Source organism: Lutra lutra, chromosome 8 (genome assembly GCF_902655055.1).
Source record: "Lutra lutra chromosome 8, mLutLut1.2, whole genome shotgun sequence".
NCBI classification, from domain to species: domain Eukaryota; kingdom Metazoa; phylum Chordata; class Mammalia; order Carnivora; family Mustelidae; genus Lutra; species Lutra lutra.
The window spans coordinates 104,736,531-104,808,619 of record NC_062285.1 but is presented as its reverse complement, the minus strand read 5'-3'; the positions used below and the strand labels follow the sequence as shown (position 1 = coordinate 104,808,619).

The 72,089-nt window shown below is 35.3% G+C and overlaps 1 protein-coding gene and 1 pseudogene across 2 annotated transcripts in view; both read right to left on the bottom strand.

Moving 5' to 3' along the window:
• SYT1 (synaptotagmin 1) overlaps nt 1-4,149 on the bottom strand; it is a 550,018-nt gene extending 545,869 nt beyond the window's left edge. The window contains exon 1 of one of the 2 annotated variants that reach the window (XM_047742887.1): nt 3,745-4,149. The gene's annotated coding sequence lies outside the window, so the exon portion shown is untranslated. The remainder of the gene's footprint in view (nt 1-3,744) is intronic. The other variant, XM_047742886.1, reaches the window with a different exon arrangement.
• Nucleotides 4,150-30,631: 26,482 nt separating this feature from the next.
• On the bottom strand, nt 30,632-64,731 carry LOC125106986 (glyceraldehyde-3-phosphate dehydrogenase-like; annotated as a pseudogene).
• Nucleotides 64,732-72,089: the final 7,358 nt, after the last annotated feature.

Sequence of the window (72,089 nt, the reverse complement as noted above, 5' to 3'; positions counted from 1 at the left end):
TTTCAACCAAAGAACCATTAAAAACACCCCAAGACATTGTTGTTTTTCTTTGAATGGTACTTTTTACAGGAGTACTCCTTAGCTTCAGCAGATTATTGATACTGTCCATTAATCTCTAATCCTTTTAGAAAAAGTTACATAATTTAAAAATGTATACACATGTATAGGCATGTATATGTAGAGACATATACACATATGTGTCTACATATGTATGTGTGAGTATGTATCCCTAAATGATAAATACTTATGTATTTAGACTGCCATATACTTTATTCCTGTTTAAATAGATTTGGCCAACTTCAATGGAAAACAAATTCAGCTAAAAAGCATCTCTTATGTATTAAACTTTTGATACAGATAGATTTATGAAAAGCAAATCATGTAAAAATTTTAAAAATCCACAAGTAGATCAGATATTAATTTTAAAAAGCATTATTGTTTAGCAAAAACACTTGCAAGACCCACACCCACATTATTCTATGGCAGAAAGTCTAACTTTGGTCTTGGCTTTTTGTAATAACAGACCAAATTTGTTCCATTATGTAATCAAACTGTTTTATTTCTGCTCTCCCTCCCTTAAATCATCTAATCACTACCATTAGAAAAAGAAATGTTATGTTCCAATTTGGCATTAATGATATCTCTTCCCGGCTGTTGCACAAACTGGAAATCACAAGAGCTATAAGTATTTCAGGCTCATATAATTGTCTGTCTTAAGTTGAGTTCTTTAGGATTAGATAGTTCTCAAAAACTGCTTGGGGAATTTCTCTAAATTGATTTAATAAACTGACCTCAAAAGAGATGAATTGATATCATGTCCATGGTGTCTTTAGGTTAACAGGAAGTTCAAATTAACTTTCAGATTTCTAACACATTCTGCATTTTATTTATTAATCTCCTATTTCATTTTGCAAATATAATTAAAACAAGCTACTGTATTCTAGTTTTATTTTCAGTTAGCACCAAGCCTATTGTGCAAATCTTATCATGTAAATACCATGTTATTTATCCATTTTCATATTTCTTGATTAGAACTATGTGATCATTTGACCAAATAAAATAATATTCTCCATTAGGAAATGAAGCTACAAACCACTCTGCAACAACTCTCTATTGTGTGGTATTTTATGGAATTAATTTTTTAGGATTTCCTATTATAGGAGCAGCCTTTAGTTCTGATAAACATATGCAAAAGTCTAATTACCATATTTGCTCTGAAACATTAATAAGATTTACTAAGATATTCTTTTTAAAGGAGAAAATATGAAGATTGTATGAAATTATCACACCAGAACATTTTGTGGGATGACAGGGAAATAATTTCCTACCATGTATCATTTCAAGTCTCTTCTCAACCCACTCATTATAAATTGGAATTAGTTCTGACTTCCAGAATATAAAGGCTTAATTTTTCAGAAGTATGTGAAAAACTCAATACTTATATGCATCTCTCTCACATGTCTTTGCTATAGTTAACATTTGTAAAAAGACATGAAAATGTTATAAATCAAGCCCAAACTTTTACCTTTCCTAAGACTGTAGAGAAATAAGCAAACAAAATCTTAATTTGCTCATATGGGAAGTAATTGGGCTTCCTTTTTGTACATCTTTTCATGTCTAAACTTGTTAATTCAGTTGTACACACATGAGACAATTAAGCGGTTGTCCTTTTGTCCTTGTATCCAAAAGGTGGCACCTCTAAAAATTAGTTAGCTTTCAACAGAGACACTACATTAAAAAAAAAAAAAAGAAAGAAAAGAAAGAAAGAAAGAAAAGGCATTTAAATGTCAAAACCCTAGACAGAAGATCTTGTTTTTGTGACTCTAGGTAATTTTATTTAAATAGAAAAGATAAGTGTCTCAAATGGAAAATGAGTTTAGAAAATATGCATTACATTGATGGTAAGTGAAACCAGCTCTTCTCTAAGTCAGTGTACAAACTTATACACTAAAGATATGTGCTGAAAAAAATACTTTCTGGGGTACATAAATTAGTGTGGAAGAGCAGACAGAGTTAGAAAGAAGACTGCCTTTTCTTATCCCAAGTGTGCACGTAGAAAAAATTATAAGACTTGGCTTTTCCCCTGATAAATCAAAGGAAAGGATTCATCTGGACACTAACATCTGCTGGCTTCTCTCTGCTCATGTAGAACCCACTTGGAATGCTTTCCCATTACATTCAACTAGGCACTTCTCTTACCTCCTCCCATCTGACAATAATCACTTAGCCTACTCTGATGAATAATAGGAAAGGAAAGCTTATATCACGGATGATGGAATTAGATGCTGAAGCTGCTGTCAAGGCTCTGTCCAACAAGTACCTTTCACTTGACCTATTGTGCAGGCGGCCAGGGAACCCAGTTGTTTTGATAGCCTTCTCTTTCTTATGATAAGGCATGAGAACAAAAACAATTTTCCTTTTAAGATTTTTTAAATTTGAGGCTATCTTCCTACCATTACTTTCTAAACTTTGTTCCAGTACAAGAGGCTTCTTGGCCAGCCGAGCTTCCATGTGCCTTCCAAATGGAGTACTGAAATTGCATAAACACCATGTTTACAGCCACTAAATATTCTCATTAAAGGAAAATAAGGCAAGGCATGAATCTGATATCCAGGCAATAAAATGCAAACGTAGAGAAAAGGTAGAATGAACTGGCAATTCCTACACAAAATTAGCTTTAACACAAAAGTGAAACTGTTGCTTTATTTCACCGAAGGGTTAATATTCAATAAAGTGAAAATCAACATGTACACAAAACTAACTAGAAGGTTTGTCATCCCAAAGTAGAAATCCAAACCTCTTGATAAGACTAGTGTCACTTACAAATGTTTTGAAACTTTACATTTTTTACTTCCCAACATAAAGGCTATACCAGAGAACCTGAGGAAAGTAACCATCTGTTTTTAATTTTTTTTTTCTTTGCCTGAGAAACCCCTGAAAGTTCAGACATTACCACTGATGGGCAATACCAAATAGTCAGCCCCACAGGACAGATGGAAACAGGAAAAGTCAGATGGTTAGCACTTAAAAGCAACAGCAATTAAGCAGTTGAAAGTGGGTTAGATCAGTGGGTTATTTTTGTTTCATTTGAAGGAATCAAGTAAGAGGCACAGCCTCTTGCAAGGAGGAGATCAAGTCAAACTTGGTTCTTCCCCTCTCTGACAGCCTGGGCTGGATGGCTTGTCTACTCCCTTTATTCAGTTTAAATGCTTTCTGTACTCTAATTTTCGCAGAGGTTGCATTCTACCTCGGTTCCCCTCCCCCGCCCCCTGGGGAGGGGGCAGAAAGAAATCTTTCTCTTTTCTCCATCACCCCCACCCCCTCCTTTCCTCTGAGAAAAGGCAATCCTCTCCAGGATGAGAAAGAAACCCTGTGCCGCCTTAGGATGGGAGGAGGGTGAAGACGCGAGAGAGAGACTGAGCGAGGGGCGGGGGAGGTGAGAGATTGAGATTGGGGGTGGGGGTCGGAGAAGAAAGAATGAGAAGGAAAGAGGGAGCAAGAAGGTGGGGGATGCCCAACAGCAACTCCAGGCTCTAAATAAATCACGGGCACTGTGCAAAGTGCTTTTCTAGGAGATGAACATGTGGCTCATTATGTTTCTCACAATAGGCCACTCGGGGCTTCCTCCCCAGGTCGCAGCCTCCCACCACCAAACCCCAAGTGTACCAAGAGTAAAATGTTGCGGACGGATTCAAGCTAATGGGCACCTCCGAGGTGGCCACGCTGCCAGTCTCGCTGTCTTACCTGGAGCGAGGACCAGAAGGTGGTGCCGGTCTCCGTCCCCACTGCTCTCCCCGCGTGGACCTGTGCAAGACACACACGTCCTCTTGCTGCCTCTGCTCTTGGAGGGGCAGCCTGCAACACAAAAGGGGTGTGTGGGTGTGGGTGTGTGGGAGGTTTTTCAGGGCCACCAGCTGGTCCCAGCTGGCCACCCCCACCCTACACACACCCCTTGGGGCGCTGAGCCCCCGTCTCAGTTGAGCACCACCCTGGGGGGGCTGGCCCGGGGTGCAGCCTCAAGTTGCCGCTGCTAAGTGCTGCTGCCGCCGCCGCCGCCGCTGCAGAAGGAGGAGGTGGAAAGACACCGAGGGCAGTACTCGGTCTAGAGCATCCCCACACTGCAGCTTCTCCAGGAATCCCTCCAGTGAGGAGGCGGCCGCCCATCATCTCCCAGCCCCGAGCGCCTGATTGGTTCCACCTCGGGTACGCTGCTCCAAGGAGCCAATCCCGACGCACTAATCATAGGTGGATCCGCTCAGCCAACATCGCCCATCCCAGTTCTGTTAGTGTCTCTCCATCCCCACAGCGGACGGGGACCAGAAGAGGGAGATTTGGGAGGGCTGGGGGAGGGGGCGAACTAAGAGGGGGACAGATCCCAAGGAGACGGAATCAAGGGCATCTGATAAACCCTTTGGGTAAGCGCGGGGATGCCCTACAACCTGTTCAGCAAGCCATTTGTACAAGAGAAGGAGACAGCATAATACAAAGCTTTTTCACCCTTTCTTTCTTTCTTTCTTTCTCCTCTCTCTCTCTCTCTCTCTCTCTTTTTAACTTTCAGTCAAAACCTGCTCTGATACTGAGCATGCCCAGACTGCAACAGCACCCTAGGAGTTCCGATGTGTGTGGGTTCCCAGGCTGTGGGTTTTTGAAAAGGTGGGAGCGGAAGGAGAGGCAGAAGTTTGTCTTTGGCCATTTGACCCAGCAGAGTTGTGAAAGCGGAGCAAGGCGGGGATGCATAAGGATTCCGCACGAGCGCCCTCAAACCGAGACACAGGGAGGGGGTCCTCTGGGCTATCTGAGGCTAATCAGAGTATTCTGTCAGGGTCCTGGGGTGGAAGTGGTGGGCGGAATGATCTAAGTCTTGCTAGATGGATGCCTGGAGACTTTTCGGGAAGGGTGCTGTGGACCAGCAATGCTGGAGATCTGTCCCATAGGTGGGGCCGGGGAGCGCGACTCCACCCAGCAGCGGCGGGCTGCCTGGCGGTGGAGAGTGCTCTGGGAGTTTCCCCCGCAGCCACCACTAAGTTTGCAGACTTGGGCCAAGTGCGACCCCGTTGGGGTCGCAGTTTCTGTCAGTCCCCTCCCCCATCTCTCCACCCTTCGCCAGCACAGTGACGACTAAGGCACGGGTTCCCTTCCTCCTCTTTTTCCCCTGAACGATTCTGCTCGGAAGTAAGCAGCTTTTCCCTTGTGAGAGTGGTGCTGACCTGATTGTCTCTAAGCTCTCGGGCAATTTATAGCTTGGTAATACCATACCGAGAGATATCAGACTGGGAGGTTCAGCGAGTGGGGGAAGGGACAGCCAGCTAGGTGAGGGGCGGGGCAGAACCTAGCTTCAGGTAGGAGTTAAGTCCATTTTCTGCTCCACAGGTGAAAGGCTTCCAAAATGCGGGAAGTACTTCCCTTTCTCACTCACTGACCTTGTTTTATGGCCTTTGAACCTCTGGTTCGTTTTATTTAGAAATCCTAGCAGTTTGTCTAGACTTGATCAATAGCTATAAAGGAGAACTCTCCTAATTGGGCTCTCTATTTTACTGACAAAATTATCATGGCATCTCAGGTAAGGAAATAAATAGCTATCTCAATTCCCCAAACCCATCCACTTTGAACTGGAGTTTCATTAACATTGGTTTGCAAAGGTAACTATAGCAAGAATTCAATTAACAGTAACACATTTCTTGAAGTTTTAATTAAATCTCTCCTATTTATGTAATGTTTAACATTAAGGCCCTTATTCTAAGTGTAGGGTAAGAGAAGACAACCTCTCTATAAACTAATCCCTTTAATGACATACTTGTATATCTTGCAAAATTGTAATTTTATGTGAATATTTATCTTCCATTTTCTAAAATATTTCTCAAATCTTACTTTAGAATAGTTTCATAGTTGGGGAATTGAAGTAATAGATGTTAATTTAAAATCAATTTTAAATATTTGATGGGAAAAAAAGGAGGAGGGGGAGGAGGAAAAAGACAAGAATAATCAATTACCTTTTTAATGTATGTTTTCCAATAAATGTCTTTGTATGAGAGGATCATTATAATATCCACTTGAAAGAAATAATTATTCTAAAAATACTCCCAGCACAATGTCTAGATCCCACTTATTATAAACTACATGATTGAAATAGCTGCATCCAACAGCTGCATGTAGAAGCAAGTAAACTAGCTTTAGAAGAAATTAGTAAGTAGAATAAGAATCCAGTTTAGTTATCTGTGTTCCAGGCTTTGGTCCTATCAATACTGTAGTCAATTTCTCTTCCTGTCTACCACCTACCTTATATCATACCCAACAAACATTCTCTCTCAGTGGTTAGAATCCTGGGCAATTTAAATGGAATTAGATGTTTGTATCCCAAAGTTCCTTGAAGGAGACTACTGACTAACAAGAAATGGGTTTTACTTGGATACTGAGATTAAATTTACAATCAATACTATTTCTGTTCACAAATATTAAGAAGACTACTTACATACTGGATGTCGATGTATTCTAGCTTTTGCAAGACAAAGATTTTTATTCTCTCTTCTACTCATATGTTCTCCTCAAGCTGGGGAATGGGTTGAGGACCTCTACCTGGTGCTACTAGGTTGATATCTCTGTTGACATCACTTCTTTGCCCTTTATAGAAGACTTATACCCATTAAATGAAGGTCAGGTCATTTGTCCTTTTCTCTCTTTTCTCATTTCATTTCTCAGACACTGTTTAATCTAGACTCCATGTTACTGACATTTAATTTATCCCTTCATTGTATGGGATTTTTAAAATATTATTTGCTATTTTAAAAGTATTTTCATCTGTTTTGCTTAATGTTTTCTTCTCTGTTCTTTACTTTAAAAAAGTATTATTGTTTGGGGCACCTGGGTGGCTCAGTCATTAAGCATCTGCCTTCTGCTTAGGGCATGATCCTGGGGTCCTGGGATGGAGCTCCACATGGGGCTCCCTGCTTGACAAGAAGCCTGCTTCTCCCTCTCTCACTCCCCCTGCTTGTGTTCCCTCTCTCGCTGCGTCTCTGTCAAATAAATGAGTAAAATTTAAAAAAAAAATACTATTGTTCATTTTTTCTTTAAATTTTTTGTTCTGATTAAGATCTTATTTCATCATTTTATTTATTCATTTTCAATGGATTCATTTATTTACAACTTTAATGTTCCCTTTGCCATCTATTTTAGGCTACTGAATCAGAATAGAAACTAAATTAGATTGGGGCACTGAGGAGAAAAGTGTGTCTTATGGCAAGTGTGGGAATTAGAGACTTTAGAAACTAGAAATTCATTAAGTGTAAACCTAGCTAAGGCTTTCTGTAGACCACAGAAATGATACATAAGAGAGGTACCAAGAAAATGTTCCATGTTGGTATAAAGACTTGTATATCCTTGTAGATCAGTGGTACTACAGAGTCCATTCAATCAAGATTGCCACATGTCATTAAACATTATACCTTTAATAACCACATTAACTGGTAAAACCCATTCTTATCATTTTTGATTGTGAAAAAATGAAAAAATAATAAACTTTTCTAAATTTTGCCTAATGTTTGTATAGACTTATAGCTATTTTTAATTGTATAAATACTTTCTGCCATTGCCTTTCAAGATACAGCTTTTCTTTTTTCTTGTTTCTTTCCAAGACAGAGAATTGAATAAATGTTTATTTTCTGGGGCAAGAATTTGGATAGACTTCCAACTTCACCACTAATTATCTGTATGATCTTGAAAATGTACAAAGCCCTCTCCAAGACTCAATTTTCTCATCTATAACAGATAAATAAAGATACAAACTATATCCTTAACTTTTCTTGTAAGGTTAAAGTAGTGCATATAAAGTAGTAATTCCAATCACTTATCAAGAACTTGAAGATATTAGCCATTATTATTTTATCTTTATTGTCACTGCTACTACTGTGTTTATACATAAAATATCATAATTATCTCTCTGGCATGTTAGTCTTAAACTTCAATCTTTTAGGAAATGAATACTTTTATTTTTAGGGAATGTGCTCTTAAGTACTATTTTTAAATTAAAATTTAGTTTATATTATGTTTTAAAAATTAAGAAAAAATTAATTCTAGTGCTAAAAAGCTCATGAACACTCTGTTTTTGTTTTCTAGCAAATAAGTGGAGCCATCCCCTTGTTTTAATGACACTTAAAGGCAGAGGAGATATCCATTCTCGTTTCCCTTCCACTCCTTTTTCTCAAGATCATTTGGCCTGGCAGTACTGCTAATAATTTTATAGCTAACTGGTAGGCAAAAAACATCAGGACTCTCTGTATCAAAATTAGATAAAGAGAAATTAACCACATGGATTTTTAAACTGGACCCCCACAATGTTGAATAAAGAAAATCCAGAATTGAACGAGGGGAAAAAATGAATACAGATGGGAGTCAGTTCTCTGGGGCAGAGAGTAAGAACCCCATAACTGAACTATAATATTTCACAATTTCCAAAGAAAAGAAAATAAAGAGCTAGCAATATTCGATGTGGCTTTACAAAAGTCCTTTCTTAAAGTTATGACTAAGAAAATATTGGAAATGAAAAGGAGGACAGTAACTCAAAAAGTAATATACTGTGTCAGGCTATTGAGGTTAGCAAGGAAAATATTATTTAGGTGAATCTATCTCAAGGGCAAAATAAAAGTACTTTGAGCTAATGTTAGCTAAAGGTCTTAGAAAGAAAACAAGTGATATTTTTTTCAAATACTCTATTATATAAGGAATATACTGCAGTGAAAACAAGTTTGTTAAAAGAGCAAGAACAACATTAAAATTATATTAATACACTTTGAAATCAGAGGAAGGATTTCTATTAAATGAACATAGAGAAAATTATATTCCAACTGTTTCATTCATTTTATGTGAAAAAAGTTTGTCCAGAGAGATAAAATCACTTAATTAAAGACATGGAAATAGTTATTTGTGATTGGATTCATACAGGGGCATAAGAAAGAAAAAAATCTTGTCATTTGTACTATTATTCTAGTGTAAAATTTTTAACATGGAAAGAAGCAAGAATCTCAATAACTTTAAGCCTGCTTAAAAAGTTTCTTAGATCTTAATTTTATATAAAGAATACCAAGAAGAGATACACTTACTGAAAATCAATCAATCAGTAAAAATTTGTGAATCAATTGTTTGGAAATATACATATATACATATATGTATATGTGTGTGTGTATATATATATATATATATATATATGTACGTACACATACAATACATATTTACATACACACATATATATTTTAAATGTAAATACTGTCCAAATATTCCTCTAGGGAATTCACAAAATCCAATATAATCTATTATACCTCAAAGTTTAGTAATAATAATCCCATATTGAGTGTTCCTAGTAATATTATTACTAAAGGAAAAAAATCAGTCTTATCTCAGAATATTACAAAGATATTTTCAAAAATCATCATATCTTATGGTAATACTTTGTTTTTCTGTAGTATTTTTATCCATATCATTTTAATCTCATAGCCATCTAATGTCATTCTATTGTTTCCACTTAACAAAGGATGATGAGGGTCAGAATGTTTAAAAGGTCTGCTAATTACAGAGCAATTAAGGGTATCAAGGAGTGTAACCTGGTTCTACTGATGCTATATCCATTTCTTTATCCAATCTCTCTCTGTATTGACTGCATTTGCAGTGGGAGAGCATACACTGATGCCAGGCAAATCTAGAATGGAGTACTCCTACAACTAGGTTCAGGGTGTACCAGTAAGCAAATTTGGAATGATATTTGGAGCAATTAGGCAAAGGTAGCTATTTCAATTCAATGATCAGAAAGGGTTTCCCCAAGAGATCAAAAACTTATAGTGGTATTAGATTAAGCTAAGAATTTAACATTTGTGGTGTTGAGCAGATGGAGAACAGATTCTGTGCATGTCCAACAGACCAGAAGATCGTGGAACTGATTTGGAGGAGGTCAATGAGAAATTCAGAAACCAGGTAGCAATAGGCCAATAAAGAACAGTACAGGAGGGGCACCTGGGTGGCTCAGTGGGTTGAACCTCTGCCTTCGGCTCAGGTCATGATCCCTGGGTCTGGGATCGAGCCCCATGTCAGGCTCTCTGCTTGGCAGGGAGCCTGCTTCCTCCTCTCTCTCTGCCTGCCTCTCTGCCTGCTTGTGATCTCTGTCTCATATACGTAAATAAACTCTTAAAAAAAAAAAAAAAAGAACAGTACAGGAAATTAACTTTGCTGTGCTGCCTATTCCTAAGGCTGTGGATTAGATATTTGCTGTTAAGAGAGGGACTGTAGTAAAAACTGAAGTATATACAACTGAGATTTCCATGATTTGATTTCTTAAATGATGTGTCTACAGGATGCAACTGTCTTAGGTCTTTTATCAAAGTAAAGTTGAACGTTTTGGCATGCCTAATGTAAACATTCATGCAAAAAGAATTAAGAACTTCATACCATCTATTCAATGATTACTGCTTACAGTTGTGATATTCTTTTCAAAATACCTTGCTTTTTCTGCTTAAGTATGGGTTTCTCAACAATCCATATATTTATACTTTCATTTAAAATGATGAATTTTCAGGGTGCCTGGGTGGCTCAGTGGGTTAAACCTCTGCCTTCAGCTCAGGTCACGGTCCCAGGGTCCTGGGATCAAGTCCCACATCGGGCTCTCTGCTCAGCGGGGAGTCTGCTTCCTCCTCTCTATCTTCCTGCCTCTCTGCCTACTTGTGATCTCTCTGTAAAATAAATAAATAAAATCTTAAAAAAAAAAAGACGAATTTTCAAAAAAAAAATGAGCTGGATTTTTTGTCTAATCTCAATTAGAATAGATGTGCATAAAAAACTGAACATGCAGAATTTTTTTATACTTTAAATTTTGTGGCATTTTATCTGTTTGCAAACTACATATTGAACAGTGCTAAAATAAAAAAATGATTAAGCAATCTACATTGTTGATATCCCCAGAAGTTGACATTTAATTTTAAATATAAAATAAATTGTTTGTTGTTCAATTATAGTGTTTTTCCTTAAATAATTAACTTAAATAACTATTTCTTTATATACTACCTCAAGCCTTTTTCAGGAAACCCATCATAAAGTAGAAATTTATTTTATATATTCCTTTATTAAAAATATTTCTTCTGAATGTCTTACAATATTTTTTATTGTTTATTTGTTCTTTGCAAAGTTGTTAGAGGTTTAAGTTGTTTATCCTTTATAATTATAAGCTTAAGGTTTAACAGGAATTTAACACATGAAGCTTATGGGACGTTGTTGCCTGTTTGCGTATTTCTTTAGGTCTGTACCCAACAGTCTGGTTATGGGCCTGTGAGTGTTACTTGGGTGGAAAAAAAACCTAAACATGGGATAAAGAGATTCAGGGACAAACTAGAAACTGAGGATATTTCTGTTACACATCTGTCAGATTCTGATACCACATCTGAACATATGAACCTTCAGTGAAAAACAGCTACAGCTTTACTTCTGTCTTCCATATGTCACACAAGTACCTCTGGACAAATTCTATTTTGACATCATACATAGAAGCTTCCAGAAAACAGTTTGTACCTGGACACATTGACACAAGACTATGTGAGAGATATATATGAACTAAACAATATGTAATTTGCAAATTATGTTTCTATAAGCCAACAGTCTTAGAATAAATGAATTTACCAAGTTTTCTACCTAAATGGCCAATATACAAAAATAAATTTTTATATATAAGAAACAAATAGTTAGAAGTGACATTTAAGGGGTCCCTGGGTGGCTCAGTCAGTTAAATATCTGCCTTATGCTCAGGTCATGATCTCCAGGGTCCTGAGATGGAGACCCTGCATCAGACCCCCTCTGGAAAGTCTGCTTCTCCTTCTCCCTCTGCCCCTCCCCCAACCCCACCATCACTGTGCTATCTCAACTAAATAAATAAAATCTTAAAAAAAAAAAAAGAGACATTTAGTGAGTGCTGTGAAGTGTGTAAACCTGATGATTCACAGACCTGTACCCCTGGGGCAAATAATACATTATATGTTAATAAAAATAATTAATAAGAAGGAAAGATTTAATATGATACCATTTATAATAACATCAAGAGCTATTAAATACCTAAAAATAAATCTAAAAAATATGGGTATAATCTTTATATTAAATATTGTACATTGCTGAGGAAAATTGAATGAAACCTAAATAAATGGAAATGGAAATACATATTCTTGTATTGGAGGAATAAATCTTGTTAGGGTGTCAATTTGTCCCATATAGATTTATAGATACAATTCAATGCCAATTTTAATAAAAATTGGCAAGCTAATTAAAAATTTATACACAACTCTAAAGTTTTTAGATTTTCTATGAAATTATCAAAGTTCAAAAGAGTTGAAAGTCCTATACTACTCAATATGAAACTACTATAAAGTTTCATATTCATAATATTCATCTTACTGATACAAGAACAGTTTAATAGAACTGAAAGTAGAGTCCAGAAACACTCATATATATATAGAGAAAATCACCTAATTTGTAACAAAAACATATCATTAATTCAGTAGGGGAAGGATTTATTTTCTACAAATGATCCTAAACCAAATGGATTCTTATCTAATTGGATAAATGGAAATAGATCACAGACCTAAATGTGAAAGGAAAAACAGTAAAACTTCTGGAGTAAAGTATAGGAGAATATCTTCATGAGCTTGAGATAAAGAATTCTTTTCTTTTCTTTTATTTCTTTGTCGGGGGGTTGAGGGGGGTGGGGAACATCAGGCAGAGGGAGAAGCAGGCTCCCTGATGAGCAGAGAACCAGATGCAGGACTCAATCCCAGGATCTTAGGATCTTAACCTGAGCTGAAGGCAGACACATAACCGACTGAGCCACCCAGGTGTCCCAAGATAAAGAATTCTTAAATGGATACAGAAAATGCTAATCAGTAATGGAAGGATTGGCAAAAATGACTTCATTAAATTAAGAACTTCTGATCATGAAAAGACATCATTAAAAGAGAGAAAAGGCAGAACACAAATTAAGAGAAGTCATTTATAATCCATATATCTGAGAAAGGACTTAAATCCAGAAAAACAGAGTTTCTAGCATCTCAGAACAAACTAATACTTGTTAAAGGAAAATAACGAAGAATTAAACTTCATCAATATTCAAAATTTCTTTTAAAGTTACAATAAATTGAATAAGCAAGCCACATATTGTGAAAAAAAAAATAGTCACAAATACATACCTGATTTGTGTCTAGGATATATTAACAATTCTTACAACCCAACAATAAAAAGACAGCTAACAACTTAAAAATGGGACAGAGTTTAACAGATACTTCACATAAGAAAAATGTCTAATAAGTACATGAAAAGTATTTAAATCATTAGTGATAAGAAAACTGCAAATTAAAACCTCATGAAATGTCCCCATAAAACCTCCCAAAAAAGAAAAGTGCAAGAGAAGATTACTTTAATGGTTAATTTTACCAAACTTTTACCAAATAATTAACTCAAATCCTTCCTTAACTTTAGGTTACACTTTCTTCACATATTTTGTGAGGTTAGTCTCATAAAAAGCCAGACATCACAAGAAAACTGAGCAATATCTTTTCTGAACAAAAATGCAAAAATCCTGGACAATATACTAACAGACTGAATCTGGTAGCCTACTTACAGGATTATACACCATGACCAAGTGGAATTTATTCTAGGAATGCAAAAGTAGTCGAATATATAAAAGTCAATATAACATGCCCCATTAGTAAAGAAAGACAAAAAACAACAAAAACAAACAAAAAATATGATCATCTCAAATGATTCAGAAACAAAACAAAACAAAACAAAAATTTCACAAAATCCAGCACCATTTCATGATGATAAGATTCAATAAACTAGAACTGGTTAAGATTCAATAAACTAGAACTAGATAAGATTCAATAAACTAGAACTAGATATGATTCAATAAACTGAAAGGAACTTTCTCAACAAGATAAAGGTTATTTATAAGTAACCCACATCTAACATAATTAGCAAAGGTGAAAAACTGAAGCTTTTCCCTTACAATCAGGAAAAAGACACTTTTGCACTTTAAAATTGTATTAGAATTTATAGCCTATACATTTAGGCAAGAAAGATAAATAAAAGGCATCTAAATTGTAACAGAAGTAAGATCACCTTTATTCTTGGATGACAGTATCTTATATATGTAAAACCTTAAAAATCCACAAATGCAACTATTGGAGTAATGAACAAATTGGAAAAAAGTTGCAGAATATAACATCAACACACAAATATTATTTACATTTCTATATATTATCAATAAACAATCCAAAAAAGAAAATTTAGAAAAGAATTCCACTTATAATAACATTAAAAGAATAAAATTCTTAGGAGTAATTTTAACAAAGTATAAAACTTGTACACCAAAACCCACAAAACACTGATGAAATAAATCTTAAAAGACTTAAATAAATGGAAAGATGTCTCATGTTCATGGACTGGAAGACTTCATTTTGTTAAAATGGCAGTATACCTCTAAGCAATTACCTTATCAATGAAATCGCTATTAAAGTCCAATGACCATTTTGCAGAAATGAAAATCTGATCCTAAAATTAATATGGGATTTCAAGATCCTCTGGGTGGCCAAAACAATATCAAAAAAGGAAAACAAAAATGGGGGACTCACATCTCCTGTTTGTAAAACTAACTACAAATGTGCAGTAATTAAACAAGTATGGCACTGACATAAGGATAAACATATTAACCAATGAAATAGACTTGAAAGTACAGAAATCAAGCATCTATGGCCAACTGATTTTTGACAAAGTTGCCAAGACCATTTATGAGGGGAAAGAACAGTCTTTTCAATAAATGGTACTGAGACAACTGTATAGCAATGTACAAAAGAATAGATTTGTACCCTTACCTCACACCATACTTCAAAATTAACTCAAAATGGATCAAAGGCCTAAAGTTAAGAGCTAAAACTATGAAAATAAAACAGGGAAACCATGACCTGGGATATGACAACGATTTCTTAGTTATGACACAAAGAATATGACTAACACAAGGTGACAGACAAATGAAACTTTATCAAAACTTAAAGCTTTTGTGCAAAGGACACTAGAGAGCCAAAGACAACTCACAAATTTGTAGAAAATATTTGCAAATCATGTGTGATCAGGGTGTTTAGTATTAAGAATACATAAATACTTAAAGAAAATGTACAAACCAACAACAGAAAGACAACTCTATTAAAAAATGGGCAAGAGAATTCAATGAACATTTTTCCAAAGAAGTTACAAAAATTGCCAAAAGCACATGCAAAGTGCTGTATATCATTTGTTATTAGGAAGATTAAAATACAAACCACCATGACATACCACTTTGCACCCACTAGGATAGCTATAATAATAAAAAAAAATCAAAATAATTGTTGCTAAGGATATATAGGAATTTTTTAAAAAGATTTTATTTATTTATTTGACAGACAGAGATCACTAGTAGGCAGAGAGGCAGGCAGAGAGAGAGAGGGGAGGGAAGAAGGCTCCCCACTGAACAGAGAGCCCCATGTGGGGCTTGATCCCAGGACCCTGGGATCATGACCTGAGCTGAAGGCAGAGGCTTTAACCACTGAGCCACCCAAGCACCCCAAGATGTATAGAAATTTTCACGTTCATACAATGCTGGTAGGGATGTCAAATGGTTCAGCTGCTATGGAAAAGAGTTTGGCAGTTTCTCAATAAGTAAAACACAGAGTCATCATATGATCCAGACATTCCACCCCTAGATACACACTCAGAATAGTTGAATGCAGATATTCAAACAAAAATGTGTATATAACTATTCATAGCAGCACTATTCCCAATGGCCAAAGTGTGGATACAACTACGTATCTATCAGTCAACTGATAAGTGGCTAAACAAGATGCGGTATATACAGACAACGGAACACTGGTTATCCATAAAAAGTACTGAAGTACTGATACATGCTACAACGTGGATAAACCTTGAAAACATTATGCTAAGTGAAAGAAGCCAGACACAAAAGGCCACAGATTATAGGATTCCATTTATATGAAATAAACAGAATAGTTAATCCATAGAGGCACAAAGCACATAAATTGTTACCAGGGGCTGAGGAGATAGATGACCACAGAGTTACGCTTAGGATGTACCGTGTTTCATGTTCAGTGTTGGCATGATGAAATCATTCTGAAACTATATAGTGGGGATTATTGCACACCATTGTGAAGGTACTAATTGCCACTGAACTGTGTACACTTTGAAATGGCTAAGATGGTGAATTTTATGTTATATATTGTAAATGTTTTACCACAGTAAAACAACAACAACAACAACAACAAGAAATAGAAATGATACCATGTGCCCATAAGGAGAGAGAGGGCAAGAGAATGATATTATGTTTTAAGTGTCAAGAATATCACTTTTGATGGCCCTGTTTAGTATGGTTACAAGAGATCAAGGGAATAGTTATGAGACACTTGGAATTGTATCCTAATTCAATGTAGATGGTGTGCTGAACCAAAGATTTTCTTTAAGGGAGCTACATGAAGTTTCACATCTGTATAAGAAATTTACTGAAACATTTTTATACTGAATCTAATTACTCTGATCCCCTAGTTAAATCTGACACATTTTCAGGACATCATAGTACAAATGACCCTATGCGATGAAATAGCAATATATTTCTTCAGTCTCCACAATATTAGACAAATTAAGTCTGAGGAAGAACTACAAGTTCTTCTTTTTTTTAATGTTATTATCTTGTTCCTTTACCCTCCTTTTATAATCACTTAATCACCCCGAGTCCCTTAAACTTTCGATGTACTTTCAAAATTGTATTGCATCACATGTATGTGCAAGCTTTGACTATATAGCTAAAAAGTTCTTATACACAAGTCAGAGTTTAGAATACCCATTTCTGGGCTATTTAAAAGTTATTTTTAACTTAAACAATTGCAGTCTTTCAAAATGCCTGTTAATGCTTGCCCTGAAGAGATTTCATTGCTTTTTAAGTAAGCGCTAGGCTCAATGTGGAGTTTGAACTCACAACTCCGAGATCAAGAGCTGTATGCTCTACTGACTGAGTCAGTCAGGCACCCCAGAGTGTTCTTGATATATTAGTGTTACATGATTCCTTATTACATGAGTGTTTGAGGGAAAATAAAGAAAAACACACATACTTCTTACATAAATATACTGAATGGTTATTAACTAAAATATTAACAGTGTTTATATTTAAATGATAGATTACAGGAAAAGTTTTCCTAAATCCTTTTTTGTCTTTACACATATATTTTACCTTTTCTTACTCACAATATATTACATAGCAATAAAAATGTAATAAAAGTTTAAAATAAAAATATAGTATGATTTGCTTTACTTGTTTTGAATACTCAGTGTATATAGGCAGTGCTGATGGCAGGATGGCAACATAACTGAGCCTTCCTAGCCCTACAGCAATGTAAACTAAGTCGTGCACAGATAATTTAAGGATGATACAGTCAATGTTCCCAGAATAAGCAATTTTCATTCCATTACCACAGCTGCATAAAGGACAAGTCTCAACCACCTGCAGAAATTTCTTTCAAATATGTCCTAGGAGAATCTCAGCATGCAGCTTAGCTGCCTTCTCTCAAGACAGAAAGCAGGTTCAGTTATTGAGGTTCTCCTGCTCTCACTAATTCAAGGAATCTAGATGTGTGTTTTCACAGAGCAGAGAGAAAGAGTCACCCAACTGAACATGAAAATCTTAAGAATTCAGATTCCAGAGGAAATGCGGTTTTACACTTAGGTTAAGTTAAATTCAAGATTTGACTTTGTGAGGGCCGCCTGGGTGGCTCAGTGGGTTAAAGCCTCTGCCTTCGGCTCGGGTCATGATCCCAGGGTCCTGGGATTGAGCCCCACGTTGGGCTCTCTGCTCAGCGGGGAGCCTGCTTCCTCCTCTCTCTCTGCCTGCCTCTCTGCCTACTTGTGATCTCTGTCTGTCAAATGAATAAATAAAATCTTAAAAAAAAAAAAGATTTGACTTTGTGAGTGGTCTGAACACAGACCCTAAGACATAAAATACATAAATGCAAATAGATGGTACATCTATTACTGTTGCAATTCTAAATCAAATCTCATCTCTTCTGTTTATATTTTACTGGGAAAGATCACAGAGTCAGAGAACCACAATGACAGGAAATGAAAACTTTAGATTAACTAATTAAATATTGTATTAACGAAATCTTGTTAAATTTGGCCTAGTTCATGTTCACTTTGTCACTGCTAACAGTATAGAAATATATTAATAATGCATTTTGAGTTATTACTCAAAGGACCAGAATCAATGACTGAGGACTGTTATACACAAAGTCAAAAATGTCATGAAAGTGATTTTGATCTCACAATGTTCTTGATCATAATGTTTATCAAAAGATCTATTAAAAGTCCATCATGCTAATTTAACTGGGAAAATCTAATAGATTGCCACTGGATAGCTTCCATTAAATTAACATAGGAGAATTATAACCAAAGCCTTGTCATTAAGAAATAAATAAAAACTGTAATGATGTATTAATTACTAGCAGAAATCAGTGACATCATGAATGAATGAAATTAAATCTTCAAGACAAAAATCTAGCAAAACTTTTTGATTCTTATTTTTAAAAATAATCTATTGATACTTTGGTTTCAGTATTAATGTATCACACTCATTATAATTTAGACTTGTGTACATTAACTTGGAATGCTATAGGGGTAAACCATTCTTGTTTCCTGCCTTCTAGGAGTGTTCACAGATATCACACTTCCTTTTTATTTCTCTCGGGTGACAGGTTCTTTTGTAAGAGTGGCTGACCCAGTGTAAAGCTGTCCTGTTGGTAAATCAGTCTCTTTTTGTGGATCCAGTAAGAAAAGCAATTTTGATTTTCCCATTATGTCCTTCTTAACCTTTATCAGTAGTAAAGGACATATGTTGATTCTGCATCTGCTGACCCTTTATCTTCCTTCTCATTTGTCCAGAAGCCAGGCAGAAAAGAAGGACACTCTTTATTTGGCTTTCTCAAGGAAACTAGCCTGGAGCAATTTGTTTATTAAGTGTGTTGAGTTGGCCATTTTGTCTGGAATGAGCAGTCTTTCCTGTGAGGAATCTTTCATATTAAGGAAAAAGGTGCTTAGTAAACAAGAGACTCATTTTTAAAAATGAATATAGGATTCAATAAATCAATAGCACAAAGGTTTCAACGGTATGTTACTTTCTATCCTTAATCCATAAGCATTAAGTGTCTGATATTTTGCAAAATGCTGGCATAAAAACAAGGCTCAAGACATGTCAGCAGGATGGCAGAATAGGAAGCCCTGGACTTTCTTCCCCCAATGGACACATTGATGCAATAGCAATACACAGATCAATTCTTATTATGAGAAATCCAGAAACTAGTTGAGGTGAAAGGCTTTTGCAGTATGGGCAAGTATGAAGCCAGCTATAAAAGTGATGAAAAAAATTGGACACATCCTCTTGCCATAATCCCCACTCTTGATACATTGCCATATAATTAGGAAGAAATATCTAGGTCCCAGCTTATCCCTGAAGAGAGAGAGAATTGGACCACAGACAACATTCCAAGTATTTTGGGTGCAGCCCAAGGGATAGCTTCTATCTCACCTATCTCATCTATCTCACCTGTCTCAGTGTTGACAAAATCAACATATGCTAGAAACTTGGAACTATAGAAAACAAAGACAGCAATTTAATCTGAACACATCAACTCACAACAGCTACATTTTAAGCTCAACACAACAAGTGGATAGGGAGGAAAAAAACAAAAAACAAAATGAAAACAAACAAACAAACAAAAAAAGTTCCCAGCTTCTCTTTGCAGAAGAAAAGATATGGACTACACATCCCAAAATTCTTTTTTGGGGTGCCATCCAAGAAATTAGCATTAATTACTTGTCTTGAAGCATTGACAGGACCTTGCTTACATTAGATTCCTATGGATACAGAAACAAAGGTGGTTGTTTGAACTTGTGTGTGGGCATGCACCATAGTTCCTTCTGGCTCAGCACAGAGTGAACAAGTAGATACTCAACCCAACCAAACAAAAAACTAGCCATTAACTTTGTCCTAGGGAGGGAAAGAGTGGGGTCACACACTCAACATTCCAAATTTTCTGGGTCTTACTGAGGGATTATTTTTTGTCTTGCCTTGTTCAGAGTACTGAGGGATTCAGCATATGTTAGACTTTGAGGATCAACAGAGAACAAGGAATAGATTAAACTAATGCATGGACACTTACCATGGCTCCTCCTCCTGCTCAACATGGAATGAACAGGTTAAAAACAACAAAAACAAAAACAGCTCCCAGCTTTTCTTTGGGTAGGAACAGAATTGGAATGTATATTGAAAGTTCAAACTTTTTCGGAGGTTGCCCAAAGGATTGGCTTTTCTGTTGCATGAATCAGAGCACTGATGGACATGACATTTTATAGATGTCAGAACCACTAAGAATAAAGGTTATTTGAACTATGACACAAATACTCACCACCACCATCCCCCCCCTCCCCGACACTCATACTAGGACAACTAGTGAAAAATTCCAGTTCCAAGCTTGTTTCTGGGGAGAGAAAGAGTTAAACAGTGCATTTAATGTTCTGGTTCTTTCCAGTTACCACACAAAGGATTAGTTTCTGTCTCTTGTAAGGAATAAGAACAAAAAAGGTGGTTTGGACCTACACAAACATTTGAGAGGCCTACAGAAGCTCTGACTGGCTGGATTGATGAACATCATCTCTTGTATGGGGCCAATCCACAAGTACTGAGAAAGGTGGCACTTTTGCCTAACATACAGGTATTAACACAAAGAGTCAAGACAAATTAAAAAAAAAGAGAGAGAGAGAGAGAGAAACACGATAAAAAAAAAAAAAAGCACAAGATAAAAATCCAGAAAATACTCCTAATGAAATGGAGATATATGAATTACCAAAAAGAGAATTAAAAATAACCATTATCGGGGCGCCTGGGTGGCTCAGTGGATTAAGCCACTGCCTTCGGCTCAGGTCATGATCTCAGGGTCCTGGGATCGAGTCCCGCGCCGGGCTCTCTGCTCGGCGGGAAGCCTGCTTCCTCCTCCTCTCTCTCTCTGCCTGCCTCTCTGCCTACTTGTGATCTCTCTGTCAAATAAATAAATAAAATCTTTAAAAAAAATAAAATAAAAATAAAAATAACCATTATCAAAATGCTCATTACACCCAATGTGTTTAGAATAATGCATGAAAATTAAGTGAAAATTTGAACAAAGAGAAAAATGTTTAAGAAGAGCCAAATATTAATTTTGGAGTTAAAGAATATAATTGGATTGAAAAATTGAATAGAGGAGTTCAATTTCAGACTAGACTGAGTAGAAGAAAGAACTAGCTAACTTGAAGACATTTTAAGTTAATTTAGAAGAGCAAAAAGGAAAAAAAAAGTAAGAAAGTTTAAAATATTTATGGGATATCAATAAGAAGACCAATATATGTTTTATATGAGTCACAGAAGAATAAAGAAGCAAAGCTTATTCAAAGAAATAATGACTGAAAAATTTCTAAACCTGGGAAATAAAATGGACATCTAGATGCAGGAAACCCAAAAGGATCTCAAGTAAAGTGAATCCAAAGAAATCCATAATGACTCAAATTATATTCAACTTGTCAAAAGTCAAAGACAATGAGAGAATTTTGATAGCAGCAAGGGAATTAAGACTATCATGCACAAGGGATTCCCTATAAGACTGTACGCAGATCTTTTAAATAGAAATCTTTTAGGCCTAAAGGGAGTGGAACGATTTACTCAAAGTGATAAAGAAAAAAAAAAAAGTCAAGCAAAAATACTTTAGACAAATTAGTCCATTAAAAATGAAGGAGTAAGAACAACTTCATCATATAAACAAAAGCTGAGGGGGACGCCTGGGTGGCTCAGTTGGTTGGACGACTGCCTTCGGCTCGGGTCGTGGTCCCGGGGTCTGGGGATCGAGTCCCACATCGGGCTCCCGGCTCCATGGGGAGTCTGCTTCTCCCTCTGACCTTCTCCTTGCTCCTGCTCTCTCTCACTTTCTCTCTCTCAAATAAATAAATAAAATCTTAAAAAAAAAAAGCTGAGGGAATTAATCTCTACTTGATCTATCTTGCAAGAGTTGCTATGGAGAGTTCTTCAAATTGAAATAATAAAGCTAAGTAGCAACACGATAACTAAGTATAAACTCACATTACTAAAATGGAAGTAGGTAAATCACTTAATTCTAGTATAAAAGCTAAAAGACAAAAGTATTAAAATAGGGCGCCTGGGTGGCTCAGTGGGTTAAGCCGCTGCCTTCGGCTCAGGTCGTGATCTCAGGGTCCTGGGATCGAGTCCCGCATCGGGCTCTCTGCTCAGCAGGGAGCCTGCTTCCTCCTCTCTCTCTCTGCCTGCCTCTCTGTCTACTTGTGATCTCTCTCTGTCAAATAAATAAATAAAATCTTAAAAAAAAAAGTATTAAAATAATTATATCTAAAATACATTAATGGATACAAACTAAAAACAGGTGTAAATTACAACATAAGTAACATGTGGGGTAAAGAAATGAAAGTGTAGGATTTTTCTACTAGATTTCAGTTTACAACAGATTGCTTTATTTTATGTGAGTTCCATGGTTACCACAAATAAAATATCTATAAAAGTAACACAATGGAAAAAGAAAACAGAAAGAAAGCATATCAATACAAAAAAAATCAATAAAACAGGGAAGACAGCAAGAGGAATAGAGTGACAAATGAATCACAAGACAAACAGAACAATTAACAAAACTGATATTAAATCAGTTTACTTTCCCATCATTAATTATCTTAAATGTAAATGGATTAAACTGTCTAATCAAAAGACAATCAAAAGTTGCTGAATGGGGCGCCTGGGTGGCTCAGTAGGTTAAGCCTCTGCCTTCAGCTCAGGTCATGATCCCAGGGTCCTGGGATCGAGTCCCACATCGGGCTCTCTGCTCAGCAGGGAGCCTGCTTCCCCCCCACCCCTCTGCCTGCTGCTCTGCCTACTTGTGATCTCTCTCTGTAAAAAAAAAAAAAAAAGAAAAAAAAAGTGGCTGAATGGATTTAAAAAATCCAACTATATGCTGGCTACAAGAGTCTCACTTTAGACTTATGGACACACATAAGCTGAGAATGAAAGCATAGAAAACAACCTTCTATGAAAATAGTGAACAAAAGAAAGTAGGAGTGGCTACACTTACATCACACAAAATAGACTTAAATAAAAAATTGTCACAAGAGACAAAGAAGCATATTAAATAATGATAAGTCAATTCAACAGGGAGATATAACAATTATAAATATATATGCACCCACTATCAGAACACCTAAATATATAAAGAAAACATACAGACTGAAAACACTGATTGAATCGAAGGGAGAAATAGGCAGCAAAATAATAATGGTAGGATAAATCAATAATGGATAGAACAAACAAATAGAACATCAACAGTGAAATACCAGACTTAAACACTATTGACCAAATGGACTTAACAGATATATACAAAATAAGCCACAGAATAATAATCTTAAACACATATGGAATATTCTCTAGGATAGATTGATTCCATGTTTCTCAGAAAACAAGTCTTACCAAATTTTTAAAAAATTTAAATCATACACAAGTACCTCGTCCAAACACAATGGAATGAAACTAGAAATCAAATCAGAAGGAAAATGGAAAATACAAAAATTTGAAAGTAAAGTATTTTGAACCAATGGGTCACAGAAGAAATCAAAGAGAAATTAGAAAATATTTTTAGAAAATGGAAATAAAAACATAACCTATCATAACATATGGGATGTAGCAAAATAGTACTAAGAGGGTTTCTTAGTAATAAACATTAAAAAAAGGAAAAATGAAGTAAAAACAAAGATCTTACATAAACAACCTAAATTCACACCTCAGAGAACTAGAAAAAAAGAGGATAAAACTAAGGCCAAAATTAGCAGAATGAAAGAATTAATAAAGATTAGAGCAGAAATAAAAAAGTAGAAAATAGAAACAAAATAGAAAAAAATCAATAAAAGAGTTGATTTTTTAAAAAACTGACAAACTAGATTATCTAAGGAAAAAAGATGACTCAAAAATTATACATGAAAGAGGAGACATTAGAGTTGATGTCACAGAAATAAAAAGATAAGAGACTACTGTGAATAATTGTATGACAGCAAATTAGAAAAATGAGAAGAAATGGATAAATACCTAGAAAAATACAACTTATAAAGACTTAATCATGAAGAAGTAGAAATAGACCTACAAGTAATAAAGAGATTGAATCAGTTATCAGAAACTTCCCAATAAGAAAAGCCCAGGATCAGATGAGTTAACTGGAGTATTTTACCATTTAAAGAAGAATTAATGGTTATCTTTCTCAAACACTTCCAAAAAACTGAAGAAGGGTGCACACTTCCAAACTCATATTTGAGGCCAGCCTTATCTTGATATCAAAGAAAGATAAAGACTCTGCAAGAAATAAAAGCTATAAGTCAATATCTCTGATAAATATAGATGCAAAAGTCTTTAACAAAATTGTAGCAAACTCAGTTCAATATCATGTTAAAAGTTTTATAAACCATGACCAAGTGGGATTTATTCCTGGGATGCAAGGGTAGTTCAACATGTAAGTATCAATTTTAATAGAAGAATGAAAGTCATATGCTATTGGTGATAGATGAAAAAGTATTTTATAAAATCCGGCATAGTTTCATCATGAATACTCTTGACAGACTAGGAACAGAAGGAAATTACCTTAATATAATAAAGCCCAGATATGAAAAAGCAAGAGTCAATGTCATACTCAAAGCTGAAAACTTAATTTTTTTCCCCCTCTAAAATCACGCACAAGGCAAGGGTGCCTATTTTAGCCACTTGTATTCAACACTGTACTAGAAGAGGAGATAAAATCATCCAAATCAGAAAGAACTAAGTAAAACTGCATGCTTGCAGATGACATAACCTTACAGATAGAAAACCCTAAAGACTTTTCAAACAACAACAACAACAACAACAAACCCAACTGTTAAAACTAATAAATACATTCAGTAAAGTTGCAGGATACAAAATCACGTTAAAAAAAAAATCAGTTGGGTGGGGTTATGGACATTGGGGAGGGTATGTGTTATGGTGAGTGCTGTGAAATGTGTAGACCTGGTGATTCACAGACCTGTACCCCTGTGGATAAAAATACATTATATGTTTATAAAAAAAATTTAAAAAATAATCTAAAAAATCACTTGGGTTTCCACACACTAACAACAATCTGAAAAATAAATGAGAAAAACACAATATTTTACATTACTGTCAAAAATTTTAAAAATACTGAGAAATAGACTTAACTAAGAATGTAAAAGACTTGTACACTGAAAATTATGAAACACTGACAAAATAAATTAAAGAAAATACAAGCAAATGGAAAGACACCCATGTTGATGATTTGGAAGACTTAATTCTGTTAAAATAGCCATACTATATAGATCAAAATGATCTATAGATTCAATGCAATAACAAAATTCCAATGAGATTTCTTATAGATATAGAAAAGGCAATTTTAAATTCATATGAAACTACAAAGGAATCCAATTGTCCAAATCAAACCTCAGAAAAAAGAACACAGCTGGGGGCATCACACTTTCTGATTTCAAATTATACGACAAAGCTACAGTCATCAAACACGATGGTACTGACAAAAGAACATATATATAGACCAATGGAACATAACAGAGATCCTAGAAATAAATCCACACATATGTGGTTAACTGATCTTCAACAATGGTGCCAAAAAGACAAAAAGAGAGAAAAGTTAGTCTCTTCAATAAATGGGGTTAGGAAAACTAGTCAGCCACATGCAAAAGAATAAAATTGGAGCCATACCTTATACTATACACATAAATCAACTCAAAGTTAATTAAGACTTAAATGTAAGACCTGAAACTGTAGAACTCCTAGAAGAAATCAGATAAAAAGATTGACATTGGTCTTGGCAATATATATATATATTTTGCTATGTCACCAAAATTATAGGCAACAAATACAAAAATAAACAAGTGAGGCTACATCAAACTAGGCTTCTGCAAAGCAATGAAAACAATCAACTAAACCAAATGGCAATCTATGGAATGGGACAAACATTTGATATAGACCAGGTATCTAGTAAAGGATTAACATCTAAAATACATAATGAATTTCTATAACTCAATAACAAAACACTCCCTCCAATAATCCAATTTTTTAAGAAGACTAAGGACTTGACTAGACATTTCTTCAAAGAAGATATGTAAACAACCAACAAATGTATGAAAAGATGCTCATCATCACTATCTAGGAACTACAAATTAAAACCACAATGAGATATCACAATGTTGGGATGCCTATTATCAAAGACAGAGACTGAGACCAAAAAGTATTGGTGAGGATGTGGAGAAATTGGAGTCCTCGTACACTGTTGCTGAGAATTCAAAATGGCACAGCTTCTATGGAAGCCAGTATGAAAGTTCCTTAAAAACTAAAAATACAACCGTCATAAGATTCAGTAATCCCACTTCTGAATATTAAATTAAGAAATTGAAATTGGGATCTTGAAGATATATTTGCACTCCCATGTTCACTGCAGCATTATTTATAATAGCCAACATGTGGAAACAACCTAAATGTCGGTCAACAGAGGAACAGATAAAGACAATACCCACAATGAATTATCATCCCACCTTAAAAAAGAAATCCTGAAATATGTGACAACATGGATGAAAGTTGAAGACATTATGCTAAGTGAAATAAACCAGTCACATAAAAGACTAACACTGATTCCACTTCTATCAGGTATCTAAAATAGTCAAATTCATAGAAGCAGAGGCAAGAATGTCACCAAGGACTGAAGGGAGGGATAATTGGGGAGTTGTTAATCAAGGGTATCTAGTTTGTTATTCAAGACAAATAAGTTCTAGAGAACTGCTATACAAATTTTGCTTACAGTTAATCATACTGTATTTTAGATGTAAACATCTCTTAAGAGGGTAGATCTCCTGTTAATTTTCTCACCACCATCAGAAAAAAAAGTCAGTGCTTGCCCTCAATATGTCAGTTGTGGAAGATTAAGTTATGTGAATTATTTTTCTTCCACAGTATCAAAAATGGAATTCTTCCTAAAAACATAGAGCTGAAAATCAATTTCTGTGGTGTTAGGTTGTTTTCACAAACATAGATGTCAGTGGGAAGCACTGTGGTTATGATTGGGTTGATTCCTCTTTAACATATTCTGTCTCTCCTATTCTCTCCTATTTGTTTTTCTTCAAAACTCCATTACTTTACTGACTGCAGGGATTCTTCTCCCATTACTCCTTTAATTTATCCTCTTTACTTCTAAGAAGTTGTTATCTTTGAACTTTCCTACCTATTCCATGACTTCCTTCCCTGAGTGGAATACTCCTTCCTTCCCACAGGTGGAAGACTAACTCATCTCAATTTAATTATCCCTCCTTCCTGAAGGATGACTGAAGCAATTATAACAGGGGTAGATCCTTGATCTGACTGGATTGAATGATCTTCTTTGATAATTTGGGACTAAAATTCAAAAATCCTAGCCTCTTTGATGTTGATTGTACTAAGTAGATAAATAACTAGCAATGAAAGGCAGACATTAGAAAAATCTAACTTCCAACCAGAAGCCAGTGGAAAGGGTAGAAGAAAAAGAACCCCTGACACTGTCAGCTTTCTGGTTTCTGGTGCTAGTCCTTGGAAAGATCTGGTAGAACTTTTATGTCTTGGGCTCTCTGAGAAACTTATGCATCCTTGAAATATTTTCTTCTTAATTGCAACATAGTTGTAGCAAGATTGTGTAATTTTCAGTCAAAAGAACCCTGACTTTGGATCCTTTGCCTCTTCTCTACATCTTTTATTTCCCATCTCTGCCCTTTCTGACTTTTTTTTTTTTTTAACTTATTTGAGGTCTGACATAATCCTCCCTACTGACATTTATTTTCTCTTCCTTTCCTTCTTGCCTCTTAATTTCTATCCACAATTTAGGTCCCTTTTTCTACTCTCTCTGCTTTCTCCTCTCATGGTACTTCTGACCCTTATAGCCTGATGTTAACATAATTCTCCTCTAGAGTTTCTAAGTCCATTCTTATCTCATTGCTTTTCTTCCCTTTCTTAATCACTATTTCCTATTCTTGAATCTAATGAGGCTTGGACTTATGCATAAGTCTTTGTTTAGGTTTTTTAAACTCTGCAACTTCCCATATATGTGAGGTAGAAACCTACAGTGTTATATTACAAAAGGAAAAATAAAGGAAAAATCCTATTTCTAAATACATAAGCATACTACAAAAGGATAAATACTGTATAATTCTTTTTTCAGATAACTTACTAAAATCCATTTAATTTTTAGACAAGGAAAATGAAACAATTCTTGAATGCTTTGAGGTCATTGTGTCATGTCTTGTCTATAGCATACAGACCAAAATGATCAGCTTGCACTATGTGAAAATCTGAAAAGTAAGGTTTAATCTTGTCCTCAATTAAAACACCACTACCTAATTGTCATTCAGTGTTCTTGCAGGAGCTGAAAATATGAATATGAGAGAAATTTCCATGAGGGTAATGTTTATAGTCATTTCTGGGTTAAAGAACAAAATTTATTTCACTTTATGGGAATGTATTTCCTGACATTTGTTCTATTGCATTATAATCAAAGGACTGGAGTGCTGAATGTGGGGACTTTTCCAGGAAGGCTGACTGTAAGTGATTATGTAAAGTTCTAAGCAAAGGCAATCTCCATTATGCACTCTGACTGTCAGTAACTCTTTGCAGGTTACATATTGCTGAATATAATAGGTTTCTGCCTACTGGGATTCCACAGGAGATTTTGGATTGTTTTATAAGTATAAAGATAGGTAGGTATGCTGCTGCCAATAAACTTGAGCCCAAAGAGACGAACCTGTTCAAATCATATCCGTGGATTTGATTACATTTTCTTTTATAGACATGGGGAGAATTTGCTGGCAAATATGAAGTTGTTTTTCAGATCTATGACCTCTGACCTACCAGAGAAGGAAATTGGCCTGAGTACTCATGGAACTCTCTGAGCCATATCTTGAACCTCTCATACGGGAACCACTGAGTTGAGCATGTTTATATTTATATTGTTAAGGAGGTATAATATTGGATTTTTTATGCTAAATACTTGGTAGGGAGTGACTTTAGGATATGACATGAAATTATGTACATGTCTTACATTTATTGATTTTCATCCACCTACAGAACTACGAATAGTTAAAAAGACTTGGAATAAGAAGTTTTACACACCAGAATTTTTATGACTTAATCATTCCCTTCAGGTGTTTGTTCAAATATCTTTTCCTCAGAGAGGTTTTCCAAATTCAACTTTTCTAAAAGAGAGCCACCCAATTACCATGTATACCCATATCTTAATGTTTTTTTTTTAAGATTTTATTTATTTATTTGACAGAGACACAACGAGAGAGGGAACACAAACAGGGGGAGTGGGAGAGGGATATGGAGGCCTCCCGCTGGGCAGGGAGCCTGACAGCGGTTTCCATCCCAGGACCCAAGCAGAAGGCAGATACTTAACGACTGAGACACCCAGGCACCCCTAACTTAATGTTCTTTCTAGCACATGCCATTCCTTTATATATAGAGAGAGGCCATCTGTGTACCACTCCTTCCCTCAGCTAGAACATTAGTTCCATGAAGGTAGGGCTTTTGTCCTTTTTGTTCCCTACTTTATCATCTAGTCAGAAAATATTCTAACTTGGTGAGTGAATCAATCATAGCATTAGCTATCATGATTTAAAAAAAGAAGAAAAAGAAAAAGAGATAGATATAAACTGATTCACAATAGAAAGATTGTTGAATAACCTAGTATAAATTCATAGCTTAAACTATTAAAACCTGTTATATGTTTATAGCTTAAACCATTTTTGCAATGAAGAGATTTAAAAAAATTTTTTAACACTTTGTGAATAAAGTAAGACCTAGAATTGTATATATAATATGGTAACAATGTGTATATGTATACCTAGTGGAGACTGAGAAAACACATTCCAAACTATTTATAGTGCATGAACTTAGATAGAAAGACATCATTTATTTTCTTTATTTCTAAATATTCTGCAATTGTTATTTACCAACTATGGTCAGAAGAAATGAGGCAAAAAGGAAGAAAAGGAGAAAAAATATAGTAGTGAGTGGGAACTGAGTATTACAGATAGTTCAGTGATCATGTTAAGGCACTATAAGCAGGAAGACTTTAATAACTAATAGTACATGTGTTTTTTGAACACTCATTATGTTTAAGTACTGTTTGAAGTTTTGTTTTTTTTAGGGGTATAGTATACATTATTGATGACACATGACAAGCTGGGGCTCCCCAAGCCCCTCCCATTCAAATGGTCTGGGATGGAAACATGTGCAGAAGTCATGAGATTCTCAGTGTATTAGGGGATGAGTTGGGGCAAGGACTCCTGGAAGCTGAGAGCCACTCTCTTCCTCCTGCTCTTGCTGGAGCTGGTGGTCCAGGGGCCTCTTACTCCTTGGAGTAAGCTTTAGGGTAAGCTTATGGAGGCCATATAGACCATAAGGTCTACCATGTGGTTACTGTAGCCAAATTCTATTGTCATACCAGGAAATGAGCTTGACAAATTGGTCATTGAGAGCAATGCCAGCCCCAGCATTGAAGGTGGAGAATGGATGTCACTGTGAAAGTCATAGGAGACAACCTGGTCCTCAGTGTAGCCCAGGATGCCTTTGAGGATGACCTCTGATGCCTGCTTCACTACCTTCTTGATGTCATCATATTTTGCAGCCTTCTCCAGGCAGCAGGTCAGATCCACATCTGACATATTGGAGGTGGGGACTTGGAAGACCATGCCAATGAACTTCTCATTCAGCTCAGGGATGACCTTGCCTATAGCCTTAGCAGTGCCAATAGAAGCAGGGAAAATGTCCTAGGCAGCCTCTTGGTCACCACTCCACAGCTTCCCAGAGGGGCTGTCCATGGTCTTCTGGGTGGCCGTGATGTCCTGGACTGTGGTCATGAGTCCCCCCACAATGCTGAAGTTGTCATGTATGACCTTGGCCAGAGAGGCCAAGCAGTTGGTGCAGGAGGCATTGCTGACAACCTTCAGGGAGTTGTCATACTTCTCGTGGTTCATGCCTATCACTAATATGGCATCAGCAGAAAGGGCAGAGATGATGATCCTCTTGGCCCCACCCTTCAAGTGAGCCCCCACCTTCTCAATGGTGTAAGACCCCAGTGGACTCTACAACATACTCAACATCAGCCTCACTCCATTTGATGTTGGCGGGATTCTTGCTCCCAGAAGATGGAGGTGGCTTTCTCTTGATGACAGATTTCCCATTCTTAGTCTTAACTGTGCTGTTTGTGCTGTCAACTTTACTGTGGTGGAATCATACTGGAACATGTAGACCATGTAGTTGAAGTTAATGAAGGGGTCGTTAATGACCACAATATCCACTTTGCCAGAGATAAAAGCAGCCCTGGTGACCAGGTGCCAAGATGGCCAAATTCATTTACTCTGACCTTCACCATGTGTCTCTGGCATTGCACGAGAGAATGCAGCTGTCTGCCAAATGGGGAGGAGCAGAGAGCCTGAAGTTCTTTACATAAGTAAAATTGTTTAATTCTCATAATTACAAAATGAGGTCAGTGTTATACTTCTTGTTATTATCATCATTGTCATCTCCTCTGTCTAGATAGAACCCAGAGAGGTCATACTGCTTCCCAAAGTTGCCCATCCAGGAGCTGGCGGACCTGAGATTTGATCTGATTCAGGATCTGTAGCCTTAACTTCTGATTAAGAATAAGAAAGGGAGTAACTGTTTCTGAAATAAAAATAAGGAAAACATCATTTCATTCTAGAATTTGTATCTTATTTATTTTTTAAAAAACAAAGCAGTGTAAAATATTTTCTTTACTATTTAAAATGGCTCATTTGGGTTTAGCCAAACATATAGGGCAATTTTGGATATTTGGATATGAATGAGCAAATTGCTGCTAGAATGTAAATTGATGAGTTATAGGACACATATTGTGTGATAATTATAGTGTTTTAGTAATATGACAGGCTACTCAGTACAGCAAGTGACCTTAATAATAACTTAGAACTCTGGATATACACAGCCTCAGGTTGTTGTTGTTTTTTTTTTTTTAAATATATAAGTTATTAGGGCTTTGTATCAAAACACCATTTTGAAGTAGTCTGAAAACTCTTTTTTCTATATTTAACTTCACAATGTTCACTCTTTTCATAAAATGCAACAAAAGACCTATAACTCTATCATTATGTGGTAGAAAGAATATGAGCTTTGGAATTAAACTGGTTTTGGTTTGACTCTAATGAACATTTCATTCTATGATAGCATACAGGAGGCACAATTTCTAGTATATGATTTATAATGACAGTTCAGGTGAGAAGTTTTCATATTTCTCTAATGTTTAGAGTATATGCCATTGCAGTTCCATAGAACGGAATGATCCAGTTGTCATTTTCAAAATTAAGAATCCTGGGTATTATTTACTAATTGTAACAAATGGATTAATTATATAACTATAAAAGTGATTGAAGGCACAGCTGACAGTTAAAAATGCCTTTACAAAACCTATACCTGGTTCTGTTCTCAGTAAAAACAGTTCAGGAAATTTAATTTAGGATGCCAGGTGGCACAATAGGTTATACATTAACTTGTCCCCTCTGGAAAATTAAATTTGAATTTGGCTCTGGTCACAAATGAAATGAGTCATTTGGTACATGCCACTAAGGATACTCACAAAACCAAAATGACATTTCATTGAAAAATCACCTGTTAAGAAAAATGTCTGCAGTCACTGGGGACATTTTCAAGAAAAATAAACAAGTGTGTAAGGCAAAAAGAAAGGGATCTAAAGGGCTACTGTGAATTATAGTCTTGTTGAAGATCTGGAGGAAGAAAAGTGCTATACCACTTACGAGTTTATATTCAGCTACAAATCTAAATTTTAGTTTGTACTTCCTGTTTTTTCCCAGTTTCCGGATTATAGGAGATTATTCACTTATTTCCCAAAGAGAATTGGCTTTTATCCTTGTCACAGCTTTAGCCAAATGTCAGTTTGTATCAAATTATCATGGATTACTGAGCTCACTACAAGGAACCATCTAATTGTGATTCTAAACCATATGTTTAGCTCTTCCTGTTCCTTTCAGGTAAATAAATAACGTAATTATAAGGACTATTCTTTCTTCATTTAAGGGACTAAGAAAATGTACAATTGACAGACTTCAGTGATAACCTTAATTTGGAATTAATGCTTATTCCTTTCACTATTACATTCTTGCCCATGTAGTAATCACATAGTAAGTATTTAGACAGATGAGATTAATAATGGTAAAATTTACGGGACAAACATCAAAGTTCAGTTTTTTCATATTCACTATTAGAGAAATACAGTACACAAATAGTGAAATCATTTTAGTTCCTATTTTAGGTGTTTTGTACCAGATTCTAAATAGACACCGTCAGTTCATTGTTTTAGGGTCTCCAGACTTAAGGGGACTCTGCTTTCTAAATCAGGCCATGCCCGTTAATATTCTACTAACAGTGGTTGCCTGGGTGGCTCAGTGGGTTAAAGCCTCTGCCTTCGGCTTAGGTCATGATCTCAGGGTTCTGGGATCGAGCCCCACATCAGGCTCTCTGCTCAGAGGGGAGCCTACTTCCTCTTCTCTCTCTCTCTCTGCCTGCCTCTCTGACGACTTGTAATCTCTCTCTCTGTCAAATAAATAAATAAAATCTTTAAAAAAAATATTCTACTAACAGTAATATCCAGACCACACTGTCTCATGACTGCTTTCAGTCCCCTTTCTAATAGTTGATGCTTTCAAGGTCCAGTGGTCCTGGGCATATAAACTGCCAGGCCTGCTCATGCTAGGGCAAACCAAGGTCCTCTTTAATCTAAAGTTTTACCTCAGCAGGCAAATTTTTGACCATTCTTCTCTATCACTGGAGAAAGCTTATGATAAAAATTTATACCGTGACTAGGCAATGTTAATGACAAAAATTTATTCACTGTATCCCTGGTTTTTATTCCCAACACTACTTGCTAAGCAAAGGTCCTTGCTTAGCAATCTTATTAGACTTAAGCAAATGGACAAACCTCACCCTAAATAGATTAAGATAATAGGGTCATGCAGCAAGATCTACCAAAAAAAAAAATTCATAGGATTTGTATATGTTAATTTATTTTTCCTAAATGCAAATATGCAAATGTACTTTTATGAAAAGAATGCATTGACCTCAGGCAAACCTTATGTAGGAATAATGGCCTTAGATTTACTAATATTCTCTATTCACAAAGAAGTCATTGCAATTAGAATAATTATTTTTAAAAAACCTATAATAGCAAATCAAAATAAATATGCACACATGGATATATTGAACTCTTCTATAAAAAAAGGAAAAAAGTTTTATAAACATAGCTTCTCTCTTTTATATGGCCTAAATGAAATTTGTGTCCTTTGTATTTTATTAGTCTTAGTAATCTTAGGAACTGTAAAACTTAAAATTATTGTTGCTTTTGTGTGGTAATATCTAGATCTATATTCTCTAGGAAGGGCATAATATAGAAAATTAATAGAGAATTTTCTCTGCAGTTTTCAAGTGTAATGGGTGAAATTGTGATTTTGCTTTTATTATTTTCAGATTTTTAAAATCTGACTTAAAGAGTCTGGCAATTATGGAACCAATGAAAGACAAGTGAGCAACATATATTGTCTCCTTTCTAGGAGATAGGTATTGAGTATGAGCCACTGTAAACAAAAATTTTCTTAGACCTCTGCCTGATTACATATTTTTACCTTAGACACTCTGGAAATAAATACCACTTTTCAATGATAAGTATAAAAACTTTCAATTTACTGTCTAAATATTTTTTCAACTACCAAACTGAAAAGCAATTGGCAGTTTTATTGAATGTTAAATCCAGTCTTATTTTTTCAGATCTTCTTTTGTTACCTTTAAAATAGAGTTTCAAATGTTTAACCAGAAGTTTTGAAAACACTTTAAAATCAATAGTGAATAGAAAAGTAGCTTTGTGGGACTTTCAGAATATATTTCCTTAGTCATAGAAACCATTTCTAAGGTTTATAGAAACCATTTCTAAGGATTGGAAAGAGTATATACTGTGTCTCAGTTGGGATTCATTTGAAGTTAGCATTTCAATTATAATTCTCTTACTATAGTATGTTTTCAAATTATTTAAAATTCTCTGAGATTTAGGACTCAATTTTTTTAAACATTGAGATATCCTATCAACTTATTTTTAATCAATTTGTTATAATATACTTTTAATTAATCGTGACATACATAAACATCATCTAGCTTATTTTAAATACAATTAGATCATGTAATTCCTTATTCCTTTGCTTAAACTCCTTCAATAAATCCTTGTTGCTTTTAAGATAAACACACACACATATTTTTTCAGGGTTCAGGCTTATAAGCATGGATATGACTCTGGCTATTTAAAAAAAAAGTTAAATTTATTGGAGGGCCTACACTAGTAATGGGTAGCTAATGGATAATCTTGGAAGACCTATAGTAACAAAGTTTGGAATTCCAAAAATCAGAAAGAACAGAAATTATCCTTTATAAATGACTGTCTATAAATGCAGCATAGCCTATCAGTTGGAGTTTAGACTCTGAAGTCAGCCTAACTGAGTTTGAATTCTGACTCTGTTGTTTCGTACTGTATGAGCTTGTTTAAGTTACTTAACCTTTCCATGGCTCAGTTTTCTCTGTAAATAGGAGTAACAGTATGTAGTCATAAGGGTTGGTGTTAGGATAGGGAAAGCTATGCTCTAAACAAATAACTCCTCCAAATCTCACTAACTTAAAAACAAAGGTTCGGGGCTTCTGGGTGGCTCAGTGGGTTAAAGCCTCTGCCTTCAGCTCAGGTCATGATCTCAGTGTCCTGGGATCGAGACCCATATGGGGCTCTCTGCTCAGCAGGGAGCCTGCTTCCCCCTCTCTCTCTGCCTGCCTCTCTGCCTACTGTGATCTCTGTCTGTCAAATAAATAAATAAAATCTTTAAAAAACAAAACAAAACAAAGATTCATTTTATGTTCATGGAACATGTTCATTTATGAGTTGGCTAGTTGATAACCTCCATGTTTTTGTCATGTTTTGGACTCTTGTATCCAGCCTGAAGGAAGAGATATTCTCTGGAGCATTGTAAATGGCCATTAAGAGAGGGCTGGAGGGTATCATACTGGTAACTAGTTGGTAGGCCTAAGTATCTTTTCTACTTACAACTCACAAGCCAAAACTGGTCACTTGGTTATACCAGAGGGACATCAGAGGGTGTGATCTTACTGAGCCCAGAATATTTGGCAAAGAGCACAAATGACTACTGAAAGTTCCTGAATGAGTAAATATTTGTAAAACACTTAGAGCTGGACTTGGCACATAATAAGACCAATATATGTGTCCTAACTAAATAAAAGAAATCGGGTATTCCTAGGTATAATCACAGTCAGTCAGAGCTAACTTTAATAAATATCAGCCATCTTATTTCATCATTCATTTCAGACACAACATCCAAGGCTGAGCTTCAGGTATTTTCATATACCATTACTGCTGGTAGGTGTCATTTCTCTGTCTCCATAGGGAGAAATGGACCAAATACATGTTTCCTCTTTTACCAGTAGAAAGAGGGTTCAATATTGGTGGTTGCTCAAACCATGAAATGTTAACAAAATTACTCCTTTGGCTACTTTATTTCCTCACATATCCTTCTACCTAAACTACATCTCTAAAAGTAATACTTCACCATAACCTAACCAACCTTAAAATTGCAAAGATACCCAATTCTCTCCAGAAAAGCAAGCAATCCAAAATCTCATCAGTTACGTAGACAGCCCCAAGAGTCTAGGTGTCCAAATCCAAGACTTCTAGGTGACATCTTTTATTTCCTTAAGTCTATTATTAGTCCATATCAGTAAAAATGATCTACAAATGCTAGTGGAAGAAAGGGAGAAAAGGAGGAAAAAATGCAAGCACAGAAAATACCCTTACTTTGTGCAGGTCTAGTCCATTTCTGTCTTAGGGTAAAAGTTGGTATTTATGACTTTTTAACTTTATTATCAACTCATTATTACTTTTGCCGTTAGCCAGAACCTTGACTATGTCTGTTTTATTTGTTTCAACTTGTAAGGATGACACAGAATATTCTTGTGAGATCTGATCCTATTTGTTATGGATTATAGCTGTCTTCCATTACCTTTTGTCACTGAACAGGTGACATTAGGGGTCTATGGTTCCATTCATGCTTCAATTCACTCAATATACATTTTTAATAACTCATGTATTTCAGGCACTGTTCTATACAGTGAGATACTTTGATGGACAAAACAAATCTCTCTGTCCCTGAGTCACTAACACTCAAGAATGATGTATAATATATAATGTCAAAATGTAGTAAGCATGAAAGAGAGAATAGGTAGAGAAGCATAAACAGGGCTGAAATTCCTGTAGTGGGGAAATTGGAACTCAGTTTTCCTTAAAACAGATCCATTGCCCACGGCAACTTTGTAAACTTCAGTTTAGGATTGCTCACTGAGTGACATCCAGAACCTCAATGGCCAAGTAGCAGTATCAGTTTTTAATTTGTAGAAATATTGTTTCAGTTACATAAAACAAATGAATGGGTCATTTACTTTCCTAGGGACAGCTACATGTCATACTCCGTCATAGGAGACCTAACACATGAGTTCTGGCTATGAGAGGAAGACAACATATATAAAGACCATGTAGCACATCCTCTAGGCAGAAGATAATATCCAGATCTAAAAACGATTTGAATTCTTATGTCGGGAAAAATTTTAATAGAAATTTCCTCATTTTATAATAGCAGCTGCTTCTTGATCTTCAATTAACTGATAAGCCCTATGAATCATAATTTTGAATTTCATTTTTTCCATAACACAGTTTCCTTAAGGTGATGATATCATCCTACCAGAAGCGTGGATAAGGCATTTAAAGATCTATGAATGTTTGTGCTTATATAACATGATGAACAGAGAAATATATTAAATCTGGAATGTATACCTCTTTCATGTCCTCTCCATAATGGAAGGTGTACAATGCTATATGCTTAATATCAGGTATCTAGTTGGCTGTACCCTTTCGGGTATGTTAGTGAGTTCAGGGCACAGAGGTGGTGCTTTTTTTTTTTTTCTGGAAATTTGGGCTTTTTGTATGGTATAGCAAAGTCAGCTATTCAAAGACTGATTTTGAGCTGATGAATACTTTTCCTTACTCTCAAATAACCACTTTATTTAATAACCCATTGGACAAACTTTCAGGTGTCTAGAATGAGACTGAATGATATGATGTCCTTCATTAAGTTTCTCTCCAGTAGAGAGGAAATTTGGTAAACATTCACATGGAACTCACCCTAAAATGTCCAGGAACATCCCTCTTCATCTAACTGTTCTTTAAAATGTTCTAACAGAAATCATACTAACCCTTCTCTGTCGCTCCTATCTCACATCCAAGGGGTTATATATTCCTGTTAGTTGTCTATTAATATCACCTATTGTTGTGCCTGGTACATAGGAGGAATGGATACATGTCTCCAAATCTTTTGTGTATGATCTAACTGCCATATTGTTCATCTCTAATTCATACTCCAATTGTCACCAGAGTAATTTTCTGAAACAAAAAATCTGATTGTGTATCCTATCATATAGTCCTTCACTACTTAACTTCTACCATTTTACCTCTTTAGATTCATTCTTTTTTTTAAGATTTTATTTTTATTTATTTATTTGAGAGAGAGAGAGAGAGCATGAGGGGGAAAGGTCAGAGGGAGAAGCAGGCTCCCTGCTGAGCAGGGAGGCCAACGCGAGACCCTATCCTGGGACTTCAAGATCATGACCTGAACTGAAGAGAGTCGCCTAACAAACTGAGCCACCCAGGTGCCCCTAGAGTCATTGTTTACCAATCTTTTCTCTATTCAGCCCACTTCCTACCACTTTTTTCAGTTGCTACCTGGAGACCTAATACAAAGTCATTCTATTATTACAGCCTTTCTGTTTGTGTTTTCTTTATCTGGAATATTCTTGACAACTCTTACTTGAATTGATAAGACTCCATATGTAATCCTAATACTGGTGACCATTTATAGAAGATCTACTATGCATCAGTACCTGGACCTATATTTTAAATCCTTTCAACAACTCTTTGCAGTAGATGTAATTCTGTGATATGTATGAGGAAATTGAGTCTCAGAAAGTTAACATGTATCCAAATTCATAGTAAGGTGTCAGATTTGAATCTCTAGTTCAAATATGGTAGCTTTTTTGTACAATATCTATTTTTACACAGTGGTCTTCCCTGGAAATTTTTCTTATGTGCTCAAGTTCTCTTAAATTACAAAGTGTCCAAGTTTTCTTAAATTACAACATATGCTTGCTTATATTAAGTGGCCCTTCCATGTCCTTTATAATATTGTGATTTTTAAATAATTGTTGTATTGTATTCCAATTATGTTTCTTATCTAGAGAATATCATATTAATCTTTGTGTGTTGGCATATAGTAAGAACTCAATATTTGCAGAATAAATAAGTGAATTAGTAGAATTCATAATACCTATCTTCCAAGTTGGGTTTTTATTTTAGATCTGTAATATTTTTCCTAGCATTTCCATACCTTTCTGGATACTAAAATGTAGGGGAAGAGGGTTTAACCCTCCATTACCTCACTTCATTTAACTCTTCACACAAAACTAACCTCTTTATATTAACTTCCTAATGCTTTGTGTTATTATAATTGACAGGTGCCAAATTTTTTACTCCAATACTATAATTTGGGATTTATTGTTAGAGATTATACATCTCATGAAAGCATATATGTTTATCTCGCTAGTATGTATTTAGAGCAAGATCTATCTTCTGTCCATAGAAAATATTTGGTAAGTATTTGAAAATGGACCCATAATAAAACCCAAATAACCAAAGCAATCTTGAGAAAGAATAACTAAGCTGGAGGCATCATGCTCCCTGATTTCAAACTATGACACAGAGCTATAGTAATCAAAACAATATGATATTGGCATAAAATTAGACACACAGACAAATGGAACAAAATAAGGAGCCCAGAAATAATGCCACTATGAAAAATAACAGATAAGAATATATAGGTGGGATGGCATCAACCTAAAAACTTCTGCACAACAAAGGAAACCTACCACCAAAAAAAAAAAGGCAACCTACTGAATGGAAGAAAATATTTGCACAGCATGTATCTGACAAAAGGTTAATATCCAAAATATATAAAGAACTCATACAACTTATAGCAAACAGGACAAAACAAAACCACCAAACAATCTGATTTTAAAGTGAGAAGATCTGAACAGACATTTTTCCAGAGATGACATACAGATGACCAACAGGTTTATGAAAAGATTCTCAATCTCACTAATCATTAGGGAAATGCAAATTACAGCCACAATAGGATACCACTTCACACCTATTAGAATGACTATCAAAAAGACAAGAAATAACAAGTGACAGTGAGGATGTGCACTGTTGGTGAGAGTGCAAATTGGTGCAACCACTATGGAAAACAGTATAGAGGTGTCTCAGAAAATTTAAAATAGAACTACCATATGATCCAGCATTTCTACTTCTGGGCATTTATACGAATAAAGTAAAAATGTTAACAGAGAAAGATATTTGCACCCCATGTTCATTGCAATGTTGTTTATAATAGCCAAGATATAGAAATAATCTAACTGTTCATGAATGAATGGATAAAGAAAATGTCACACACACACACACACACACACACACACACACACACACAATAGAAGAATATTATTCAGCTACAAAAAAGAATGAAATCTTGCCATTTGTGACAACATGGATGGAACTTGATGGCATTATGCTAAGTGAAATAAATCAGACAGAAAGACAAATACTATATGATTTCATTTATGTGGATTGCAGAAAATATACAAAAAATGTGAGTTCATGGAGACAGAGAAAAGAAAGGTGGTTGCCAGAGGCAGGGGTGGTAGTGGGTTGGACAAATGAGTAAAGGAGATAAAAACCCATAAACTTCCAGTTACAAAATAAATAAATCATGAAGATTTAATATATAGCCTGGTGACTATAGTTCATAATCCTGTTGTATATTTGAAAGTTGCTAAGAGAATAGATCTTACAAGATTTCATCACAGAGAAAAAGTTTGTAACTCTATACAGCAATAGATATTAACTCGACTTATTATGGTCATCATTTCATAATATATACAAACATTCAGCAATTACACTGTATACCTGAAACTAATATGTTATCTGCTAATTATATCTTTTAAAAAAGAAAACTGTAAGATGTAGGTAATCAAAAATAGTTGTTGATGAAATGAACAAATGCAAGAATTATATAAATGTAGAGGAAATTTGCCTACACTTACCTGAATGGAAGTAAAATTTTCTCTTCTATAAACACCGGAGAAAGGGAAACTCTCCTCCAATTGGAAGGGGAATGGGATGAGCTATATTCGAGAATATGAAAGCCCAAATGTGTCTATCCCATAGTGTTTTGAAGCTTTCTGCCAGCTTCAGAATCTAAATCCTCTCACATTTACATAATACATTTCTTCTCTAGTTCTTTCCCTTAGGAAATTCTTCCAAAAATATAAATTCTTGTAAGTAATGTGTTATGGAAATGCAGTCTTCTTCATGTGAACTATGTTATATCTATATATTTACCAGTCCCAGTTGTGAAATTACAGTTTTTAGACTTTTGCTAAAGTTAGCTTAGTTATTAGACCAATATTGATTTTGTTTATAGCATTATCTGAAGAAAAAGAGAGCACTGCTTTTAAGTATTAAATTCTATAGGAACCTTTTTCTTATGTGTATTTTATTTGTATGCATTTTTTTTCTATTAACCATGAAGATAGTTTATAAGGTAAGGGATATTTTTGACAAAAATTCAAGTTATCAAAGTTAAATTTCATTTTATCCACTTAGTCATGCATTATTCATTTAGCATATGATTATCCAGTACTTCCAGTGTGCCAGAAATGAGTGTCAGCACACAATTGTAAAAATAAATACATAATTTTTGAAAAATTGGAGCTAAAATAAATTTGTATGTATTATAATTACTGATTTTCACTTTAATTCCTAGAAAAAAAATAGCTTTACTCTGATATGTCATAAAAAATCAGCCACATGAACTTTAATATTCATTTCAGAAATCATTCTTCACCTTTTTCAATATGCTAGAACTTTGTACATTTAAGTCTCACTCAACTGCTCAGAAACTGTCAAAAGTATAATTATAGTAGTTTAGAGTTGTAGCTAATCTTAGAAATAATCCAGTCACAAAACTCAAAATGGAATTTTACAAAATGATTTACCTATTTACTCAATTGTTAAAGGTAGAGATAGTATAGGAACCAGCTATAATCATTCTTAATTCATCGTCTGGTTATGACACCATGCCAAATACTTTTTCCAACACTTAGCTTAGCTTTTTCATTTTTCATCATTCAGATGTTAAAAATACAGCATAGAAGTAATTTCAGTGTCAGTGACTCCTATGTATTGAAATCTATTTGCTCTTCTTCTTGGACACGCAAATTGGCTACATGTCCCAGCCTTCCTCGCAGTTAGATGTGAACATACTATGAAGTTCTAGCCAATGAGATCAAGTGTAAGGGCTATGTGTCTTATCTAGGACATGTGTTAAAAAAAAATGTGAGAGCCAACTCCACACTGTTTCTCCCTCCAATAGCTGGATGCAAATTATAATGAGAATCCATTATGGTATATAATGGATTATATAGTGGGACCATAGGTGAAAGAATTCTTGGTCTCCTAATTACTACTTACAGAAAAACTGTCTGAAGATCAGAATTCACCTCTTAAACTGATAAGTGAACAACAAATAAAATTTTCTTGAATTTTAGTCACTAAAATTTGGTTGATGGATTTGTATCTGCAGCTTTGCATTACATCTCATGTGGGATTCTTATTGGCTTCTTAGAATCCCAATACTTAAGCACACAAAGTAACTATTCCAATGGAAATCCATGCAGGTGCTTTCTCAGAGTGAGGCTATATGAGAGAGGAAACTGATTTTCATATAAAAACTAAGGGTATAAGTATAATTTTAAGTATGGAACTAGTTCTATTCAGATAGATCTACTGTTTAATGAAATAACTAAAAAGTGGTAAGGCAAAAATATATATGTACTTTTCTATGCAACATATTGTGGTATGTATACTGTATAAACTGTGTGGGGGCACCTGGGTGGCTCAGTGGGTTAAGCCTCTGCCTTTGGCTTAGGTCATGATCTCAGGGTTCTGGGATCGAGCCCCGCATCGGGTCTCTGCTCGGCAGGGAGCCTGCTTCCTCCTCTCTCTCTCTCTGCCTGCCTCTCTGCCTACTTGTGATCTCTATCTGTCAAATAAATAAATAAAATCTTTAAAAAAAAATGTGTGTGTGTGTGTGCTACAATGCACTTCCTTGGGTAAAAATATTTTATAGTAGTTATTTGTAATCACATATAAATATGCATCCTGTTGTGTTGTTCTATTTCAAAAATTTAATGAAATTGTTAAAAATTAGTATGATTAATAATCCCGATATTTCCTTAAAAAGATAGTCTCTTGAAAATTTGGAAAGTTTTAAATAGAAAATTCAAACATGTAATATGTTGATGCACATACATGTCTAAAAAGTAATACGTTGACTTTTGAATAGCACAGGTTTGAACTGTGTGGGTCACTTATGTGGATTTTTTAAAAAATAAATACAGTACTGTACTCTAAGTATATTTTCCCTTTCTTATGATTTTCTTTTTTAAGATTTTATTTATTTGAGGGAGAGAGACAGACAGAGCAGAAGCGGGGACAGTGGCAGAGGGAGCAGAAGAGGGAGAAGAAGAGGCAGACTCCCCACTGATCAAGGAGCTAGACACAGGACTTGATCCCAGGACCCTGGGATCATGACCTTGGCCAAAGGCAGATGCTTAACTGATTGAGCCACCCAGGCAGATCTTTTCTTTTCTTAATAACATTTTTCTCTACTTTACTTTATTATAAGAATACAGTATTAATACATGTAACATATGAAATATGTGTTAACTGTTTATGTTACCAGTAAGGCTTCTGGTCAACAGTAGGCTATTAGTAGTCAAGTTTTTGGGGAGTCAAAAGTTACATCTGGATTTTCAGTTGTGCATGGGGTTGGCATCCCTGACCTCAACATTGTTCAAGAATCATTTGTATCAGCCATTGTTACTGTTATTTGAGTTTGTAAAGAAAAGTATGAAGGTTTTCCAAAACAGTGTTTTTCTTCATTGTACTTCAGATGCACAGAATTAGATGAAAAATAATCTCTGGTTCATTGAACATATTTATCATTGTCACTACTATCTATTAGCATCCTTTTGTTTGGTCATTAATTTTAATAAATAATGCAATAAGCACCAGTGAACTCACACTGAAAACCTAATTGATCTTGTCAAATTTGCCTGTGTTTTTGTTCTTAGCTGCTGTAATGTCCTCTTTATTGTATTTGCTCTTATTTATATTAAGATTGAAATTTTTCTTTTATTATCTTTTGTTTTATTTATTTACATGTATTCTATAACAATTTAAAATAATTTAGATGTTGAACTCATTCATTTTGGTCTTCCTACTTTGTAATATAAATATTTTAGCTGTAAGATTTGCACAAAGCAGCAGTTTTGAATTCTATAGGTTTTTATAAGTACTATTTTTAAAATCATTCATTTCTAGGAATATTATCAGGTCAAGGTATACTTTACACACAGTAAAATTCATCAATTTTAAGTGACTTGCATAAGTTTTGAGACAAATGTATCCATACATTTGCTACCATAATCAAGGTAGAGAATATTTCCATCATCCCCACAAGTTACATCATGTCCTTTTGCAATAAATCCCCTCCACATATCTATCCCAACCCTGACAATTATTATTAAATTTGCCTTTTGTGAAATTTTATATAGTTGAAATTATATATGATATTTTTGTTTCAAGATTGTTTTACTTAATATATGCTTACAACATTCATCTTTATTATTGTGAATAATCAGTTTGTTCCTTTTGTATAGATTTGCCACAATTTGTTTATTCATTCACCTGTTGATAGACATTTGGGTTATTTCAGTTTGTGGACATTATGAATAAAACTAATATGAACATACAGTTGCAAGTCTTTGAGCGGACATAAATTTTCATTTCTCTTGGTTAAATACAGAGGAGTAGGATTGTTGGATCATCTGGTAAGGTATAGTCTAATGTGGAATTTATACCAGCCATAGATGAGATTTCCAGTTGTTCTACATTTGCAGAAACACTTGATATTGCCATCTCCTTTCTATTTTAGCTGTAGTAGTGGATCTAGAGGGGTATCTCATAACTTATTTTGCATTTGTCAAATGATTAATGCTGTTGAATATTTTTAATATTCATTTTTAAGTGACATTTTTTTGTGTCTGGAAGCACAGTTCTTTTTTTTCTAAAAATTTAATTTGATATATTTTGAACTTGACCCCACCAGGTTAATTTTCCTTGTACAAAGAGGAATCCTTTTAATAGATCAGATCTGCTCTTGGTGTATTTCAGAAAAATCTGAAGTATTTAGCTCTATCATTGTTTTGTTTTTTGTCTTTCCATTCTAATTGTATGTATGTTGGATCTCCTGTGTTTGTCTTCAACATCTTGTAAAAAAAAATTTTTTTCAGATTTTATTTGTTTCCTTTTTTATTTATATTCCCTATATCTCACTGTACATTCAGTCATATTTATCTTCCTTAGGTACTTTATATCTTAATATTTATTTGAGTTGATTTCCTGTTTCCTTCAATTAACTTCCTGAATAATGTTGTTATTCACTTCTGTTTTCAGTTTTTGAATTTCCAATTCATTGTGGTGTATTTTAGATTATTTAATTGGATTTAATTTATATTGATGTTATATACCAGTAGTCTCCTGCTTCATGGTTTGGAGTATTTCTTTAGCTGAAAAATTTTGATTTTTACTTTATCTTTTCTTTTCACACTAGCTTTTTTGTGAATGATGGGTTCTTTTTACTGTTGTTGATAAGCTTTTTAATATTTTTCTGGACCAGCAATGACATATTATTTTGTGGATGGGGGATAAATGAGTTTGGGTGATTTCATCTGTTAGTTCGAGATTACCTTCAGAGTGAAGGACAGTTCATTTAATAAATGGTGTGCTGGGAGAGTTTGATTTTTTATTTTATATTACCCAGTGAGCTCATTTGCCCTTAGTATATCAACTACTTGTCAGACAAAGTGGAGAGAATCCTTGACAGCTCCACAGAGCTGAAGGAATAAAGAGCAAATGAGCCTTTGGATGAATATCCAAAGTCACCAGAAAACCAGGGACAATTCACTCTTTACTACCTAGAGTCAGAAAAAGCTTTACCCTTATTCTATCCCCAGGTAAAATATTTGGAGAAGACCCTGTTTAGATTATAATTTATCAGGCCAATAAATTTAGGAAAAGAAGTGGGGAAGCACTACCCAAATTAAGTTAGTTTTATCTGTTTTAATCAAATTCTTAAATGCATAAGGCCTTCAGATTACTCCTAGCAAATCTCTGACCAGTGCTCTGAAACATTGCTAGTGTGAGGCAGGCACTATTTGCCCCAAGGTAATGGGAGGAAGAAGCAAAAAGATGATTAAGTTCTTTTTCTACTTTATCCATCTGCAGCATTGCCATGATCCAAGCCAAATATTCCCTGTCCTTCCTCCCCACTCTTGATACAAGAAGCAGACACTAGATCAAAACAGAAGTTTAGAAGCTTTGTATGGTTTTCTCCATTCATGGGTGGATTCAATTTATCACCTCACATTGACCTTACAGAAGAGAGCCAGTCCAAGTGTAAGCACTAAAGTAGTATTTTACGAAGTAAAGACTTTAAGTCTCTGTAACAATTATGAAAGACTTCTTCAACTGGCATAATTCTGAAACTTTCATTAACTTATATTCATTATTATAATTTTAATAAAAGAAATTCATGATAGAGGTTATCCCTATAAATTCTGGAATTTTCATCTTTTAAATAATTTAAGATTAAAAAAGTATTTATTTTGCCATCATATTTGCTTTAGTTGGTAATCTTGGCAAATAAGTTTTAACATATTTTCCTTCAGGGGTACATGGGTGGATCAGTCCGTTAAGCATCCAACTATTGATTTAGCTCAGATCATGATCTCAGGGTCCTGGGGTCAAGGTTCATCTCAGGCTCCAGTGCAGAGTCTGCTTGCTGCTTTCCCTCTGTTCCTTTCCCTCCCTCCACTTGTGTGTGCTCTGTCTCTCTCAAATCAATAAATAAAATCTTTAAAAAATTGTTATCTTCCTTCAAAAGAAAAAATTATGGACTGAGTTTTTAAAAGTACAATTAGAGTGGGGCGCCTGAGTGGCTCAGTGGGAGCCTGTTTCCCCCCCTCTCTCTCTCTGCCTACTTGTGCTGTCAAATAAATAAATAAAATCTTGGAAAAAAAAAAAAGAAGGAGCTCAGGAAATGTGGTACTCCACAATTTTCAGAGCGCCTCATAAAAAACAAAAACAAACAAACAAACAAAAAAAAAAACGGTACAGTTGGAGCTTAAAAAAAACCAATACTTTCCAGAAACTTGGAACTTAATAAAGTTTGTTTTACTGAGGCACTAAATGAACCTGCAATTAGTCCTTATATAAAATTTTGTGTAAAAAGAGATTTTAAATTTAGATCAAAATGTCAAATAAGAATATATCAAGCATAAGGATATATAATGAAACAGTACTCAATCTCAGATTGGTTTATGTTTTTTTTAAGATAAACTTAGAGTTTTGTTATCCTTGGTTTGTTTTGGATGTTATTTAAAGGACCCAAATCTTTGTTTTGAAAATCAAACACTTAGAAATGTAAATTTAATAAAGGATGGCAGTAATTTAATATATGTGCACATATGTCATTGTCCTCATATCCATGCATACCAAATGAGAAAATACTATTAGAGTGGTAAATTGGGAGATAGGAATCTGGCACTGATCCATACAACGGACCAGAAAATTTAACTAACTATTCAGAATCTCCATGTACCTAATGGAGATGAAACCATCTCTAAGCCTCCTGGGTAGCATTCTTGTATGGAAGATTTCACTTTAAAAAGAGCAATCTTTTAGAAAGCTTTCCAAGGTCAGTTTAAGAGAATTTTTTATGAGTAAAACAGGATAGGTTGAAGCTTTTCAATAAAGTGAAGATTATTCTTTTTATACCTTCTATTCTGAAATAGAGAGCTTTGGTAAGTTAAAAGACTGGAGCAAGTATAGAGCTTTTATGGACCATAATGCAATGTCAGCTACCTTGCAGAGAACCATACATCTCTATTTAATAATCCATCCTCTAACAGCCTTGGGATTCCAGATAAATTTAAATGAATCAGCCTTGATTTTTCAGACAGAATTAGAGAACCTCTGGTTTATGGGCCAAACTTGTACCTGTAATAGTGTAATGACAAAGTAGAAGACAATCTTAGATAAATGTCAGCTAAGATTACAGTTAAAACTCATGCCCAATTGGGTCTTGTCTGTGCGATATGCTCTTTGTAGCTTTGTTTTATCAATTTATCAAGTGGCACTTATATTTTATAGAAACTTTCAACATTTATTACTTTCAGAAAGGAAAGAATATATAAAAATTGAAAAAGTTCTGCACATTGATTTACAGCTCATACTAAAGTTTAAAAGAGAAAATAAAAATATAATTCTATCTTGTGCTCTTTCAACTCTTTTTAAAAAAAAAAAACTTTTTTTGTGTGTAAAACTGGAAACCAGTAACTCTTTCACAAACAAAATTTTATTGGTATTATCTACAAATTGAAATACTCCAAAGTTGACAGATGAGAATTTTTTTAACTTTAGTTTTTCCTATTCAATATATGTAGTTTTAAATTGGAGTTATAACTAGAAGGTGAAGTAATTAATTTTTCCTCAACTTATAATAGTAAACAAGGAACCTAGCTGTACTTTTTCATTCCTGCTAGAGTAATGAAAGGTATATGATCATCTCTGGGAAGATTAGATTGGATATTAATGAAGTGAGGCAGTACCTTTTCAAAAGTTCACACCAAATTCTGTTATTTATAAAAATATTTAAAATATATTTTAAAACATGATTTAATGCATATTAATTATAAAAATAATACATAATCACTGTAGAAATTTGGAGATAAAATATATAAAGAAGAAAATTAATGTCTCTAATCTTATTTTCTAACTCTCAGTCTCCAGCATATAGAATATTATCTTGATGTACTAATCTTTAGCAATTTCATATGTATGTGTATGCATATCTATATAAAATTGGAATTGTATTTATGATTAGATAAATTTAAAACATGTTTTGCTCTTTTTACATTGTTTTTAAAATATTTTCTGTTATTAAATATTCTTTCAAAGAACTTTAATTTGTACATAATAGTCTATATCAGTACCATTATTTACATATCTGTTTATTAGAGTAAACATTCTCCTGCACTAGGTGAAGCACAATATAGTGACTGAATGGGAATACTAGTTGAGGAAGATAGGGCTTTTGCTGCAGAATCAGACATATAAACAAATAATATAAGAGAATAAGGAAGAAAAATTACATGAAAACAAAATCTAGAAATCACAATTATGAAGAAATAAATTTAAAAGTTCCAAATTGTAGAGATTAATGTACCATATTACATTATTTTACTTGACTTAAAGTTGATTTTTTATATTTTTTTGGTCACAAACTAAATAACTTACCAAGTTTAAGCCATATATACACAGTTTCAGTATTTCAATTCATTCGTGTATTTTAATTCAAATGATGTCTTCCATATGATTATGCATTTTGTACTGCATTCCAGATGTGATAAGCAGATTAACATTATTTCCACATTATGCAATCTGATTAGACATGAGTAGAAAAAAAATCCACTATGTTCTTTGCCACTTTGTAGCTCTCATAGAGGGGTAAAAATTTTGAAAAATATTTAATAAACCCTCTTAATAAATGAATTTCTGCCAATTAAGATTGTTATTTCATTTAAATAACATAAGGGGACAGAAATATTAACTGATCGAAAGCATGCAAGTTCACTCATAGAAGGAATTGGCATTACTGTTGTATCTTTTGAAAAAGAAATTGATCTGGTATTGACTGAGATAGGAGAGAAGAAAATCTGTTCCTGAGTTTTATTGGAAATGTCATTGAATATTGGTTTTTAGTTTTTAGGTTTTGAGGGTTGTCATACATTGGATTGCAAAATGTAAAATATTAGTTATAAAGTTTTAAAGTCTTCACATAAATATAAGAAATAAAGAAAATAAATGCATACTTCTCATTAAGCATTGAACTAGTTTTTCCTTTACTTTATCTTATATTCTTCATGGTAGCCAGTTATATACATCTAGTTTGATTGTTATTTAAGATGAGGACAAGTGTAAAAGCCAATTAATAAATAAAAGCTAATTAGTTAATTTAAGTTGTAATAAAGTATGTCTTATATCAATGAATAGATCATCCAGACAAAATATGAATAAGAAAACAATGGCTTGAAAAGATATAGTAGACCAGGTAGACTTAACAGATATATATAGATCTATATATATAAAATATATATATTTATATATAGATAGATAGATTGATCTATAGATAGATCTATAGATAGATCAATCTATCTATCTATCTATCTATCTATCTATCTATCTATATATATAAAATAAAATATTCTGTCCAAAAACAAAGAATGTATGTGGAACATTCTTCAGGAGAGATCATAGAGTAAGCCACAATAAAGTCTTAATAAATTTAAAATTGAAATTATATAAAGTATCTTTGCTCACCACAATGGTATAAAAATAAGTACTATAAGAAAACCAGAAAATTCACAAGTATGTGGAGATAACCAGCATCTTCCTGAAGATCCATAGGTAAATGAAGAAATCAAGAGGAAACAAACAAAAACAATAGTTTGAGAGTAATAAAATGGATATTCAACATACCAAAACTTAAGGGATGCAGCAAAAACAGTTCTAAGAGGGAGGTTCATAGTGATTAATGCCTACCTCAAGAAATATGAAAAAAATGTCAACAACCTAACTTTACACCTCAAGGAACTAAAACAAATCAAACACAAAGTTAGGAGAAGGAAAGAAATAACAAAGATCAAAGTGGAAATGAATGAACTAGAGATTTAAAAAAAAAAAAACAGAAAAGATCAGTGAAACTAAAAACTGGTTCTTTGAAAAGATAAAAGTTGACAAAACTTCAGCTAAGGTTACCAGAGAGAGAGAAAATATAGGAAAGAGAGAGTGTGCTCAAATAAACAAAATCAGATGAAAGAAGGGACAATACTACAGAAATACAAAGGATTGTGAGACTGGTATAAACAAATACATGCCAACAAATTGAACAACCTAGAAGAAATAGATAAATTCCTGGAAACATACAATCCATCAAGACTGAATCATTAAAAAATTCAAAATAAGAACAATTTACTAGTAAGGAGAGTGAGTCAATAATTAAACACTTTCCAATACATCCAAGTCCATGACCAGACAGATTTACTGGTGAATTCTAATATACATTCAAAGAATTAATTCCAATCCTTCCCAAACACTTCCAAAGGAAAAAAAAAAATAGAGAAGGAAACACTTGCAAATTAATTTTATGAGTATGTCCTAATTCTAAAACCAGACCAGAACACCAAAAGAAAAAAAAAATTACAGGCCAATACCCTTGGTGAACATAGATGTAACAATTCTCTACAAAATATTAGCAAACTGAATTCAACAATATATTGCACAGTTCATACACCATGATCAAGCAGATTTATGCCAAGGATGCAAGGATGATTCAACATCCTCAAATCAAATTTAACAACACATTTAAAAGATCATACACTATGTTCAAGCAGATTTATGCCAGGGATGCAAGGATGATTCAACAACCTCAAATCAATCAATGTGATACATAACATTAAAAAAACAAAGCATAAAAATCATATCATCTCAATATTATCTCAATAGATACAGAAAAAAGCATTTGACAAAATTCAATATGTATTTATGGTAAAAATCTCAGCACAGTGGGTATAAGGGGAACGAACTTCAACATAATAAAAGCCATATATGACAAGCCTACAACTAACATCATAGTCTATCTATGGTGAAAAGCTAAAAGCTTTTCCTTTAAGATAAGAAAATGCCCACTTTTGACACTTTTATTCAACAAAGTATTTTAAGTCTTAGCCACAACAGTTAGGCAAGAAAACAAACAAACAAACAAATAGTAAAAGACATCCAAATTGGAAAGGAAGACTGTTGCTATTTACAGATAGCATGATATTGTATACAGAAAACACTAAAGATTTCCCTTAAAAATTTTTTATAAATAGGGGCGCCTGGGTGGCTCAGTGGGTTAAGCCGCTGCCTTCGGCTCGGGTCGTGATCTCAGAGTCCTGGGATGGAGCCCCGCATCGGGCTCTCTGCTCGGCAGGGAGCCTGCTTCCTCCTCTCTCTCTGCCTGCCTCTCTGCCTGCTTGTGATCTCTCTGTCAAATAAATAAATAAAATCTTTAAAAAAAAAAAAATTTTTTATAAATAATCAACAAATTTAGTAAAATTTCAGGATGCAAAATTGGCATACAAAAATCTGTTGTATTCCTCTATATTTCTAATAATGAGCTGTCAGAAGAAAAATTAAGAACAGAATCTCATTTACAATTTTAACAACAAGAAATAAGGAATAAATTCAACCAAGGAAGTGAAAGACTGAAAAATATGAAACATAGATGAAAGAAATTGAAGATGATTGAAATAAATAAAAAGATATTCTGTGCTCAACAGCTGAAAGAATGTTTTTAAAATGTCCATACTACCCAAAGCAATCTACAGATTCAATGCAATCCTATGAAAAATCCAATGGTAATTTTTCACAGAAATAGAACAAAGCATCATAAAATTTTTATAGAAACACATAAGACCCTGAATAGTCAAAGCAAAAAGAAAAAAAAAAAAGGCTTTGTGTCTCTCAAGAGGAATAAAGCTGGAAACTTCAAACCCCCGGAGTTTAAACTATATTACATATCTAAAGTAATCATAGGCATAAAAATAGACACTTAGATCAATGGAACAAAATAGAGAACTCAGAAATAAACCTACACATACATGTGCAATTAATTTATGACAAAATAGCCAACAGTATACATTGGAGAAAGAATAGTTTCTTCAATAAATGGTGCTTGGAAAACCAGACACCTACCTGGAAAGAATGAAACTGGGCCACTATTTCTCATCATACTCAAAAATTAAGTCAAAATGCATTAAAGACTTAATGTAAGACCCAAGCCATAAAACTTCTAGAAGAAACCAGATGGTGAACTTCTTGACATCTATTGTGGTCATCATTTTTTGAATCAGGCACCAAAAGCAAAGGCAACAAAAGCAAAGCAAAACAAAACAAAACAAAACAAAACAAGTAGGACTACATTAAATTGAAACCCCCTGTCCAACAAAGGAAACCATCAGCAAAATGAAAAAATATCATACTGAATGAGAGAAAATATCTGATATGTAGTTAATTTTCAAAATTTATGGAGAACACATACAGTGCAATAGCAAAAAACCCAAAACAATTGGATTAAGGAATGGGCAGAAATTCTGAATAGATATTTTTCCAAAAAAGACAAATGAATGGACAATAAGTACATGCAAAGATGCTCAGTATTACTAATGATCAGAAAAATGAAAATAAAATATCAGGTATCAGGGGCGCCTGGGTGGCCTAGTTGGTTAAGCAACTCCCTTTGGCTCAGGTCATGATCCTGGAGTCCTGGGATCAAGTCCCACATCAGGCTCACTGCTTGGTGGGGAGTCTGCTTCTCCCTCTGACCCTCCCCCTTCTCATGCTCTCTCTCTCTCAAATAAATAAATAAAATCTTTTAAAAAAAAATCAGGTATCAGGTCATACCTGTTAGAATTGCTATTCTTAAACAGACAAAATGTAAAAGTATCCAGTGAGGATGTGGGAACCTTTGTGTGCTGTTGAAGGCAATGTAAATTGGTGCAACCACTAAGGAAAACAGTAGTGAGGTACTTAAAAAAATTAAAAATAGAACTGTCACATGATCTAGAAATTCCAGCTCTGAGTATTTATTTAAAGAAAAATGAAAACACTAGCTAGAATAGATATATGCATCCCCATATTTACTGTAGCATTATTTGTAACAGCTAAGATATGGTAACAACCAAAGTAACCATTAATGGATGAACGGATAAAGAAAATGTGAATTGTGTTTGTGTGTGTGTGTGTGTATGTGTGTGTATGGAGCATATGGAATGGAATGGTATATTATTCAACCTTAAAAAGGACTGAAATCTTGCCATTTACAACAACATAGATGAATTTGGAGGGCATTTATGCTAAGTGAAATAAGTCAGAAAGACAGATACCATATGTTCTAATGTACATGTGGAATCAAAACAAAACAAGACAAAAGTTTGGGATACAGAAAACAAATTGGTGGTTGCCAGAAGTTGGGAAAGCAGGGAGCAAAATGGATGAAGGGGGTCAAAAGATTAAAATTAAATTATAAAAAAATAAGTATAGCAGAGCGACTATATAAACAGTGTATTTTATATTGCAGGTTGCTCAGAGAGTTGTTCTTAGCAGTCCTCATCAGAAGAAATTGTAAGACATTAACCAGATTTGTTGTAATGATTATTTTGAATATATAAAAATATTAAATTATTATGTTTTTCATCTGAAACGATGTTTTAACAAACAATTGTTTAAAAAAAGGGAGAGTTGATGTGGTTTTACAAACAGTACTGAGTGTCTAAGACTTCGCTCGGCATAATGAGGGAATTCAGGGAATAATTCTGTTTCTTTTTTTATTTTAAGATTTTATTTATTTATTTGACAGACAGAGATCACAAGTAGGCAGAGAAGCAGGTGGGGTGGGGGGGAGAAGCAGGCACCCTGCTGAGCAGAAAGCCCGATGGATGCCGATGCCGGGCTCCATTCCAGGATTCTGAGATCATGCCCTGAGCCAAAGGCAGGGACTTTAACCCACTGAGTCACCCAGGTGCCCCAATACTTCTATTTCTTTTCTAAAAATACCTTATAACAGTCTAGAAGGGGAGAGAGGCAAGATGGTGGAGGAGTAGCAGACTGAAACAATATCATATCCCAGGAGTTCAGCTAGAGAGGTATCAAACCATTCCGAACACCTACAAACTCAGCAGGAAATAGAAGAGAAGAAGAGAAACAATTATAGGAACAGAAAATTCACCACTTTCTGGTCGTGTGGAAAAGTGAATCTGAAGCAACGGGAAGATTGACTGTGGGGGGTGAGGCTAGCCCCTGGCAAGTGGTGGAGTAATGGAGCACAAAATCTGAACTTTTATAATTCTGCTCCACTGAGGGGCATCACTCCAGAGGCTAAGCAGGGGTGGAGCCCTCGCAGGGACAGAGTGGTCTCAGGTCCTGTGGGTCACAGAAAGATCAGGGTGTCTGAGTGTAGTAGAGCTTCCAGGTATCAGAGTGGGAAAGCTGATTTATTCCAGGGCTGCAAGGTTGGTTCAACATCTGCAAATCAATCAATGTCATAAGAATACATTAATAAAAGAAAGAACAAGAGCCATATGGTACTCTTAATAGATACTGAAAAAGCATTTGACACAGCACAGCATCCTTTCTTGACCAAAACTCTTCAACGTGTAGGGATAGAGGTTACATGCCTCAATATCAACAAATCCATCTATAAAAAACCCACATATTCTCAATGGGGAAAAACTGAGTTTTTCCCCTAAGGTCAGGAACACAGCAGGGATGGCCACTATCACCACTGCTCTTCAACAGAGTACTAGAAGTCCTAGTCTCAGCAATCAGACAACAAAAAGAAATAAAAGGCGTCCGAATTGGCAAAGAAGAAGTCAAACTCTCACTCTTTGCAAATGATATGATACTTTATGTGGAAAACCCAAAAGACTCCACTCCAAAACTACTGCAACTCATACAGGAATTCAGTAAAGTGTCAGGATATAAAATCATTGCACAGAAATCAGTTGCATTTCTATACACCAACAACAAGATAGAAGAAAGAGAAATTAAGGAGTCAATCCCATTTGCAATTGCACCCAAAACCATAAGATACCTAGGAATAAACCTAACCAAAGAAGCAAAGAATCTGTACTCAGAAAACTATAAAGTAATCATGAAAGAAATTGAGGAAGGAATAAAGAAATGGAAAAACGTTCCATGTTCATGAATTAGAAGAACAAATATTGTGAAAGTGTCTATGCTACTTAAAGCAATCTACACATTTAATGCAATCCTTATCAAAATACCATCCATTTTTTTCAAAGAAATGGAACAAATAATCCTAAAATTTATATTGAACCAGAAAAAAACTCAAATAGCCAGAGGAATGTTGAAAAAGAAAGCCGAAGTTGGTGACATCACAATTCCAGACTTCAAGCTCTATTATAAAGCTGTCATCATCAAGAGAGTATGGTAGACACAAAAACAGACACATAAATCAATGGAACAGAATAGACAACCCAGAAATGGACCCTCAACTCTATGGTCAAGTAATCTTCAACAAAGCAGGAAAGAATGTCCAATGGAAAAAAGACGGTCTCTTCAACAAATGGTGTTAGGAAAACCGGACAGCTACAAGCAGAAGAATGAAACTGGACCATTTCCTTACATCACACACAAAAAATAGACTCAAAATGGATGAAAGACCTCAATGTGAGATAGGAATCCATCAAAATCCTTGAGGACAACACAGGCAGCAACCTCTTCGACCTCAGCCACACCAACTTCTTCCTAGAAACATCCCCAAAGGCAAAGGAAGCAAGATATTTGCAAATGACATATCAGATAAAGGTTAGTATCTAAATTCTATAAAGAATTTATCAAACTCAACACCTAAAGAACAAATAATCCAATCAAGAAGTGGACAGAGGACATAGACATTTCTGCAAGGAAGACATCCAAATAGCCAACAGACACGTGAAAAAGTGCTCAACATCACTCAGCTTCAGGGAAATACAAATCAAAACGCAATGAGATATCACCTCACAGCAGTCAGAATGGCTAAAATTAACAAGGCAGGAAATGACAGATCTTGGAGAGGATGTGGAGAAAGGGTAACCCTCCTACCCTGTTGGTGGGAATGCAAGCTGCAACTCTGGAAAACAACATGGAGGTTCCTCAAAAAGTTGAAAATAGAGGTTCCCTGCCACCTAGCAATCGCACTACTGGGTTTTTACCCTAAAGATAAAAATGTAGTGATTGAAGGGGCATGAGCACCTGAATGTTTATACCAGCAATGTCCATGATAGCCAAACTGTGGAAAGAACCTAGATGTCCATCAACAGATGATTGGATAAAGAAAATGTGGTGTGTGTATGTGTATGTATGTATATATATCTATATAGATACACACACAAGCGCGCACACACACACACACACACACACACACAACGAAATACTATGCAGCCATCAAAATAAATGAAATCTTGCCATTTGCAATGACATGGATGGAACTAGAGGGTATTATGCTGAACAAAATAAGTCAATCAGAGAAAGACAATTATCATATGATCTCCCTGATATGAGGAATTTGGGAGGCAGAGTGGGGGGTTTGGGGGGGTACAGATGGAAAAAATGAAACAAGATGGGATCAGGAGGGAGACAAACCATAAGAGACTCTTAATCTTACAAAACAGACTGAGGGTTCCTGGGGGGAGTGGGGCTGTGGAGAGGGTGGTTGGATCATGTATTTCGGGGATAGTATGTGATATGGTGAGTGCTGCAAAGTGTATAATCCTGATGATTCACAGACCTGTACCCCTGGGGCAAATAGGACATTATTAATAAAATAGTAATTGTTAATAAAATAATTAAAATAAGACATAATAAAATAATAAAATTGTTAATAAAATAATTAAAAATTACCTTATAAACTTATCAGATTACAAACTCTTACCAAATTAAACACACACACTAATTCTGAGAGGAGTTAAACATTTGCCCCAAACGAGATGGCTGGAATGTGAGTTTCAGAGTATGATACATGATCTGAATTTAACTGTAAAGCTTTCATTATATAGTTCATTGTTCAAGCCCCCCTTGAATCAAATTGGAAAAATAGCAACTATAAATGTATGAGAGGGGTACAGCCTCAGACTGGGAGATTTTAATCATGATGAAATGTATATTCTTCTTTCCTCCACTGGAGGACTGAAAATAACTGAAAATAACTGAAAATAAAAACCAACTGTTCAAAAACTTTAAAAAAATTATTTATTTAGTTTGAGAGAGAGAGAGAATGAGAGCAGGGGAAGAGAAGAGGGAGAGGAAGAGAATCTTTTTTTTTTTTTTTAAGATTTTATTTATTAATTTATTTGACACAGAGAGAGAGATCACAAGTAGGCAGAGAGGCAGGCAGAGAGAAAGGGGGAAGCAGGCTTCCCGTTGAGCAGAGAGCCCCATGCGGGACTCGATCCCAGGACCCTGAGATCATGACCTGAGCAGAAGGCAGCGGCTTAACCCACTGAGCCACCCAGGCGCCCCATGGGAGAGGAAGAGAATCTTAAGCAAACTCCCTGCTGAGCATGAAGTCCTATCTTAGAACCCTGAGATCATGAACTGAGTCAAAATCAAGAGTCAGAATCTGAAATGACTGAGCTACCCAAGTATCCCGCTTGTTCAAATACTTTTTTAAAGGAACTTATTTATCATGATAATAATATATACTCTATGTAAATTCTGTCCACTTATGTTTGATTATAAGCCTATAGGAGTCCAAAATTAAATGTATATGATTCACTTTGTACATAAATGCATTTTGTCCTCATAACTCCCCCATATATATTCATCTTGAACAATGAAGAGTGGTGATGGGTTATATACAGTCTTTCTCACATATTTAATATGGTAGATGTTTTAAAATTTATATTACCATGAATGTGCACAAATGTGGGTGGGGAACTAAAATTCTCCATGCACGGTTGGATAGGCAATGCAGAAATATCCACAGAGAACTTGGATACACAATGCATGAATAGTGTATGGATAACCTAAATATGTAAAACTCAAGCCACGGACCTTAACAGCATCATCATGTTCAACCAGTGAAACTAATTAGTACCCACTATAAACTTCTGGGCCAAGCAACTTAAAATAGATTATTTTGAGCAGTTTAGAAAGGGTCTTTTTGGATCCTTATAATAAAGTCTTCTCATGTGATAAAATAAGAGTTAATTAGTATATTTTAGAGCCCCAGGTGGAGGGGAGTAATGTTTTATTCAAAGGAATAACTTAGTCATATATTGAGTAAAGAAATGTTTTCATATCTTTAGTTGTTTATTTGTTGCAGACCATTTGGAGTGTAGTTTAACTGAAAATTCATTTTATACAGTCAATTTTAAAACGCAATTAATAATTTATATTTGAAAACATTCATCATATATGAGAAACAAATTAGCCCAAGAGCTCCCCAACCTGCACTTCATCTGCTCAGTGAAGAGTCTGTTGGCATCAGTTCCTGTGGATGGTTTGCAGAAGACCATCCTCTTAAATCCCTAGCAATCACTGGATATCCTCCAGAATCAGCCTTAATTTAAGCTTGAGGGAGAATTAAAGTAGAGGTTCCCTCAAGCTCCAGAGCTCTGAGCTATTTAATCACTACTTTGGCTCTGCCCAGGGCAATCAGCCCATCAGAGCTGTGACTCATTCCTGGGTGAGCCGAGCCAGACTCGACACCAGTGTGGACCTGGGTGGGATGAGAGCTTAATTATACTCTGTCTTTTTCACAGCAGGAACAACCGGTATATTTAGAGTGTTCTGTACTGCCTGAGATCATATTTGATCTACTGACCTGAAGATGAAAACTTTCAATATGAATTCCTGAATTATGTAATACTTAGTTTCTCATTTTCACTGTATCTCTTTACATTCTCTATTCTTCTTTAAGATGAGGATAAGACCTCATCTTTACTTCTGAGATTTTTATTTCATTGAAACAAGACCACTTTTCTCTTTGGCTTGATCTTCCTTACATCTTAGATTGCCTTAATTTCTTTTTGAATATGAACAGATTCAACTTCCTGATTTTAGGTCAATACCTCTGTTTCCTGTCCTAAACAACTTACTCATATCATTTAAATCCTCACATAAATTTCCATGAGATAAATTGCCATCTCTGCTTAATAAATCTGAAAACTAAGACTCTGTGACTCTAAGATGGTCTCACCTAAAAAGCAAGTAAATGGTAGGCCACAGAATAAAATCCAGATCAACCTGAATTCAGAAATTCCATGATCTTAACAGTATATATCACTTCACAAAACAAGCCTACCGTAAGTTGTGAAAGTGTTTAAATCATTTTTGAAATAGTTATCTTCTCTGAAAACAGAAATGCTTTTTCTGTGAATCTGCGCTAATCCATCCACAGTTTTGATTAACTATAATCTTTTGTATGAAGAACTAGATCTTCAACTGAGTAAACTTTTATCAGAGCTTATGATAATTTGACAGTCTCCAATACAGCTAAAATGATAAAACATACCAAAGATCTTTAGTCTGTACTTAGAAAATTCTTTGTCGAACTTGGAGCTACAATTTTATAACATAAATTTGATACTGGGATCCATTATTTCACACATTGTCAAATAGAAATCCCCGTGAATATTTTATTCATGAGATTTCTCAACTTAAATTTTTAAGATATTAAGGATCTAATTATTTTCAAAAGTAGATTCGTACAGTAACAGCAATAGGAAAATAATTTTAAGAAATAGGCTATTTTCGCATTAGCTCTACAGCTCAGACTTTAGAATGTGTTCTTAAATGTGGAACTTGTAAAATAAAAACACCTAACAAATGAAATAAGTTGGTGTCTACACCCACATTTGAATGGAGAATTCCCAAAAGCATTCTGCAACGTCCACATAGTTGGACATTTCCCCCCATGCATAATTATTATTATTTTTTAATTTAAATTTTATTTTTTTAAACATATAATATATTTTTATCCCCAGGGGTACAGGTCTGTGAATCGCCAGGTTTACACATTTCACAGCACTCACCATAGCACATACCCTCCCCAATGTGCATAACCCCACCCCCCCTCTCCCACCCCCCTCCCCCCATCAACCCTCAGTTTGTTTTGTGAGATTAAGGCATAATTATTTTTTAATTCCACCAATTTCACAATCTGTTTTCTTTTTTTTTTTTTTTTTTCCAGTAACCAAGTGTCCTGGAAGGTATGTATCCAACTTGACATCTTTTCTATGTTTATATTTACCTGTCCTTTTTTCTGTATATGTGATTGCCCCACTTTTTGTATGTAAGCTTTCACATACACTAAAGTGAAGTGGGCGCATGAAATAAGTGGTGCTCCTGATCATGGTACAGAACACAGGCACAGACTTGGCTGAATTGTCACTTTGGGTCCTATATTCAGGACCCAAAAGAACTGGAGCTTTTAAAGCTTTCAGACAGTCTCATCTTAGTTTGTGTATATACTCAATGCAAAGACTGTCTGATAAAAAAGATTATCCTATGAAGAATATAGCTAGAGTCAGAAACTAGCACTGCTAGATAGTTTCCTGGATGGGAGGATGCTTAGGCCTTGATATAGCAATAACCTACCTGACTATGTCTAAAAAATACTAATGGCAGCCTTTCCACCCATCCTTAAGCAGTCTGTCTTGGGAATTGTGTGTTTACAGCTAATTGCAACCAGTTACATGCCTGGTGGTTGGGGTGAATTCACATGAGCAGCCAAAGGGGATTTAAACATTCATATTGTTGAAGAAAAGGTCATGCTGATATATGGGTGTAGCAAATTTTTTATTGTTTATCCAAATCAACCAAAAATATGTTTGTGTAATTGGGCTATTCATTTCAACCCAATCCCACTACATCCTATATTCTTCATCCCTTTGGGAAAAAAAGAGAGAGAGAGAGAAACTGAAAGTCTAACATTTAGTTGCATTGTCTATTGTTTCATTTTAATCATGTAACAATTTAATTATAACTTGTGTTAGCAATAGGATTCTTAAAAATTGTTACTTTTGGAAAGTAGATTATGATATTCCCGTAAACCATTTGCTTTTACTTGTCATCACTCCTCTATTATTCCAATACTTGAAATTCTGATAAAAGATGTATCTTTAAGTGTTCTTGTCCTTGGAAAAATATCAGTAGGCTCCCAATGAATCTCTTAAAGCAGTGAAACTGCATTCATATTTTGCATTAAAATGACAGATGAAAGGAGACAGACACCCATGCGGTCTAGGAGCGAGATGGCCAGGTGCTTAGTGAGGATTATGTTTGCTAATTTAAAAAGGAGGGGGAGAAAATAGGGCTTTGCACATCATCAGTCTAAAAACAGGAACAGAAGCGCTGTTGAATTCAAGCTGTGTCATTTATTCCATCACAGCCATCCGCGCACCGCCTTCCCCTCCTCCTCTACTTTATTCCTCCATTTCCTCAGTTTCCGCCCACGTGGATTGTTGCTTCCACCTATTCTCCTCCAAGGGAGATAGGAGGGTGGACTGGCAGCTTCCGCTCCCCGGACAGCTGGTGCAGCGACAGTTCTAGAAATCAGCTCCCTGTGAGTGCTGCATACCCGGCGAGCACTCAGATTACACACTGTGCTGACACGCTTGCGGTTCCATATTTTAAGTTCTGTGATTACAAATGTTTAATAAACTTGTAAGATCACCCACAGGAAAACGTTCGTAGAAACTGTGTTTCAGAATGATTTTTTAAATGCTTGTTTTTTGTTTGTTTGTTTGTTTGTTTGTTTTGTTTTGTTTTTTCCTTTCTAAAAATTAGGTCAGGATTGAGAGACTGTTCACTCCTAATAGGATAATGGTAGGGAGCTGTTTACTTCTAAAGCTTTTGGATCAAGGTTGTTAAAGAGAGCAATTAAAATGTAACACTGAATTCTATACCTGAAACCAGTATTTTACTGTATGTTAACCAAAATTTAAATTAAAAGCAATGTATCCATGGCAGAATAAAGAATGCACACTGACAGTACCAAACGGTATGTTTGTACTTTCTTTTCCTACACTCCACATGTGAATGAGGCTCCTTGCACTATCCTTTCCAAGGGCCTTTAAAAGGCATTCTTCCAGGTGCAAAACACCTTACACCAACTTAAAAGGTGTGACAAGGAGAAAACAAGGACGATTGCTAACAAATACCAGAATGAGTTCTGACATTCTAAGAAATGATGTGGGGAGACTTTACATTAATTACAACGATGCTACCATGGCTTGAAACACTTTTGGAGCTTCTCATCTGAAATTGTTCAGAGAGCCTATTTTACAAACCAGCTGAGAAATGAGTTTCATTACCTTATAGTCACACCTTCTCTATTCTCACTGCCATGAGCCCACTCACGATGAGTAAAAATGGAGATGTTTCATAGCCAGTTTGAATTTGGACTGCTTAGCTTTTGTCACCATTGGAACGTACCAGTTTCTGATTTCTTTAAACACATTCTCTCAATTCAAGGATTCATAAACTGCTTATTGAATTTCAACAAGAAGTTCATGAATTGTTTAGCATCTAGCAAGATTGATTAAATAATATCTAATATCTAGACCATTTCCATAGAAATAGGCTTATTATTGTTACTAACTTCCACTCTTTTCATATGGCAGGCCAAAAGAAAATAATATTTTAAAAACTCATGAAGAAGTATGGTTCATGAGTTTTTAGAAGTTCTAGAAAATGGGACTGTCACCCTGAGGTGAAAAGTGATATAGCAAACTGTATACACTTTAAAAAGAATGGAATGCAAAAGACCAGAAAAGACTATAGTTAAACATAAAATAATAGCTTTGTGATTTTTAACAATAAAAACCAGTAGAGGAAAACAAAATTTGATTTTTCAGTTTCATATGCATAATTCAATCATAGCAGCTATAAATAAGGTCCTTAATTTAAAAACAATCCACCACCATTTGATGTTTTTTTTTTCAAATTTATATGTGCTTCTTAAAAACCTTGATTAAATTTATTATTAAGTAACCATTAAAGGCAACTGAACACAATTTTTAAAAAAGCCAGGTTCAGTGAAGTACCAATGTATATAAAATTGTAAAATTAGCAGCAAATTATTCTAAATAATAATCTAAAATACTGTTACTATTATCAGATATTCTTCTGATTAAGCAAAATAATATAACAAAATTTTTAAAAGCACAGGTAGTAGGTCATGGATTATATTCCAAATCTTAAAACACTAATGTTGCAAAATTTAGCTCACAGTATAGTTCAGGTGTGGATGGGTAGAGTGAATTATTTATTTTTTCTGTATTTGATCGGATTATATTGGATCTGTATTTGATCTCATGAGCACTTTCTTGATACTTTCTAGGCAGCTACCAGGCAGGAATGTGTCTGTGGGTGTGTTGGGAGGAGTGAAATTTAGCCAAATATCTAAAATCTTTCTAGCTTAGTTCAACACAATGATTCAAGCAATCTTATGCAATCATGCTCAATTTCTACAGGAAAGAAGAAAATTTATATTTCTTTGTATTTTACCTTCCTCCTCAGTAACCATCTTGGTTTAGTGGGGGAAAGGCATGGACAAACCCTATTTTTTTTTTAAGATTTTATTATTTTTTTGACAGACAGAGATCACAAGTAGGCAGAGAGGCAGGCAGAGAGAGAAAGGAAGGGAAGCAGGCTCCCTGCTGAGCAGAGAGCCAGATGCGGGGCTCCATCCCAGGACCCTGAGACCATGACCTGAGCCGAAGGCAGAGGCTTAACCCACTGAGCCACTCAGTGCCCCCAAACCCTATTTTTAAAATTAACATATAATGTACTATTTCTTTCAGGGGTACAGGTCTGTGATTCATCAGTCTTACACAATTCATGGCACTCACCATAGCACATATTCTCCTCAATACAGAAACCATATGCAAAAGCCTACCTAAAACTCAAGGACTTTCCCACCACGCCCCCTACTGCCCTAATGGAGTATGATATGCTACGATGATTGTTTTCATTATCCACTTATTTTTGTTCACCTTGTGACTGTTTCTGCTAGTAAAGGTGTAATAAAGGTACTTGCTTCATTCTAAGATTTGCCATCATGTAGTAGAAAAAAATATATGTAAGACTTCAGTTACTCTTTCTGTAATGAATCCAAATGTTTATAATAGGCTAATCTTGCATGTTACCCTTTCAGTATTTTTGCATGCACCTCTCTTTGGATAAGGAATATGGTCTGTAGTTGGCAAAGGTCATAAAGGTAGAACCAAACTTCATATCCAGATTGTTCTATCTCCTAGTGTAGTGTATCATAAACATTAGGGTGCATAAGATTCACTCGGTTATACTGTTAAAATTCAAGTTTTTATTCCATAGGTCTAAAATGTGTCTGGGATTCTTTGTTTTTAACAAACTGCCAGGTAACGCAGATACTGCTGCTTACGTTGCACACTTTGAGTAAGAGATCATATTCCTTATCCAAAGGATCGGAATAACAATATGTTTATAAGTTTTTACGCATAGGTTTTGGCATTTAACCAGCTTTCTTTCACCCCTTTCCCTAGGTGACCAAAACAGTCCTTAATGTCCTATTGGGATCCACTGAATGTCCTATTGTGGTATCATTCTGCACTATACCTCAAAATACCCTTTTTAAAAAAATTCTCTGTGCTTCACAGTCAAAGCAGAGCTGGAGTCTAACCTGGCACTGTTTCTTATAAGATTTTGGTGAAGATTAAATGACATAATTACAATGAAAATGTTTAACACTTTTTCTGGAACATAGTAAGAATTCAATGTTCCTCTAATGAAAATGAATTTGCTCTAAAACAGTTAGGTGAAATGAATACTACATTGTTTTGTCTGTCTAAAACAAATAGAATCTGTTCTAAGATCTAACTCATTGACCACAGTTTGATGAGATTCTCAAAGGCATATTTATTTTCTAGAAAGCAGGCATAGCAGCTAGTCTTTAGCATATATGGGCCACAAAGACCTTCAGGACTCAAATATTTGATTACTTATTAACCTGGCCAGTTTGGCTTTCCTTCTCCTTTCTTTCCCCTCTTCCAGTTATTTTAATTTTCATCCATTAATTGAATCTCCTAACCCCTTCAAAGTTTTTAGTTTCAAGTGTTACATTAAAAACACATTTAAGAAATTATCTCACTAGTAAATAAATTCCTAATCTCTCCATAAATAATCATATTTGAAAAAATGTTTCTTAATCCAAATTAAGTTTTATTTCTATTTTTGGATATACACACATAAGTATACATTCTTTCACTTAAAAAAGTTGTTGAGACCCTACTATGCGCCAAGCACTTTTCTAGGAAATGGGGATTTATCAGTTGAAGAACAGACAGAAAACCCTGCCAGAACTGAACATCTATATGCAAAAACACGAATACAAATATAGAGTTTAAACCCTTCATAAAAATTAACTCAAAATAGAACAGAGATGTAAATGTAGAATACAAAACCATAAAATCCCTAGAAAATAACACCTAGAAAATCCAGATGACTGTGGCTTTGGTAAGGACTTTTAAACACAACATCAAGACGTATTATCCATGAGAAAAAAAAAAACAAAACAAAACTGAACTTAATGAAAATTTTTAAATTTTGCTTTTTGAAAGATACTTTCAAGACAATGAACAGACAAGCCACCAACTGGGAGAAAATAGTTGCAAAAGAAACATCTGATGAAGGGCTATTATCCAAAATATATGACGAACACTTACAACTCAAAAAACAAGTCAATTAAAAAATGGGGACAAGAGGAGGAGTCAAGATGGCGGAGAAGTAGCAGCTGAGACTACTTCGGGTAGCGGGAGATCAGCTAAATAGCTTATCTAAGGATTGCAAACACCTGCAAATCCAACGGGAGATTGAAGAGAAGAAGAACAGCAATTCTAGAAACAGAAAATCAACCACTATCTGAAAGGTAGGACTGGCGGAGAAGTGAATCCAAAGCGACGGGAAGATAGACCACGGGGGGAGGGGCCGGCTCCCGGCGAGCGGCGGAGCAACGGAGCAAAATCAGGACTTTTGAAAGTCTGTTCCGCTGAGGGACATCGCTCCAGAGGCTTAACTGGAAGCCCAGGCGGGGTCAGCGTGGCCTCAGGTCCCGCAGGGTCTCAGAAGGATCGGGGGTGTCTGAGTGTCGCAGAGCTTACCGGTATTGGAGTGGGGAAGCCGGCTACAGAGACAGAGCCGAGGAGTGACTCTCAGCTCGGGGTTGCCTTGAACCGGTCGCAGGCTCGGTCAGCTCAGAGCGCGGCCGGAGGCCAGGGTGACGGGAGTCATTGGGCGCTGTTCTCTGGGGGCTCACTGAGGAGTGGGGCCCCGGGCTCTCGGCTCCTCCGGGCCGGAGACTGGGAGGCCGCCATCTTCACTCCCGTCCTCCGGAACTCTACGGAAAGGGAAAGCGCTCAGGGAACAAAAGCTCCCGAAAGCAAACCCGAGCGGATTACTCAGCGCGGCCCCGGGTAAGGGCGGTGCAACTCCGCCTGGGGCAAAGATGCTTGAGAATCACTACAACAGGCCCCTCCCCCAGAAGATCAACGGGAAACCCAGCCAGGACCAAGTTCACCTACCGAGGAGTGTAGTTTCAATACCAAGGAGAGCGGCGGAATTCCAGAGGAGAAGAAAGCAAAGCACGGAACTCATGGCTTTCTCCCCATGATTTTTTAGCCTTGCAGTTAATTTAATTTTTTTTTTCTTTTTCAATTTTTTTTCTTTTTCTTCTTCTCTTCTTCTGCTAATTTTTTTTAACTTTTACCGTTTTTCTTTTTTAACGTTTTTTAAATAGTTTATCTAATATATATATATTTTTTCCTCTTTTTATATTTTTTCTTTATCGGCTTTCTTTTTTTAAATAGTTTTTTTTTTTTCTTTTTGAACCCCTTTTTATCCCCTTTCTCCCCCCCTCACAATTTGGGATCTCTTCTGATTTGGCTAAAGCATATTTTCCTGGGGTTGTTGCCACCCTTTTAGTATTTTACTTGATCCTTCATAAACTCTTATCTGGACAAAATGACAAGGCGGAAAAATTCACAACAAAAAAAAGAACAAGAGGCAGTACCAAAGGCTAGGGACCTAATCAATACAGACATTGGTAATATGTCAGATATAGAGTTCAGAATGATGATTCTCAAGGTTCTAGCCGGGCTTGAAAAAGGCATGGAAGATATTAAAGCAACCCTCTCGGGAGATATAAAAGCCCTTTCTGGAGAAATAAAAGAACTAAAATCTAACCAAGTTGAAATCAAAAAAGCTATTAATGAGGTACAATCAAAAATGGAGGCTCTCACTGCTAGGATAAATGAGGCAGAAGAAAGAATTAGCAATATAGAAGACCAAATGACAGAGAATAAAGAGGCTGAGCAGAAGAGGGACAAAGAGCTACTGGACCACGAGGGGAGAATTCGAGAGATAAGTGACACCATAAGACGAAACAACATTAGAATAATTGGGATTCCAGAAGAAGAGGAAACAGAGAGGGGAGCAGAAGGTATATTGGAGAGAATTATTGGAGAGAATTTCCCCAATATGGCAAAGGGAACAAGCATCAAAATTCAAGAGGTTCAGAGAACCCCCCTCAAAATTAATAAGAATAGGTCCACACCCCGTCACCTAATAGTAAAATTGACAAGTCTTAGTGACAAAGAAAAGATCCTGAAAGCAGCCCGGGAAAAGAACTCTGTAACGTACAATGGTAAAAATATTAGATTGGCAGCAGACTTATCCACAGAGACCTGGCAGGCCAGAAAGAGCTGGCATGATATATTCAGAGTACTAAATGAGAAAAACATGCAGCCAAGAATACTATATCCAGCTAGGCTATCATTGAAAATAGAAGGAGAGATTAAAAGCTTCCAGGACAAACAAAAACTGAAAGAATTTGCAAATACCAAACCAGCTCTACAGGAAATATTGAAAGGGGTCCTCTAAGCAAAGAAAGACCCTAAAAGTAGTAGATCAGAAAGAAACAGAGACAATATACAATAACAGTCACCTTACAGGCAATACGATGGCACTAAATTCAAATCTCTCAATACTTACCCTGAATGTGAATGGGCTAAATGCCCCAATCAAAAGACACAGGGTATCAGAATGGATAAAAAAACAAAACCCATCTATATGTTGCCTACAAGAAACTCATCTTAAACCCGAAGACACCTCCAGGTTTAAAGTGAGGGGGTGGAAAAGAATTTACCATGCTAATGGACATCAGAAGAAAGCAGGAGTGGCAATCCTTATATCAGATCAATTAGATTTTAAGCCAAAGACTATAATAAGAGATGAGGAAGGACACTATATCATACTCAAAGGAACTGTCCAACAAGAAGATCTAACAATTTTAAATATCTATGCCCCTAACGTGGGAGCAGCCAACTATATAAACCAATTAATAACAAAATCAAAGAAACACATCGACAAGAATACAATCATAGTAGGTGATTTTAACACTCCCCTCACTGAAATGGACAGATCATCCAAGCAAAAGATCAACAAGGAGATCAAGGCCTTAAATGACACACTGGACCAGATGGACATCACAGATATATTCAGAACATTTCATCCCAAAGCAACAGAATACACATTCTTCTCTAGTGCACATGGAACATTCTCCAGAATAGATCACATCCTCGGTCCTAAATCAGGTCTCAACCGGTATCAAAAGATTGGGATCATTCCCTCCATATTTTCAGACCACAATGCTCTAAAGCTAGAACTCAATAACAAGAGGAAATTTGGAAAGAACCCAAATACATGGAGACTAAACAGCATCCTTCTAAAGAATGAATGGGTCAACCAGGAAATTAAAGAAGAATTGAAAAAATTCATGGAAACAAATGATAATGAAAACACAACGGTTCAGAATCTGTGGGACACAACAAAGGCAGTCCTGAGAGGAAAATATATAGCGGTACAAGCCTTTCTTAAGAAACAAGAAAGGTCTCAGGTACACAACCTAACCCTACACCTAAAGGAGCTGGAGAAAGAACAAGAAAGAAACCCTAAACCCAGCAGGAGAAGAGAAATCATAAATATTAGAGCAGAAATCAATGAAATAGAAACCAAAAAAACAATAGAACAAATCAACGAAACTAGGAGCTGGTTCTTTGAAAGAATTAATAAGATTGATAAACCCCTGGCCAGACTTATCAAAAAGAAAAGAGAAAGGACCCAAATAAATAAAATCATGAACGAAAGAGGAGAGATCACAACGAACACCAAAGAAATACAGACAATTATAAGAACATACTATGAGCAACTCTACGCCAACAAATTTGACAATCTGGAAGAAATGGATGCATTCCTAGAGACATATAAACTACCACAACTGAACCAGGAAGAAATAGAAAGCCTGAACAGACCCATAACCAGTAAGGAGATTGAAACAGTCATCAAAAATCTCCAAACAAACAAAAGCCCAGGGCCAGACGGCTTCCCGGGGGAATTCTACCAAACATTTAAAGAAGAACTAATTCCTATTCTCCTGAAACTGTTCCAAAAAAAAAATAGAAATAGAAGGAAAACTTCCAAACTCATTTTATGAGGCCAGCATCACCTTGATCCCAAAACCAGACAAGGATCCCATCAAAAAAGAGAACTACAGACCAATATCCTTGATGAACACAGATGCAAAAATTCTCGCCAAAATACTAGCCAATAGGATTCAACAGTACATTAAAAGGATTATTCACCACGACCAAGTGGGATTTATTCCAGGGCTGCAAGGCTGGTTCAACATCCACAAATCAATCAATGTGATACAACACATTAATAAAAGAAAGAACAAGAACCATATGATACTCTCCATAGATGCTGAAAAAGCATTTGACAAAGTACAGCATCCCTTCCTGATCAAAACTCTTCAAAGTGTAGGGATAGAGGGCACATACCTCAATATTATCAAAGCCATCTATGAAAAACCCACCGCAAATATCATTCTCAATGGAGAAAAGCTGAAAGCTTTTCCACTAAGGTCAGGAACACGGCAGGGATGTCCGTTATCACCACTGCTATTCAACATAGTACTAGAAGTCCTAGCCTCAGCAATCAGACAACAAAAGGAAATTAAAGGCATCCAAATCGGCAAAGAAGAAGTCAAACTATCACTCTTTGCAGATGATATGATACTATATGTGGAAAACCCAAAAGACTCCACTCCAAAACTGCTAGAACTTGTACAGGAATTCAGTAAAGTGTCAGGATATAAAATCAATGCACAGAAATCAGTTGCATTTCTCTACACCAACAACAAGACAGAAGAAAGAGAAATTAAGGAGTCCATCCCATTTACAATTGCACCCAAAACTATAAGATACCTAGGAATAAATCTAACCAAAGAGACTAAGAATCTATACTCAGAAAACTATAAAGTACTCATGAAAGAAGTTGAGGAAGACACAAAGAAATGGAAAAATGTTCCATGCTCCTGGATTGGAAGAATAAATATTGTGAAAATGTCTATGCTACCTAAAGCAATCTACACATTTAATGCAATTCCTATCAAAGTACCATCCATTTTTTTCAAAGAAATGGAACAAATAATCCTAAAATTTATATGGAACCAGAAAAGACCTCGAATAGCCAAAGGAATATTGAAAAAGAAAGCCAAAGTTGGTGGCATCACAATTCCGGACTTCAAGCTCTATTACAAAGCTGTCATCATCAAGACAGCATGGTACTGGCACAAAAACAGACACATAGATCAATGGAACAGAATAGAGAGCCCAGAAATGGACCCTCAACTCTATGGTCAACTCATCTTCGACAAAGCAGGAAAGAATGTCCAATGGAACAAAGACAGCCTCTTCAATAAATGGTGTTGGGAAAATTGGACAGCCACATGCAGAAAAATGAAATTGGATCATTTCCTTACACCACACACGAAAATAGACTCAAAATGGA